Source organism: Sinohyriopsis cumingii, chromosome 14, assembly GCF_028554795.1.
Source record: "Sinohyriopsis cumingii isolate HCF-2022 chromosome 14, ASM2855479v2, whole genome shotgun sequence".
Taxonomy (NCBI): domain Eukaryota; kingdom Metazoa; phylum Mollusca; class Bivalvia; order Unionida; family Unionidae; genus Sinohyriopsis; species Sinohyriopsis cumingii.
This window is the reverse complement of record NC_142974.1, coordinates 112,154,791-112,226,879: the sequence shown is the minus strand read 5'-3', so window position 1 is coordinate 112,226,879 and position 72,089 is coordinate 112,154,791. Positions and strand designations below refer to the sequence as shown.

The following is a 72,089-nucleotide window of genomic DNA, read 5'->3' as shown; positions in this document are numbered from 1 at the left end:
GTACCAAGGGATTTCTTTAACCTGACAAATGTTTTATTACCTATAAAACAAACGTGTGACCGTAAGGTAATGAAAGAAAAGAAAATCGTTAAAAATTAAAATTTCATGTGTACTATCCTTAGTAATTTTTAGAACTTATACTTATCTAGTAAGAAAAGAATTACACACATTATCGTAACATATCTATAAAGAGCTTTCCCCAGCCGTGAACATTCCATTTTTGAAATATTAAATTTACGTAAACTCCGATCGCTAAATGCTAAAGAATATAATATTTTCCTTAGTTGCATTTAAGGAAATAATTATTAATTGCTTGGATAGAACATTGGATAAAAGTCCAATTTTAAATTTTAACACAACCAGTCCAATTTTAAATTTTAACAGAAGCATTCCAAGTTCACATTTTAACACAACCAGTCCAATTTTTATATTTAACACAACCAGTCCAATTTTAAATTTTAACACAACCATTCCAAATTTACATTTTAACACAACTAGTTCACTTTTGAATTTTAATACAACCAGTCCACTTTTGAATTTTAATACAACCAGTCCAATTTTAAATTTTAAGACAAATATAACTTAAATGATAATCATAGAACTTTATTAAGATAGGAAACTGCATACACAATCAACGAGGTTCTCTGATTAACGGGGATGTCCTGAGAATTGTTTGATTTGTTTAAGAATAAAATATTTTCTATCACTTCTAATCAAGTCAATCATTACCACAATATTTTCCTATATCATCGCTTTAAATTGAACATTGATTAGTGAGATACAGTCTGTGTTTATTTAAGGACTAAACTAAACTAAAAGACTAAACTACGAGACGTATAAGAATGGAACAAACATGAATTTCCTGTATCTATCACAGCCGGGTTAAGAATAGAAGAACAACAATACTCTTAGTGTTAGCCTACCCGTACTGCCCGATATGTTGTTGGCTTCATCGTACACATTAAGTATTTGGACGAACTCTTAGTTTGTCCTGAGCAGAAATTCCTGTCCAGTGAGGTTGATGAAGTTTTTTCCGCGATTTGTGCTTCTGTAGCAAATCCCCCATACAGGATAATTCCGCGTCATAAACTGAAATTGTACTCCATCATATATAATGTAATTCTGAAGCCATGAATATAATTTTATTAAACAAGATGCACTGCATTTAATTGCCACAGTCACGTCGCGTGCAGCAGTGTCTGCAATATATATTCTGAGGTCAGTGTATTGCTCGAAGGAGTCTCTGCTTGGTAAACATCCTTATAAATGAATATGCTGAAGGTCAGCGGGAACAATTCTTCAACAGAATTTAGTGGACTCCTGATGTATCCCCTTATATTTCTAAAAGAGCTGCAGTTGTTGGTCATATTGATAAACCCCTTGTATCTATAGCTTTATAATTGACGTTTTACAAACGTTTATATGTCTTGCTCATCTCGAGCGGATCTCCAACGAATAATTTTCTACAGTTGATGAGACTCATGGCGTTATCGTTTCTAGTAAAACTTCGGCATTTGTGTAAAGGTGAAAATCGGACAAATTGAAACTTTTCTCGAAGTTGATTTCTTGCTACCAACTTCGTGATATCAAAGTTGAGAGAACCTGCTGAGAATAAGCACACGTATAAACCACCGTACACAAGGAAAGAGGAAAAAACAAAATCTGTTAGAATTCATCTTTAATTAACACGCTCTCTGTCCTTAGGATCAGGGCATCCTGAAAAGAAACCAAAGAAATGATAATTAGAAATGAATTAAAATGGTCACGTTTAAAACCAGCAAAGTGCTATGTTTTGATTTATAGTGCCTGTATGTATTTTGGTATTACAGTTAAAATGAAAATGAATCAGTGTACAGTGCTCACAGACTGATGCATTTGATATTGGCAATGCCCAATGTTTAACCATTTTCCTTCTTGATTTTCTTGACTATTTCACAAGTGCATTTACCTTCACTTCCTTTTCAATAGACATCAAATGCATCGATATGCTATTTATAAACATCACAGTTCCATAAGCAAAGGAATAAGATCATATCTAAAGGATTTTTACGACACCTTTAATTCACAATAATAATAATAATAATAATAATAATAATAATAATAATTACAAACAATAAATAAATAATATTAAAAAATGTATAGGTCAAATGCCACGCCAGGAAAGTATACTGTGTAAAACATTTGAGTTTCGTATATCATGAGACAACACCTATGTCATAGACATGAAGAACTATATTACAATACATTTTTCTAATAGCTGGGGACTAATACAAATTATAATCTCTAGACTGTAGTTTAATTGTAAAATTTTGATAACATATCCCATCATTTACAATTAAATAGAACCAAAATTATTATATAGTTTCCATGAAATATTTACCGACTTCCTCATTCTTTGCATGTGGAATTGTTACCTGTTGCTAAATGCAGATATTACAAACTGACATCTGTATCGAATATGACCCTTAAACATTTATTTTCTTAACAAAATGAATATTATAGATCTTTGACATGGGAAAGCAGTCCTGTGTAGCAATTTCCTCTCTATGGGCCAATAATCACGTCATAAAGATTAGTATACGATAGAACAAGAGAAGATTAGGCGATTATATATATATATATATATATATATATATATATATATATATATATATATAGGGCCGGCGCCAGACTATCTGGCGCCCTAGGCAAGGTTAGATTCTGGCGCCCCCCCCCCCCGAAAATATCAATTTCAAAATTTATAAACAATAAATTTAAAAAAAAATTCTTCAACATTTGAAATTTTCGTATACACGCGATTTTCACTCACTCATTTTGCTTGTTCCGGTCAGCCTGGTGTTTCGGTCAGGCTGAATCTACCCGATTATTTGTCCCTGTATAAAATAAACCAGGATAAAAAAACGACCCTCAATAAAACTGAAATTTATTTATTTATATTTCAAAACTGTTGTTGCTTTGGAGAAATGCGCCTCCTGAAATCAGCGCCCTAGGCCGCTGCCTAGTTTGCCTATATGGTAGCGCCGGCCCTGTGTGTGTATATATATATATATATATATATATATATATATATATATATATATAGTAATACTCTCCGATGAACCTCATTAAATGCCTGTCATATAACTATTGGCCGAAATAATGAAGTGTGAACTGCCTTGTTAATACACAGACGCAACCCTATTAATGCAGACTATACTACAAACAGGTTCCCCCAGCTCGACACCTGACGTAGAATGTACATGACAATTCCAGTTACTACCCGATGCAATGTACATAACAATTCCAGTTATTATCTACAGGTTTCCCCAGCCCGACATCTGACGTAGAATGTACATGACAATTCCAGTTACTACCAAGGGGTTGCTACAGCAAGGACTCCGACTTATAAGATTAAATCCATACCGAATGAAAGCTTACACTAGATATATTTAGACGTGACCTTTAGGAGAAGGTGGCAAAACTATCTTCTGTGTAAAACTTTCTCAAGTTTATATCTTCTGTAAAGACAAATAACTCTAACGCAAAATATTATAACTGATAGTCTGTTTAAATCTTTAGACAGCCAAACATGTGAAATGACCAACATAGGGCATGTCGTGGAGCTTGACGAATTGAAATTTATTTTCATGCATGTATGTATGTACATTTGTGCGTATAAATCTATATATGTGTAATTGAAAGTTCCTTATTGTCACCGGGTTATTTAGCGTTTGTACAACGGCCAAATATGCTTGCTTCAGCTGGGTGGTTTATACTGCTTGACTCGAACAATTCCACCACACTGCACCATACATCACCATTGCATCCTCCGTTAGCTCATATATAAAATTTTCCTCTCCTTGGTCCACTAATCGAGTTATATGTACAAGTACATGATTCCGATTTATCAACAGTTGATTTGCAATTGGATTTGGAATCCTCGGTTCGGAATCCGTCGCATTCGGATTACTTGGATCGCAATTCTTCGCATTCGGAATCATTGCCGGATTGTTTGCTTTGAAACGCTTTGCATTCCACAATACATTTCCTCAGATGCCTCGCACGTACACCTACACCCTATCTAGTTTCATATTTGGCCATTAAACCGGCTAGGGACATTTCCATTGAAAGTTGGAGTAATTTGATAAATCTATATTCTGCTGATAGGGCATATCTATCCCGTTCTCGTCGCTGCTGTATCAATTCATGATCGTCGTTTTATCACCATCATGTTGAACCTCGAAACAATTATGTTACAATTTCTCATTTGCAGAGCTAATCGCGTTGATATTTTATTTCATTATCCAGTAAATATATTTCTTTAATAAAAGGAGACACCACACACACACACACACACACGTCGATAATGTCATCACTTCATGTCACTGCGTTTTAACTTTGTATATGCTGATAATCCAAACACCAATGCGATATTGTGTTGATGGATCGTGTAAATTGATTGTATTAAATCCATGTGGAGTTCTCTGAGCATGTGCAAAGAAATTTATAATTTAATTATGTCCATGTCTCCGGGACACCATGTCATGAATATCTCGCAGTCAATCTTTATCAACGCCTTTATTGATATCCCCCAAAATTACAGTAATCGTTGATCGTTGTCTAACATAAATGCTGTCTGTGTTTTTATGTCTGCCTCGTAAAAATAGTCTGGCTGGATTTGTTAGTTTGTATAGATTATCAATACTACCATCAAGATCGTCGACCGACGGTGTATCATTTATGTCAGCGTAACAACACCTGTATCGCGCGACATGAAATCATTTGCAGCTTCATGGAATTCCTTAATGACATCATAACATAGTTGGTCGTCTACGCATGGCGCTACTAAATGATGTTTGTCCTATTTGAGCCATCTCATTATCAGGTTGAGCACTATCTTAGTTTTCTCAGACCAAGAGAGACCGATGCTAATCGCTCGAATACAATTTGGTAACGCTGGATGATATTTGACGGGTGCTTGCTCTTGTGTCGCTGAAAAGTAAATCACGTCCATATTGTAAGAATATGTATTATTTATAATAATGAGTATATAATGTTCGATGAAAGTTTGTCACGGATATTACTGATCTAAGATCAACAACGGCAAACAAAAACAGACTGACGCTATATTATAAACACGTGTTTCAGACACGAGTCTTATTGATTTGGCAATATAATGTATAAACATGAGTATAGTTACGCAGAAACGTGTTATCGATCGACATGGAGTGGCTGAAGTTAGTAAATCCAGGAGAGTCTGTGTCAGCGCGAGAACAACAAAGGAAAGACAAAAGTACAGAACTAAATTGAAAAGTATGAGTGCCAGTAGTTTTTCATTTAGCTGTATCGTGATATGTAAAATTGATCTGTCAAGAGTAACCAGTGCCATTATGTTTCCATTGAGCTGTATCGTGATATGTAAAATTGGTCTGTCAAGAGTAACCAGTGCCATTATGTTTCCATTGAGCTGTATCGTGATATGTAAAATTGGTCTGTCAAGAGTAACCAGTGCCAGTATTCTTCCATTTAGCTGTATCGTGATATGTAAACTTGGTCTGTCAAGACTAATCAGTGCCAGTATTCTTCCATTTAGCTGTATCGTGATATGTAAACTTGGTCTGTCAAGACTAATCAGTGCCATTATGTTTCCATTGAGCTGTATATGTAAAATTGGTCTGTCAAAACTAATCAGTGCCATTATGTTTCCATTGAGCTGTATATGTAAAATTGGTCTGTCAAAACTAATCAGTGCCATTATGTTTCCATTGAGCTGTATCGTGATATGTAAACTTGGTCTGGCAAGAGTAATCAGTGCCATTATGTTTCCATTGAGCTGTATCGTGATATGTAAAATTGGTCTGTCAAGAGTAATCAGTGCCAGTATTCTTCCATTTAGCTGTATCGTGATATGTAAAATTGGTCTGTCAAGACTAATCAGTGCCATTATGTTTCCATTGAGCTTCAAATGGCGAATACTCAGTGTTAGTATTTTACCATTGAGCTTAGATTGGTGTATTTAAAATTGGTCTGCCAAAGTCAACAATGCCAATATTTTTTCCATTGAGTTGAAAACGGTGTCCATGTACAAATTAACATTGATAGGAACAGCCTGTTTTTGTCGCTGGTCATGTTGGCACTTCGGGTTTAGAAAATGGTTGGTCAAATGGATTTCAAAACACCACCAAGATCTTACTAACCAGGCTTACATGCAAAGCTCTGATCAGCTTTTGTCAATAAAGATCTTAGCACTTTTTGAAATCCCGGATTGTGTATTGGAGGACATAGGGCAGTGTTTGGTTCACTCCCCCCGAGGTCCGGTGTCCCGTGACCTCACCCACCTACCCCTGCCACTATTGTGATGAAGAACGTACCATTCCCTATTTACGTGGCAGATATTGCTCTTAGATCTTAGACACAGACACTGTGATATCACCCAAAAGTGCTTTTAAAACTTACCCGTTTATACAACAAAGATAAGACATAAAGACGTAATAATGTTTATTTCCTTAGTTTTTGTCAGCATGATTTTATATTGTAATTTCATGGTATTTATGTTTCTGAAATCGTATCATTATAAACATTTTAATGTATTACTTACTTCTGTATGGAGCTTAGAGCTTCTAATGATTAGGTGCTGTGCCAAGTCCATATTGCTAAAGTTTATTATGCATGTATGATATGATACATAGAAACCTTTTCCTCAAATACCCATTTTCTATTAATTAGTCTGTCAAATCAAATCGAAAGAATTGGAAAAATGAATGAGAGCCTATGCAAACTTTATTGTGCTTCCATTGATTTTTCCATACCATTTGATATGTACATAGGTGTGATTACTTATGTGTGTACCGAAAGTGATGAATAAACACGTTATCTACTGGACAATGCTCATTTTAGAAGACCGAGTGAGCTTTGTCGATTATTTCCCTTACAGTTTGACCATCGTCAATATGTTTTTACAAAAGCTCTTATAAGTAAGCAAATGGCTAAGTGAAGTCATTTCAGAACCTTAAACGATCGGTATTTAACATGAATAACATGATCTTCTTAAATTGGGAACAAAACCATGGTACTTATGGATCATTTACAGGGTAGGTGTAAGGGTATTTAGTGAACCTTCCACCTTGTAGCTGTCTCCCGTCTAGCATCTCGTGTTATAAATCGTTCTTTAGTATCAATACATGTGAGGTTTTTGATAATGTATTAATGCCATTATTTAGTCTACATATATAATGATAATAAATGAATAACCTGACAGTGTACTTCGTCTTGGCTTCGCCCAAATCTTGGCGCCCTAAGTGGCCGCCTAATTCGCTTATTGTGTTTGAACCGGCTGATAATTTGATACCAGAGGACAGTCCTCATCTGGGATTCCGCTGGATCATAATGATGACGAATGCACAATTTCAGCCAGTGGCAATAATTCTTATAAATAGGTCACACGCCCAAACCTTCACGTAAACGAAATGAACTTCATTCAACTCTCAGCAATTAAAGTGGCATCCCTGTCGTTTTGGAATATTTAGATATTTATGAAATGCAATTATTGCATTAAAATACAGAATTCTATACGTGTTATTTTTATAGCGATTTTTATAAAACAAACTAAATGAAAAGTGAGTGCAGAATTCAGATATGTTGACAGAGTTTTCACATACGAAGAATGAACACTTTTAGAACTCAGTTGGGTAAAGACTATATTCAGTAAATAAATGAAAACTGTTGCTTAAAATAATTAGTAGGGCTTGAATTAGGTAATTAAAAATAACAAATATATATTATTATGATTCGGCAGTGATGTTGATTAAAAGATTGGAGAGATTGAGGTTGGGCTTATTTCACAAGAAAAATCAAGCTGACTTAAGTCTAATGGATTATGTTTTGCCTGTGGAATAAGCTATCATTGATGAGGAGTTGATTGTGGAATAAACTTACCATTGATCAGGAGTTGATTGTGGAATAAGCTTATCATTGATGAGGAGTTGATTGTGGAATAAGCTTATCATTGATGAGGAGTTGATTGTGGAATAACCGAATCATTGACCAGGAGTTGATTGTGGAATAAGCTTATCATTGATGAGGAGTTGATTGTGGAATAACCGTATCATTGATCAGGAGTTGATTGTGGAATAACCGTATCATTGATGAGGAGTTGATTGTGGAATAAGCTTATCATTGATCAGGAGTTGATTGCGAAATAACCGTATCATTAATGAGGAGTTGATTGTGGAATAAGCTTATCACTGATGAGGAGTAGATTGTGGAATAAACTTAACATTGATCAGGAGTTGATTGTGGAATAAGCTTATCAATGATGAGGAGTTGACTGTGGAATAACCGTATCATTGATCAGGAGTTAATTGTGGAATAACCGTATCATTAATGAAGAGTTGATTGTGGAATAAGCTTATCATTGACCAGGAGCTGATTGTGGAATAAAATTACCATTGATCAAGAGTTGATTGTGGAATACGCTTATCATTGATTAGGAGTTGATTGTGGAATAACCGTATCATTAATGAGGAGTTGATTGAGGAATAAGCTTATCATTGATGAGGAGTAGATTGTTGAATAAACTTACCATTGATCAGGAGTTGATTGTGGAATAAGCTTATCATTGACGAGGAGTTGATTGTGGAATAACCGTATCTTTGATCAGGAGTTGATTGTGGAATAAGCTTATCATTGATCAGGAGTTGATTGCGGAATAAGCTTATCATTGATGAGGAGTTGATTGTGGAATGACCGTATCATTGATCAGGAGTTGATTGTGGAATAAGCTTATCATTGATCAGGAGTTGATTGTGGAATAAGCTTATCATTGATCAGGAGTTGATTGTGGAATAAGCTTATCATTGATGAGGAGTTGATTGTGGAATAAGCTTATCATTGATGAGGAGTTGATTGTGGAATAACCGTATCATTGTTCAGGAGTTGATTGTGGAAAAAGCTTTTCATTGCTCAGGAGTTGATTGTGGAATAACCGTATCAATAATGAAGAGTTGATTGTGGAATAAGCTTATCATTGATCAGGAGTTGATTGTGGAATAAGCTTATTATTGATGAGGAGTTGATTGTGGAATAAGCTTATCATTGATCAGGAGTTGATTGTGGAATAAACTTATCATTGATCAGGAGTTGATTGTGGAATAACCGTATCATTAATGAAGAGTTGATTGTGGAATAAGCTTATCATTGATCAGTAGCTGATTGTGGAATAAAATTACCATTGATCAGAAGTGGATTGTGAAATAAGCTTGTCATTGGTTAGGAGTTGATTGTGGAACAATCGTATCATTGATCAGGAGTTGATTTTTGGAATAACCTTATCATTGACCAGGACTTGATGGTTGGAATAACCTTATCATTGATGAGGAGTTGATGGTTGGAATAACCTTATTACTTGTAAGGAGTTGATTGTGGAATAACCTTTTCATTGATCAGGAGTTGATGATTGGAATAACCTTATCATTGACCAGGAGTTGATGGTTGGAATAACCTTATCATTGATCAGGAGTTGATTGTGGAATAGGCTTATCATTGATCAGGAGTTGATTGTGTAATAACCGTATCAATGATGAGTAGTTGATTGTGGAATAACCGTATCATTGATGAGGAGTTGATTGTGGAATAAGCTTATCATTGATCAGGAGTTGATTGTGGAATAACCGTATCATTGATCAGGAGTTGATTATGGAATAAGCTTATCATTGATCAGGAGTTGATTGTGGAATAACCGTATCATTAATGAGGAGTTGATTGTGGAATAAGCTTATCATTGATCAGGAGTTGATTGTGAAATAAGCTTATTATTGATGAGGAGTTGATTGTGGAATAGCCGTATTATTGATGAGGAGTTGATTGTGGAATAAGCTTATCATTGATCAGGAGTTGATTGTGGAATAAGCTTATCATCGATCAGGAGTTGATTGTGGAATAACCGTATCATTAATGAAGAGCTGATTGTGGAATAAGCTTATGATTGATCAGGAGCTGATTGTGGAATAAACTTACCATTGATCAGGAGTTGATTGTGGAATAAGCTTATCATTGATGAGGAGTTGATTGTGGATTAATCGTATCATTGATGAGGAGTTGATGGTTGGAATAACCGTATCATTGATGAGGAGTTGATGGTTGGAATAACCTTATCATTGATGAGGAGTTGATGGTTGGAAGAACCTTGTCATTTATCAGTAGTTGATTGCGGAATGAGCTTATCATTGATCAGGAGTTGATTGTGGAATGACCGTATTATTAATGAAGAGTTGATTTTGGAATAAGCTTATCATTGATCAGGAGCTGATTGTGGAATAAAATTACCATTGATCAGGAGTTGATTGTGGAATAAGATTATCATTGATTAAGAATTGATTGTGGAATAACCGTATCATTGATGAGGAGTTGATGGTTGGAATAACCTTATCATTGATCAGGAGTTGATTGTTGGAAGAAACTTATCATTGATGAGGAGTTGATGGTAGGAATAACCTTATCATTTTTCAGGAGTTGATTGTGGAAAAACCTTATCATTTATCAGGAGTTGATTGTTGGAATAACCTTATCATTGATCAGGAGTTGATGGTTGGAATAACCTTATCATTGATCAGGAGTTAATTGTGGAATAAACTTATCATTGATCAGAAGTTGATTGTGGAATAACCGTATCATTAGTGAAGAGTTTATTGTGGAATAAGCTTATCATTAATCAGTAGCTGATTGTGGAATAAAATTGCCACTGATCAGGAGTGGATTGTGGAATAAGCTTATCATTGGTTAGGAGTTGATTGTGGAATAACCGTATCATTGATCAGGAGTTGATTTTTGGAATAACCTTATCATTGATCAGGACTTGATGGTTGGAATAACCTTATCATTGATGAGGAGTTGATGGTTGGAATAGCCTTTTACTTGTAAGGAGTTGATTGTGGAATAACCTTTTCATTGATCAGGAGTTGATGATTGGAATAACCTTATCATTGATCAGGAGTAGATTGTGGAATAAACTTACCATTGATCAGGTGTTGATTGTGGAATACACTTATCATTGATGAGGAGTTGATTGTGGAATAACCTTATCATTGATGAGGAGTTGATTGTGGAATAACCGTATCTTTGATCAGAAGTTGATTGTGGAATAAGCTTATCATTGATCAGGAGTTGATTTTGGAATAGGCTTATCATTGATGAGGAGTTGATTGTGGAATAACCGTATCATTGATGAGGAGTTGATTGTGGAATAATCTTATCATTGATCAGGAGTTGATTGTGGAATAACCGTATCATTGATCAGGAGTTGATTGTGGAATAAGCTTATCATTGATCAGGAGTTGATTGTGGAATAACCGTATCATTAATGAAGAGTTGATTAGGGAATAAGCTTATGATTGATCAGGAGCTGATTGTGGAATAAACTTACCATTGATCAGGAGTTGATTGTGGAATAAGCTTATCATTGATTAGGAGTTGATTGTGGAATAACCGTATCATTGATGAGGAGTTGATGGTTGGAAGAACCTTATCATTGATCAGGAGTTGATGGGTGGAATAACCCTATCATTGATCAGGAGTTGATTGTGGAAAAACCTTATCATTGATCAGGAGTTGAATGTTGGAATAACCTTATCATTTATCAGGAGTTGATTGTGGAATAATCTTATCATTGATGAGGAGTTGATTGTGGAATAACGTTATCATTTATCAGTAGTTGATTGTGACATATTTTTGTGTATACAAAACACTATGTTTCCTGAAAGGTTAACATTTGAAAACTTGCTCTTGTTGACAGTAATTTGCGCACTTTGGCAACGGCAGTGGGAGAGGCTAATGTCACTGGGTGAGGCTAATGCCATTGGGTGAGGCTAATGCTACACCTATGGTAAAAGCAAAAGCAAAATGACGTGAAGAATGTTATTTTCGTTTCACTTCTAGTTTAAATCGCCTTGAATCTTATTTTTAATATATTTGAATATACCTTTTCACACAATATTTAAAGGAAACCACCCTTCAATTGTTGTATCTTTAGAAAATGTGTAACCATAAAAAATATTCTCGTATCATTATAACATGTGTAACCATGGGATACATTATCGTAACATAAAATCTGTGACCATGGGATATAATATTAAGTATTTTCATTCATGACCTCAGATATGATATGTTATTTTGCGTTAGCTGGCAAACAAAGTGTAACCGTCGTAACGTAACACCAGTAGTCTATTATCACAATGTAGTGATATATGTAGTATTACATTTATTTCATTATAATGTAATAACAAAAATTGTAATAGTATCACATTGTGAATTGTGATTAGCTAAAACAGCCGTTTTAAAAACTGTGACAGGATGATTGAAAACTATAATTACACTTGATTTAAATTAAATTTTACTGGATTTTTCCTTTCAACCTATTATATTCTAATTGAGTTTCTATATGCAGCCACATATTCATATTTTTTTAAGTAACAGTTGCATAAATTTAATTATCAATTCACAGTACCTTCAATCGCCCTTTCTTTTTAGCTATATAACCATACATCTCCATAGGTGTGGATGAAACGTGATATACTTGCATATTATCATTAGAACGTGCTTAGTCTAAGGGTAATATCTACCTTATTATGGTGATTAGTTAATATTTTAAGTTTAACATAACACTTTCCTTATCATTGCTATTGAAGAGCCATTTGAGATTAAGGGATAAGCTTGAAATACTTGTCATGTACACACTTTAGGTCCATTGTTCAAGTACAAGGTCAAGGTCGTTATTGTATGCTTCAGTAGTATTTTCCCTTCCAAGATATGGGCTGTTACAGATAATGAATGAAATTAGTACATTTGTCTCCAGAATATGTATTGCTATTGTAGGGTTTAACACCATTTTTCAGCACACAATAGGCTATACATTGCGGTCAGTATTAATGGTGGATGAAGAACCCGGGAAAACCCAGGAAATAACCACCGACACACGAGAAGCTACTTTCAAGCTTTCTCTCATACCCACGTTGGCTGAATTCGATACTCGAACCTACGCAGACAGAGATGAGATGGTAGTGATCCGTAACGGACAGCGCTTTGGACCACTCGGCCACTCGGGGCCCCAGGTCTATCTGTAATATGTGGACAAAGAACTCAGATCTGTTAGGTTTATTTGTAATATGAGGACAAAGAACTCAGATCTGTTAGGTCTATTTGTAACATGTGGTCAAAGAACTCAGATCTGTTAGGTCTATTTGTAATATGTGGAAAAAGAACTGAGATCTGTTAGGTCTATTTGTAATATGTGGTCAAAGAACTCAGATCTGTTAGGTCTATTTGTAACATGTGGTCAAAGAACTGAGATCTGTTAGGTCTATTTGTAATATGTGGAAAAAGAACTGAGATCTGTTAGGTCTATTTGTAATATGAGGACAAAGAACTCAGATCTGTTAGGTCTATTTGTAACATGTGGTCAAAGAACTCAGATCTGTTAGGTCTATTTGTAATATGAGGACAAAGAACTCAAATCTGTTAGGTCTATTTGTAACATGTGGTCAAAGAACTCAGATCTGTTAGGTCTATTTGTAATATGTGGAAAAAGAACTGAGATCTGTTAGGTCTATTTGTAACATGTGGTCAAAGAACTCAGATCTGTTAGGTCTATCTGTAATATGTGGACAAAGACGTGAGATCTGTTAGGTCTATCTGTAATATGTAGACAAAGAACTGAGATCTGGTAGGTCTATTTGTAATATGTGGTCAAAGAACTCTGATCTGTTAGGTCTATCTGTAATATGTGGTCAAAGAACTCAGATCTGTTAGGTCTATCTGTAATATGCGGACAAAGAACTCAGATCTGTTAGGTCTATTTGTAACATGTGGTCAAAGAACTGAGATCTGTTAGGTCTATTTGTAACATGTGGTCAAAGAACTCAGATCTGTTAGGTCTATCTGTACTATGTGGACAAAGACGTGAGATCTGTTAGGCCTATATGTAATATGTGGACAAAGACGTGAGATCTGTTAGGTCTATATGTAATATGTAGACAAAGAACTGAGATCTGTTAGGTCTATCTGTAATATGTGGACAAAGAACTTAGATCTGTTAGGTCTATCTGTAAAATGTGGGCAAAGAACTTAGATCTGTTAGGTCTAATTGTAATATGTGGACAAAGAACTGAGATCTGTTAGGTCTATTTGTAACATGTAGATAACGAACTGAGATATGTTAGGGCTATTTGTAATATGTGGAAAACGAACTGAGATGTGTTAGGTCTATTTGTAATATATGGATATCATCTTACTAGTGTTTCGTTCCATGTAAGTCATATTAAATTTATAATAAAGCTTTATCAGGTTCATAATCATCGAGACCTTGTCTATGCTCAACGGGTGCACACGTGTTCCATACAGTCAGAGAGAGAGAGAGAGAGAGAGAGAGAGAAATTCGTGTACATTTATTAAAGAAAATGCAATACCTAAAATGTTATTTGCTGAAACGATTTATATACACAACTACATATATATGTTTTATTCAAAGTGGGACAAAAGAACGAGTTTGATATTGCGCGGGAATATGGCAAGGCTGTATCAAATGAGTTCTTTCCCGCGACTCGGAACAAACACATGTGTTTTTTATTGATTAAATATTCCCTTTTATTCACGCCTTCCTTTCAATTTGTTAAGGTTTGTAATGAATGCATCTGGCATTTTTCTTAAAGACATTGTGCAACTCATGTAAAATTCCCATTTACCTAACAGGGGCTTGGCCTAGATATATACTGTGCAGATGCATCGTGGGTCTGTCTGTATTGCAGATATGGATTTACTCTTTAGCTTGACAAGATAAAGTGCCTGCTCTCTCTCTCTCTCTCTCTCGTTTGATGCCACTTTGTACAACAGTTCATCTGAGAACTTGTTATCGAATGTTCTGCCCAAACTGTTATTGATCACCTCATATAACTATAATTTCTCGGGAGTAGATACAGGGATATGCCCACAAACAGCTCGTCGATGACGCTACTTACAATATTCTCCTATTATTCTCATTTTCACAAAATGTGATTGGCATTCATTTCTTAAAAATTACAAATGAAAATAACTGGAAAAATTAAAAAAAGAATAGCAATAAATTGTTCCCCATATTTTATAGGTGGACTCTTATTGAATAGTTGAAGTTGTAAAAGCAATTCGAAGTTGGGTTTGCGATAGGGAACCTTTAGGTGTGCGTTACGGAATCAGAGACCAAATACCTATATCGAACGCCAGATAAATCATATATGATTAAATGGGTAAATAATTGAATATAGTTTCCAGCATGAGTTTTTCACAAACACGAACCCACATTATTATTTACAGCAATAATCTTGGTTTGTGTCTTTTTACTTTTGTAGACCCATGCCTTTCTGGATAAGAATCTATTTTTCATTTCTTTTTTTATGGTGTGGAGTTGGTGAAAATGCTATACATTTTAAATTTAACTAATTGTGTATATATAGCTTTATACCATGAACAGTTAATTCTACGTTTCCATTTAAAAGACAAGAACGACAATTCAAAGAAAATCATTTTTGGTTTTTCTACGATTCAGAACTGTCCAAAACGTATTGAAAACTAAACCTTATTCTTGTGGTTTCTCTTGTTACTTTCTCAAAGAGACTGCCAAGAAGCATTGAGAGTTTAAATGCAAGAAAGCAGTGAAAACTGGAATGAGTTCGTATGAGTTCTGGGGCTTCTGTTTTATGAAAACCTGGCAGAAATGATTGGATTTGGAATGGATTATTGTGCATTCTAGTGTTTTCATCTTACATTTGGAGATGGAGCAGAGTCTTGTGGTTTCTGGTGTGATCGTCACAAGATCACGGCGAAGAAGCATTATGAACTGGAATGAACTCGAAGTCTTCTTGTTTCGGTATTTTCGTGATAAACTGATATCATTTACTGGCGCGTAAACTGATCAGAGGCTATGGAAATTGAACCTGCATCTTGTGGTTTCAAACAGTTTCTATATTACAGTGACAGCCTTAAAAGCAATGACAACTAGACCAAGTGTCTTAAACTTCAGATAGATTCCGACTAAAAACGAGACGAAATATTTTTTTTTCCACAATAAAAAACACAAGAGTTCACAAATGAACTGAACAGAATCTAACCGAAAACGACAAGAATCTATTTTAAATCTACCTAATTCTAGCAGAAAAGCAACAGATTCCATACGGCTTATGGTCAATATCAGGTGAATATTCTGTTCTGATAATGTACTCGAAACTATGAACGCTTTGTTGCTTTTATGAAGGGGTTGTACACGCATTTCAACATTTCTTTGGACTTGCATGTCAGCACTTATATCTTATATTTAAACAACAATCAGAGAATTAAACACATAAACAATTTTTTCTTCTTTCTTAATATTGATGATTGGCGACTTTCTATTGTACCATGCTATTCCAAAGAAGAAAGGTGTCCAGAGGAAAACAAAATTAGAGTAACAGTTTAGGATTTTAAGCACACACTTCAAATACCTAAATGAATTGTTCGTAATAATTTGCAAAAAGAAGACAATCTCTAAATTATTTATACATAAAGTAAAACATTCAACCATTTACAATACAAAATATAATTTTAATATTTGATGTGATGAAATATATGGAAAGTCAGAAACCTCACACGCTTGTGTTAAAGACTGGAAGAGAAGAAACAAATGTGCAACACTCAGAATTACCTTTCAATCACAAGCATATAAAACTAAAATAATCTGAAAGAACACACTGGGAAAGGAAAATTGATTATAAGTTGAAGTACATTTCTGCAGAAAAATAAATAAATAAATATAGATTACAGTGTTTTAATCAATGAATTTAAAACTCCTTGATGCATGATGTTAAAATATCATTTACATGTTACCGATTGACCGAATATTTCTTGCTCACAATTTTGAACATGCGCCTAAGAATTCTACAGACTGAAAAAATATTCAAGCTAAAGAAATATTATTACTTCTTACTACACTTTTCATTTATTTGTATCTGTTTATTATTTTGTTAATTTTCATTTATAATAATAATAATAATAATAATAATAATAATAATAATAATAAAATAAATAAATAAAAATACTAATATCAGATTTGTATATAGATGAAGTAGATAAGATGGATCTTATATTGTCAAACTGGGAACTAGAAGGAACAACAATTTTTAAGATGGGCACGACGTACTAGCCAAAATCAGGAACGATGATTATTTACAACAATTATCTCCCATTTGCGTTCAGTAAGAAGGTCTCTTTGGATCAGAAATGTTTTCATTCACAAAATCGTAGCTACCGCGATAAACTGTACTGCTTTTCTCGCCATCCAAATATAGGGGACGCCATAGCATGCCGGCCGAATCTTTGTTCCAGATGTATCCATTGTATTCATTTGTCTAAGACGACGTGATAGTGTTCAAAGATTGGAATGACCTTAGCTGCGGACTCCTTTTATGTGTCTTTCATGAGATCATCCTTTACAAAAGAACACAGAATTATATTATATTATATTATATTATATTATATTATATTATATTATATTGTATTATATTATATTATATTTAATTATATTATATTATATTATTATATGTTGATTCATGACCGTAAACTATACTTTGTAATTAAATCGTCAGATCAATCTTCGAATGTATTCAGCGCATTTCATATATCTACTATTAAATACATATTATACACAAATGAACTTTTCACTTTTTTGCAAGAAATATTGAATAAATTGTAAACATATACCAAATGTTGCACATATTAGATAGAAAGCAAAACATTAAAATATTTTACACGAGAATGTTTTTCAGCCATTCAATTGTATCTTTCTTTAATGTCGCGTTTCTATATGATCTTTCAACATAATATATTTGTCAACGAATATGGATGTTTATAAAATTATATTTGAGGGAGACGTGCAACTTAAGAAGACCACTTTCCACTCGACCATTGTCATCTTTCAGAATTGTATAGCTAATTGTGGATGGTTTTAAGAAGGAATAGTTTATCAAATATTCAGGTAAATGTCTACCATCTTTAAGTAAATGTCTACCGTCTTCAGATAAATGTCTACCATCTTCTGGTAAATGTCTACCATCTTCAGGTAAATGTCTACCATCTTCTGGTAAATGTCTACCAACGACTTCAACTCGATTGGATTACCTCCATGTTCACCACAGAAACGACATCGAAACCTCCTCTTAAATAGACGTTTTGTCATTACATTTATATCTCCTTTCCAAACATAAAGCCTTGCAAAATAATTAAATCACAAATGATTGAAAGCATGATCTTCTGCAGGCTACCTAGTCACACATGAAAAACGCGTGAAAGGGAATGTAAACCAGTCACAGATGCCTCGCATTCACAAATTTAAGACCTAAGGACTCCATATTGTGTCGTGAGATATTTTTTTCTTAAATCGGAACATTCTATGAATTCTTGTCAAATTATGCGGAATGAGCATACCTCATATAGAACAAAATCGCAGAAATGAGCTCACATTGTACCAGTTGCTTATATAACACACATATATAAACTATAGATATCTTCCGAATGATGGGCATCAAATAAAGTGCATATAATGTCAGTGTCCACTGGCTGTAGAGCACATTCCTGTCGAGTGCGTAGCGTAAATTGTCTTACCATTTGGTTTCATGAAAGAAAATCTGCCCAAGCCAGGCCCGTACATTATTACTGATTGTGACTATACTATATTCTTTTCCGTACAACGGTTCTTTAGATATTTTAACTTTTTATATCAGAGGCTTTTAATAAACATCGTAAAGCCGCGCGCAATAAACTAGAACTTCTTTGCGAGTACAAAGCTTTGTTACAGTATACATATTTAAACAACAAGCATGGAACCAGTTCTTTAAAAATTATATTTGGTTCGCCGTTCAAATAACTAAGGTCCAAGTAATTCAAAGACCATTTGTTTGAGCAGAAACCGGTCTACATCAAAGTTAGATACTTTTCTGAAAGTGTGCACAGCAGTTTTAAACCAAAGTTATGAGCAGGAGCTTGCCAGGAAGGAATTGTTTATAAATGAAGATCAATACTTCTTCCTATCGGGTGAGGAAATATTTCAACTTGGAAGACATATTTATGGTTGTACACGCAAACGTGGGACAGTCAAAGTTTCCATGACAACCAAAGGGTTCAACACGAAGGGTTGGAAACACTCGGTTAGTCAGTTTGCCTGGGCAACAACGCTTCAGAATTTGTGAATGAAGCTGCATCAATTTGTCAGCATCTGCTTACCAACGACCTTATGGTCCCGGGGTCGTTTTGCACACTGATGCACAAATTTACGTAAGGAATTTTTGATGATGCTATCAATTGTGGATTAGGAGTAATGGTGAGTCCCCGAAAACGTATCAGACGAGACAATAAACAAAGGCGACTTGTGAATAAGCATCAGATCCCGCATTGAACATGGATGCATTATAAAATAGATCGAAACACAAACAAGTTTCTATTTTTCGTACATGGATAATGTTCTTATTCAAAAGGATTGAATAGAATTAACGCATGATACATTTCAGTATTTTCTTCCGTGGATGGCCTTCTTAGAAATTGATGAAACATTTGTACAAACCGACAATGCTGACAAAATTGACTAATGTTGGACTTGTCTACAAGGTCATTATGAAGTGGTTCAGCAGCTAGCTCACGATATTTTATCGCTGTAAAAGAACCTGAGGCATATTTTAGCAACGTTGATAGTGCCACCATTCTCGGATTCGCCAGATACACTGACAAGTATGCACCATCCGCTGGCCCGTGTTTGATATTATAACAAGGATAAATTCGTGCATGCAGATCGATTCTAATAAACCATTAGAAGATAACGACAGTAGAAGGACATGCTGGAACGCCGCTATAATTGCGTTACTAACAATTACAATACTGAACTCGCCCAGCCTTCAGTAAAACTTAGTGGCACGTCATTACCGTTTTCGCGTGCGATTATTCTCAGTCACATATGTGGATTTTGCAAAAATGCACTGAAAGATATATTTGGTGCCAAACGCACGGTTGCATTATACCAAAAGGATGACAGCAATAATAAAACTGGCATGACGGCGTCCTTCATTATGGTAAGTTGACTTGTCGAAAATAAAATAGTGGATGACTATGGTAATTCCTTCAATGGCTGCAGAAACACGTGTGTTGTCGTTATGAGTTCTGGAGGCATATCACCGCCATAATTTCACACACGTACCACAGGCTCAACAGAAAACGAGGGTCAGCAATTTTCATGGCCAATGACGACCTTACATGGATAGCTCAGGCATGTGGCTTTCTAATAAAAAACAGTTTACTGGTTAATAGTGTCTGAAGCTTTGGTGTGGTCAACTGATCATCAGGAGCCCTCCGAAGAAATTAAGCCTGACATTGGGCCGGGATCAAACTGTTGACACATGTCTGCAGATTTTCCTGAAAGACATCACTACATTGTACCAAACGTACTACTTTTTGATGGGCCACCGGGACCTCTAATATGTATGGTTGACATACACTTTTATTCGCATGTAACAATCTTGCAATAGTACGAGACGGTCCCAGTACGATTACCAAGCTACTCAGTAGCTATCGATGATACAATAATTAGCATAGCTGAGTTAGAGACCGTCATGGATGAAACAGAAAACCACCGATGATTTCATGCACAGATACACAAATGAAGCGTTAGCGGCCCAAAGCAAATATCTCATTCGCAGGAAAATTGAAGCAAATAATGGTCAGTAGATTTGGCTTCGAAAATCGTTTACTCGACTAAAGCGTTTACGTTAGCAGATTCATGCTGCGCAAAAATCATTGAAGATAGTCAATAGTATCCTGTGTGTTTGTATAGGTTTTGCATAATGTGCAAATACGGACTTGTATGCACCAGCTATAGCAGCGTTTTGGCGGTTTTATTGTTTTCATAGTTTATGCAACTAAAGTTTCAAGTTATTGTATTTGTAAAAGCTCAATAATTGAATGTCCCAACAATGTGTAATTTAATTAGAAATATTATTAAGAGCTATATCATTTCACGCCAAATGATTGCGCTACACAAAATCATTCACACTTGCGTTAGCATAACATTTTTGATGCCCTATCCTGCATTCACTTCCATTCAACTATCGGGTTAAAAGTAATAAAGTCATGTGGCATAGAAGCGTGTTAACCTATTTAAGATTCCAAAATCCGAAGCGCCCATTTTGTGGTACTACTTGTGTGCAAAAGAACATGTTCAACTTGTATCATACCTGTATGATACATCTGTTACGATGAGTCAATTTCTGTTTCAACTTAAAATTTGAATTGTGAAAATCGCAAATAAGAAACAATGAATAACGATTGGACATATGAGCGATTAAAAAATTTGGAGTCACCTATAGTGATCAAGGCCTCTTAAACTGGTTCAAATAAGGTAATGCTTGCTCATACTTTTTTGTGGCGTTTCTTCTTATATTTTTTAAAGTTACTTTCAATTACAAATCTATTATCGCTACATGTCCACTGTTAATAGAAATGTTTAGAGCTTTTGCAAAATATATACAGATGTCCAGTTAAAATATGGCTAATATATGTTTTGATAGATAACACAATCCCTCTACTCACCGTATGCATACTAATGTAAACACAACAACTCCAAGAAGAAGCAAATCTCCTCCAGCCAATCCTCCCACCAGGGTACCTGCAAATGAAAAATTACATATTCTTAAGTATAAATAAATGCATGCTGCATATTAACGCGACAAATCATTACTATGAATGGTAGGTCTTCATTTACAGAAAAACTGAGAATTTCTTGCTTGCTAAATTATTACGAATTTACTATTTTTGAACAGTCTAGTCTGTCGATTCAGTTCTTACGAACTTAGCAGATTGAGTCACATCTTTACTTCCTTAATTTCCATGAGTGTTTCCTTAACATTTGCTAATTTTTACTAAACTACAAAGATTGCAGGTCACGGCTCCGATGGCCTAGTGGTTGGAGCGTACACCTTGGATGTGGGAGGTTGCGGGTTCGAACCCCGACTGAGTGATACCAAAGACTTAAAACAAATGTTTCTAACAACTGCCTCGCTTGGCGCTCAGCATTAAGAGGTTACTGTTAGGACTGGTCGACCTGGTGTCAGAATAATGTGACTGGGTGGGACACATCACTAAAAACTATCACACTACAAACATCGTAGTGATATGACAAAAGTTGTTAAAGCTACTTCAAAAATTCAAACACACACACACACACATACACACACACAAACTTGCGCGTAAAACAGGCATACATTAAGTAGTTTCATCATACCTACTACACAGTTGTCATTTAGGACATCAATTGAGTATTTTGAGTATTCAGAAACGTCAGTTGCTATATTTCATGTAAACTTATCTTTATACTGTCTAGAAAAAAGTCCCCATTTCCGGTTATCTTTCCAAAACTTTCGGAGCAGATATGTCAATATACTTTTTCATTTTTGGGATACAATCTTTGTTGGGGATTCCAACTCCAGGTGTTATACAAAATGGGAACCAACTAATTTAAACAAACAGAAGTTTGAGGAAGATAAAACACTGTTTGGCACAGTTAGATCTATTTGCACTGAGAAGTATTCGGAAAATACCTTATTTGCGATTTTTAAGCAGCTATGGTTCAGAAATACCTCACATAAACACAATAGACAGTAAGAAAGTCGACGCTACTTGTACACATGGATCGGACAGTGCTTTTAACATTCAACTCATCTGATCCAGATGTCGTCCAGGATCCATTTGTAATTTTCTCATTGCTGTTTCGTTGTCCTTAGTGTTACTTTGGCGCAAGAGCTATTAAGAAACTTTGCAACTATTCTAATATAAATGGTAGGTGTGACATTTAATGGGGAGACAAGATTTTATGTGGCATGTTTCAATAGATCTAAAACAAATGATCATATTCGTTCCATCTGATACGCAGATTTAACTTTGGAATGAAGCTTTGTGTTGAAATAAAGTAAATTCAAATTGAGCCAGAAATTTTACATACTTCTCACGGCATTATCGTCTCCCTGAAATTCGTTCTGCACTGTGGTGGTCAAGGTTGGTATTTTCTCTGTGTGAGCTGATGCATTAATTGCCTCTTTTGATGTATATGTTGATTTCATTGCTGAAATTGTTGTCCTTGTTGTTACTGTTGTTGATGAATCAATACTGCTAACATCTATAAGGAATATATATTTATTATTGCGTTTACTGCATAAATAATTATCCGAATAACGGAACGGAGTATATTAAAACAAAGATTAGACAAAGATTAGACAAAGATTAGTGTCTTGTGTTTGGTTATGATATATAACTAGCATTTTACCGGTGAAAACACATTTATTCGTAATTAGATTTAGAAACTTGTGCGATTGCGATTGCGTTTGCACTTATGGAAGGAACTATTGATATTAGTTGCAATTTCACTAATGAAGACTATAAACTATAAATGAATTATAATTTTAATTTTATTTTTAAAATAAAACACCGATGACATTGATTAAATCGTTTCTGTAGTTGTTGATATGAAAGAGGTTGGTAGCTGTGTCGGGAACTTTGTGCTTGTGTTAATTCTAGTAAAAAACGGAGAACGCTAAAGAAGTATCAGATTCGGTGAGCTGTTTACTTGACGCTGACGATCTTTGCAATATGTCAGTGACTGCTGTTATATCCGGGTCCTTAGAATGTTCCGAAACTCTCAAAGGCATACTTGAAGCTGTACTTGGTGTTGAATATGTGATTGCGTTTGCACTGGAAAACATTGCAGAAATTGTGGCTGTTTCATTTGTCATTGTAGAAGAATTACTTTTGTGTTCTGATGTAATGTTTATACGTATTGTTGTTGATGTTAGCTTAGCTACGGCCACAGTGGATTTAGAAATTACCGATGACTGCAATATTGTAGTAAAGGTTGATGTATAAACATTCGGCAATGTTGTGGCAACGGTTGTCATACTTATTGTGCTTGGTGTAGTTGATCCATCTGCTGAAACGGTTTCTGTTTTCAGCGTGGAGACACTTGACATATTCCACAGCATTGATGATCGAACTGTTGATACTGAAGTAACGGGTGGATACGTTGGGAATTGTTTACTTGTTATAACACTCAAAAATGTCGACGTTCCTCTAGAAGTACTGTGATCGGGAGAATTTGTACTTGTTGCTGTTGCTAGAGTGTGCATTTCGTTATTGACTGGTGTGCTCCCTAGAACTGTAGAATATTTGTCAAGAGTAGTAGACTTGCTAGCTGTCGAACTTGGCGGTGACTGTTTAATTCTGGTTGTACTTGTTGGGATTGTTGAAACTGTTGATAGTTTGTCTGTAATTGTAGAGGAACTGGTGGAATACCTGCTGTTTAATTCTGGTGAATTTTGTGTACTTGTGGTTGTTGTTGGATTAGTTGAATGATTAATAAAGTCGGGTACTTCACTCGATGTCTTTATGGGCATCAATGATAGCGATGTTGAAGGAGTTGAAATCGGAGTTGATATATAAACTGTTGACGATTCTTCTGTTACGGTCGATACATTCGGTGTGCTTGATGTGTATGATTCTTGTACCGATTTATCTTTGGTAGTTAATGTGAAAGCGGTTAACATATATGACTCACTTGTTACTCTAGATGACATTGATGGTTGTGTGGATGCCTTTGTACTCTCCGAGATTGAGGAAATAGTAGAAGACTCCGAAGGGTTGGTTGTTCTGTGTCCTGTAGCAGTGGATGGTTCAGAAATTGTTACAGGCACACTCGTATACAAATGTGAAGCAGAAGATATAAGAATGGGAGAAGTTCTCTCGGCAGTTGTAGAATCTGCATATGCTGTACTTGATGTTGTCGTAACTGCCGTTGTGACACTATATAAGGTAGTATATGCCGTTTGAACACTGGGAGTCTCGGGAACATTCGTTGATGAACTGAGTGTTGAAACTGAAATAGGATAGGATTTATTCTAATCAAGAAACGGACAAAACATAAGCAAAAGGTTATATAGGATCATCATAGTCATCGAATGTAGTGAAAGTGGATTTCCACAGCGTATTTACGCTCTCATTGCTTCTTCTGTTAAATTTAAGCCCCACAATAATAGTGAAGTGGGACACCCTAAGGACAATGGGACTTTAGTGTTAGAAAAGGGTATATCCACTCTGGGAACAATGGCAATTTGATATGGAAAATTTATCATGGAGTGAACGAGGAATTCAACACAGGATGGGTTCGTATAGGGACAATAAGAATGGAACAGGAGGGGTGACGTCACTGTACTGGACATTGGAAACAATGTTGCAAGTGGCTGACCTCAGTCGGGCGAAACGGGGATAGCGGGGGAAGAAAGAAAAAACCTATAATGCTTGGCAGGGCTTGACGTATAACTTTATATAATGCCTTGCAGTGCAGGACATATAATTTCTTTATAGACATTGACAAAGAAACAAATAAACAAACAAACAAACAGATACATCAATATGGCAAGAGAGTAAATCTTTTCGAGGCAATGGAGTGACCCTGAAAAGAGCTTTTATGTTTCTTCTTCTTTGTCTAATTTCTTCTTTTTCTCCACAACTTCCTATTTTCTCTCCTACAATTTTCGCTTTCTTCTTCCTTTCATTCTCTTTCTCCTCCTTCTTTATCTTCTTGTTTTTCTCCTATTTTTCTATTTTTCATGCCATCTTTTCATATGTTCTTTATCTTCTTCGTCCTCCTTCTCCTCCTTTTCGTTTTTAGGTAGTTCCTTTAATATTTCCATTCCTTTCTTCAAATTCTTGATCTCCATGCCTAGTCTGTACCGGCTTTAAGCTATATACTGCATCATAACCAACGTTCCTCCACCATTCCTATGCTATCCACCACTTCTTGCAATTTAAGCATCATGTTGACGTGATTGCTTGACATGGCTGATTATTCAATGTTGAATGGCGCGAATGACAATTAACTGCAATTCAGATCGTTGTTGATGCTATTAAGGGATTGGGTGGATTCAGTTATATGCCATTGATGGGTGCTTTGGTAACTAATGGGGCTACCACTACCGATGACTTTAGCCATTACAGACCTATGCCTATCTACATCAAAGGGTATTCCTACGTTGGAAAAGATGGGCCCATTGATATTACAGTCCAGTTTGAGGTTCAGTATCATTACAAGGTAGACTTTAAAACACGCTGTGTGGGTACCTATCAGTTCAACAAGTTGGAGAAGCCGCCAGAAGAATGGGCTACTCAAATGTACTTGGATCGTATTCCATTCTTAGGACACTCCTTTACTACGCCCCACATGATTAATCTTGGACAAAATATGTATGAATTTGCTTTGAAAGGAGCTCTTCATCCAGGGCCCAACCCACCGCCTGTTCAAGGGGATCGACAATCTTACCAGGATTATTTCATATTTCAAGCCCTGTCCCACCATAGAGATTCAGCATATACTGGGGATGATTATATGGTAGTGAGTGATCATGATCGAACTATACGTAAACGACCCATTTAAGATCCGAAAGTCAACAGTACAACATCTCCACCTAAACGTCGTCAACTATGACCATTTTAACCAACTCCATGCCTATGGGAGAATTCTTAACCCGGAAAATACAGACTGGTTAGAGACAGTCCCGCAACGTGGGTATATTCGAGTCTTTCGTAATGCTCAAGGACAATTGGATTGTAAAAATGTTTTAATTGTTGTTAATAGGAGCTGGGCTCATGAAGTTCACTATGTGTCCCGTTTACAAATGCCATTTATTAGCAGGATTTATGACAGAAATGGTCAACTAGCACCGCCTACCATCCCGTGCGGATTAAGAAAGGAAGCTCGTCTCATAAACGAGTATCAAGACCAGTACCGCCAAAGTATGCAGTTATACCCACTCGCTGCCCCCTCTCCATACCATCTGTCAATTGTTTTAAATATAGGAACTCTATGCGGTTGCTAGGTATTAGAGTGCTGGACCTCGTACCGGAGGTATGTACTGAGCATGCAGAAGGCGGGAAATCTCATTTCCTGGCGTGAAAATACATAAGCAGAAATTACGCAGCGACGCTGACAGAAATCATTTCACTGCTAGAATTCAATGAGAATGGACGGAATCCAGTGGAGGAATTTCTACGAGACAGTTATTTATCCCAAGTGATGTAAGAAAACGGCACAGGAGTCGCAGAGGTGGAATCACGCAGAAACCACGGGAGAAAATTATACAAACCTAGTTAACTCGCAGTCCCACTACAACCGAAAGAGAAGACAAACACCAACAGCTGATTGAGCCAACAATAACAACTCCAGGGGCCCTGTCTAATGTTTTGACTGCCCGGGCTAGACCAGATCACGTTCTGGTATACAAACAACAACAACAACAACAACACCAAAAGTATTGTTGCATAAACTCCTAAAAGCAGGATTCCACCAGAAATTATCACATCTACTCCTACACTAATGCAGCACGATTACCCCAAGGCACTCAAAGATGTACAGTTGCAACTAAGTGCCATAAAGGTACCTAGTACTACCGTCATAGAAGAAACAATTTAGGAATCTGATGACGAGCAGGAAGAGGGACAGGAAAGGAACAAGAACAAGTAGAGGGAGAGGAGGAAAGCGATCCAGATATCACGAGGCTTTATAACTTGCAATGAACGAGACAGTTGTTGACCTCAAAAAAAGCAGGAAATTTAATTAATGCAGTCTCTTATTTGGTGTGGAAGTCTCTCAAGACTATGAAACCCTGGCCTTAACAATTGCATTTTGGTAGACGCATCATCTGCACCTTCTACAATAAAGCTTTCGAGCAACACCCGATGTTGACCCTGATTGAAGCTGCGCTGTTAAAAAAAAATTACATGTGTTCGAGGCATTCCCTACTCAGCGGTACAAACAAACTCAGACAGCTGCAGATATATGTAAAGAAGAAACCAGTTGGAATACCTTCTAACCAGCTGCCTTTAACAGCCCTTTTTAGGGTTACCAATCAAATTACATCCTACTAAGGGATTCCATATTGGCTTGGAATCCGAATTTGATCAAACCACTTCGCTGATTAGATCCTTTATTCGTCATTTAAAATTTAAAATCTTATACCTAATATTGACAAAACATTTCATGTCGCTTAGACAATACTTAGAATAGAGCATTACAGTTTTAAATTATGTACACTAAGTACTCATACTATTTAGTTAGAAAATAAGAAAATTATTTATACTATATTTCGTGACTCTAATCACAATTGTGGCTAGCACAATTGGTTATAGGGAATCCCAATAATTATATAACTGGGAAAATTTGAATTATGCTAGGATTTGACGTTTCAGGCACGTTCCGGCTGGTGTATCCCTTCCTTTCATTTCGGACATTACAAAAGATGAGTATGTGGGCCGCTTCCCACTCGGCATGACGTCATCAATATCATGACCAATCACAATGGACGTCTCAAACTCCAGTGATAGACTACTGGAATACAAACATGTGTGTGTGTGGTGGGTCAATTCCCACTCATAATGGCCTTCAATAAAGGTTGAACATGACTTAATTTTCCCTCGATCTGTCTGCTAAATTAAACATCACTCCTTGAGTGAATAATTGCATTGGGATATGGCTCTCACTCCTTCCCCCACAAATAATTAAACTTCCTGCTATGCAGCCATTAAACAGTTGCACATGCCCTTGCGGGTGAACTCGACTCGAGATAGATAGATAGATAGATAGATAGATAGATAGATGGATGGATAGATAGATATATAGATAGACAGACAGATAGATAGATAGATAGATAGATAGATAGATTAGCGCCATTCAGATAGATGGATAGATTAGCGCCATTCAACATTGAATAATCAGCCATGGAAAGCAATCACGTTAACAAACTGCCTAAGTTACAAGAAATCGTGGATAGCATATGAATGGTGGAGGAAATGTTGGTTTGGATGCAGTATGGAGCTTATAGCCGACACAGACTAAGCATGGAGATCAATAATTTGAAAAAAGGGAAATGAATATTACAGAAACTAACTAAGAGGAGGATAAAGAACAAATTCAAAGATGGCATGAAAAAATATACAAAGAAGAGTAAAATGAGAAAATGAAGAAGGATGAGAAAGAGAATGAGGAAAATGAAAGGAAATTAAAGAAAAAGAAGAAGAATGTAGGAGAATAAATAAGAAGTTGGCGGAGGAAAAGAAGAAATTAGATAAAGAAGAAGAAACCCAAAGGCCCTTTTCAGGGCCACTCCCATATTGATGTATTTGTTTGTTTGTCTGTTTATTTCTTTCTTTGTCTATGTCTATAAAGAAGTTATAACTTCCGCACCGACAGGCGTTATATAAAGTTATATGTCCCGCCCCGCCAAGGGTTATAGCTTTTTTTCTGCTGTCCCTGTTTCGCCCGATTGAGGTCAGCCACTTGCCACATTATTGCCAATGTCCAGTACCATGACGTCACCCCACCTGTTCCATTCTTATTGTCTCTATATAAACCCAACCTATGTTAAATTCCCCATTCACTCCACGTTAAATTTCCCATGTTAAATTCCCATTGTCCCCAGAGTAGATATACCCTTTTTAACAATAAAGTCCCATTGTCACAAGGGTGTCCCATTTCGTTACCCAGAATTGCTAAAAAATGGTTTCTTCTGTTTAATAATCGTATGATAAATGACCACGTTTGTTTCTATGTGATATAATAGCATTAATACATTACCCGAAGTCCCATAACTTATGTCTTAGCATATACAAATATTGTGTCATCAACGATGCACGTTACCTCAAAGTGGTGCGTGTATATAAAGTATAAACTAATTATAATGAAAGGCCCCTAGTGGTCTAAAGCGCTCACCGTTAGGGATCACTGCCATCTCACCTCTGTCTGTGTGGGTTCAAGTCTCGGGTTCGGCCTATATGGGTATGTAAGAAAGCTTGCCAGTAGCTTCTCTTGAGTCGGTGGTTGTTTCCGGGGCTTTCCCGGGTTCTTCCTCCGCCATTAATACTGGCCGCCATGTATAACCTATATTGTGCTGAAAAATGGCGTTAAACCCCACAACAACAACAACAGCAACAACAACAACAATTATAATGACAGGTAACCGGCACTTTGGTAAGGAATCAAAACGCAAATTACAGAAGAGCCCGTGTTGCAAGTTCTTATTCTCGGCAGTAAAGTTTAATATTGACATGGATAAGTGTTTGATTTAATAAATACTAAATGCTGACAATTGCAAGGCACACTGTCAACCTTACAAAACCAAGTTCTGTGTATATATTTTGAGCTGGTGCTGCTATGGTCTGTATCTTAAACAGGATACGTTACGTTTCATGAAGATGTATGTTCTCTTTAGCCTTGTGAACTATATATCACACTTTGATTTTGATACTTTACAACATTAAATCTCACCAGTGCAATTAATCGATCCTGTGCTAAGAGTCATTGTACCCTCGGGACATTTGATACAGCTTTCCATGCCTTCATCAATTTGAAAAAACCCAGCTGGACACGGGTAACACAATCCACTTTGACCATAATGTCCAGCTGAACAAGGAACTGTAGTATAAAATGTGGAAATAAAATGAAAACCGTCAAAAAATGTTATATAGTACACTTAGAATGTGGAACAAATGAAGTAAATCATATAAATAGAAACAACTGAAACCCATAAAACAATGTTACACTTAAGCATATCACTGTTATTACGTTAATTATTGTGACTCAACTTAAGCATATCACTGTTATTACGTTAATTATTGTGACTCAACTTAAGCATATCACTGTTATTACGTTAATTATTGTGACTCAACTTAAGCAAAGCACTGCCAGTAAGTTAACTATTGTGATTGAACGTAAGCATACCCCTGTCAGTGAGTTAACTCTTTTCATTGAACTTAAGCATACCTCTGTCAGTGAGTTAACAATTTAACTATTATGATCGAACTTTGGCATACCACTGTCATTAAGTGAATTATTGTCATGAACTTAGGCATACCATTGTCAGCGAGTTACATATTGTTATTGTACTTCAGCATACCTCTGACAGTGAGCTAACTATTTTGATTGTACTTAGACATCCCACTGTCAGTGAGTTAACTATTGGGATTGAACTCAGGCATACAACTGTCAGTATGTTAACTATTGAGATTGAACTCAGGCATAGCGTGTGTGTGTGTGTGTGTGTGTGTGTGATTTGGATTTTTAACGTAGCTTTAACAATTTTTCAGTCATATCGCTACGATGTCTGCAGTGTGGCAGTTTTAGTGATGTGTAGCACTAGGGCACCATGCCGCAGACATGTGGCATGATGTCCCACCCAGTCACATTATCCTGACACCGGGCCGACCAGTCCATACACTAACCTCTTAATGCTGAGCGCCAAGCGAGGCAGCTGTTAGTACCATTTTTGTAAGTCTTTGGTATGACTCGGCCGGGCATCGAACCCACGACCTCCCGCATCCGAGGCGGACACTCTAACCACTGGGCCACCGGAGCGGTCTCTCAGGCATAATACTGTCAGTAACTTAACTATTGTGATTAATAGTATGAACATCATCTGTCTTCTTCATTAACTAGATGGATTGGTCTAAAGCAGCGTTATCAACTGTATAATCGTGTTTCAGCACAGCGTAATTAACTACTTTGACTCAAGTAGGGCAGTGTGATTAATTAGGTGGATTCGTCTGAGGGCAAATTATTACCTTAAAGAAAAGAAAGAATGGCCGTTGTATGAGGAATAAATAATGTGATTGAAAGCAAGAATGCCTATGTAGACGTGATTAATTATTGCGATAAAATGCAAGAATATATTCTGCCTGCATGATTAATAACTGCGATTCAGCTCACAAATATCTATGTTAACGTGTTTAAACTACTGTGCTTTAGCTCACGAATATCTACGGTTAGAGTCAAAACATCCCCATTAAAGAACATAAGAGTCAAAACATCCCCGTTAAAGAACATGAGAGTCAAAACATCCCAATTAAAGAACATGTTTTAAAAATAAGATTCTCAATAGTGCCAAATATAGGATGCGGTTCTTTGAACTCTTTAATGACAGTGAATAATGATTTAACTTCGTGAGCAATAAGGTATTTTTGCATACATGATAAAATTATATGGGTGCAAATTTATTTACGATAGTTTCTCTTATTGTTGAAACATTAGTATTGTTGTGTAAGTTGGTTCCAAGCTGAAACGAAATGACAACACTGTTGTTTATATTTATTTATGCAGTACATTTTGATTCACTTTCTAACCGCGGTTTTAATCTGAGATTACTGGATGGCTAAAATGTATCCACAGCTACAACCACTCAACATACATACATAAAACGCATGTCATAATATTACAACAGTTATTAGGTAATTAAGGCAGTCTACGCCGAGTGGCTAATTAGATAAACAGGTCTGACTACGCTAATTGAGTGACTCAGTGACTAATTGGGTAATCAGGTCCGACTACGCTAATTGAGTGACTGAGTGACTAATTGGGTAATCAGGTCCGACTACGTTAATTGAATGACTGAGTGGCTAATTGGGTAATCAGGTCCGACTACGCTAATTGAGTGACCGAGTGGCTAATTGGGTAATCAGGTCCGACTACGCTAATTGAGTGACTGAGTGGCTAATTGGGTAATCAGGTTCGGCAGATTTGAGTGACTAATTAGGTAAGTGTCTGTTAACGTTAACTGAGTGACTAATTGAGTAATCAGGTCTGTCAACGCTAACTGAGTGACTAATTGGTCAGTCAACTCTACATGAAAGAGTAATACGTAAAAGCGAATATAAGGGAATCTACAAACCACAGTCAGTTGCATTAGTTGATCCTTTTCCAACTGTAGTCAAGCCCGAAGCACATACTGTACAATTAAGTTTAGCAGGTAGGTCCTGAAAACTTCCCTTTTCACAAGGAATACATTTGGAGTTGTTGGAATATCTCGTTCCCATTGGACAGGAAACTATATTAATAAATAATTGCAATTTATTATATAAATAAAGTTCAAATAACAAAGGTTTCCCTCTCATCAGTAAATATCAGTATTTTCATCTATCGATCGTCCATCAGTCTATATATATATATCTTGTTTTGAAGGATTGCTTTAAATATATATATATATATATATATATATATATATATATATATATATATATATATATATATATATATATATATATATATATATGTATGTTTGTGTGTGTATGAGAGTTTGTGTGTGTGTGTGCGTGCTTGAGTGTGGATACCTTAATATGTATTGAATCAGCACACAAGCATTCCTACATAAAAGAGAAAGCTATAAATCAAAGAAATATCCAAATTTTGAAATAATTGTCCATTTATACTAACAACTACTTTAGTTATATATTTATTAATACTTTAACACCAATTCTACGTTCTTATGTTTGCAAGTTAGTTTTGTATATGTTTTAAAACCGTACTCATTCAACATGTCTTTAATTCCTGAGATTAATTATACTCTCATGTCAAAATTGAAACTTAATAATGAATAATAATAATTAAGATCAATGACTTAAGAATTGGCATTATGTACAAAAGTCTTACCACAGATTCCATTATCTGATACGTATCCTTCAGTACACTCCAGACTTCCAATAGTTTGAGAGGAATTTGAGTCAATAGAATAGGACACACCATCTACAACCATTGTCATTAATGTATCGGTGTTGTTCGCAAGTATTTGTGCAGTAGTTTCCATCTCCGTAAATGCTATGATGTATTCTGCTAGTCCCTTGCTCACTTTGATTTGAAGAAGAGAATATATATATATATATATATATATATATATATATATATATATATATATATATATATATATATATGTATATGTATATAGTTTTTTCTCTCAAGAAGTTACTTAAAGCTAATATTCTATACATTGCAACAAAACTTCATCATCAGAATATAAGAACTATAGAATGAAGTTGAATGAACGCATTTGTCATTTGGAACCTAAACTATCTTATAAAAGCACGAGAATATGTAATTATGAATACCGCTGTCATTCTCTAGGAATCGGCAGTTCTTCTCTGTCATACTCTCATTCAATAGATAGATAGATATGTAGATAGACAGACGTATAGACATATATATATATATATATATATATATATATATATATATAGAGAGAGAGAGAGAGAGAGAGAGAGAGAGAGAGAGAGACAGACAGACAGACAGACAGATAGAGACATGGAGGGATGGGTCGGTGGATAGATGGGCGGACAGACAGACAGAATGATAGACAGATAGATATAATTTACAACTGGTTGATTTAATTGTCCTGCTTATTAGGTTAGTGCTGAAAACGATACATTTAGAAATATATGTCACTGACTCACCTATTCTAGAACTATAAAATTGCTCCAACTCTAAGTCATTCTGTGATAGAGCTGTTGAGAGTTTAATGTCAACTGTCACTGGTTGAGTTGAATCAATGACATGTAAGTCACATCCGGAGACTTTTATGTTGACTTCACATGTTCCATTTTTTACACACTGCAAGGTGTCCATGTTTTCCATGACAGCTGCTTTTCCCCTCTCTGGATCATCACAAGGGAATTTTGGGTACTTCACGGATGTAATGGATTCTATTTTTGAAGGCTTCTCTACTTCTGTAATATAATGCGACACAATATTGCTGTAGGCTTTGTTGGATGCATATTTCATTAATTTGTCAATTGTCTTTAAGTATTTAATTAACGTATACTTTTGACCAAGTATTTGTCTCAGTCTTGCTACTTAATTTGCCAGAATTTAAGAGGTCAGGAAAGTACTAAATTTATTTAATAAGAACAGAAGAATGCAAATTATTCAATACAGTTTCATACTTACTAGCTGGAGACATTAATACTTTTCGAGATTTTTTTAAAAATTGTAATTCTACCAATCAAGAGGTGTAGGTATCTTATCGAGCAATAATATCCATATTATCCCTATCCAATAATATCCATAATAACCCTATTCAATAATATCCATAATAACCCTATTCAATAATATCCATAATAACCCTATTCAATAATATCTGCAATATCCCTATCGAATAATAGCCTTAATATCCCTATCCAATAATATCCATATTATCCCAATCCAATAATATTCATAATAACCCTATTCAATAATATCCCAAATATCCATATCCAATAATATATGCAATATCCCTATCCAGTAATAGCCTTAATATCCCTATCCAATAATATCCATAATAACCCAATCCAATAATATTCATAATAACCCTATTCAATATTATCCCTAATATCCATATCCAATAATATCTGCAATATCCCTATCCAATAATAGCCTTAATATCCCTATCCAATAATATCCATAATAACCCAATCCAATAATATTCATAATAACCCTATTCAATAATATCCCTAATATCCATATCTTATAATATCTGCAATATCCCTATCCAATAATAGCCATAATATCCCAATCCAATAATATCCATAATATCCCTATTCAATAATATCCATAATATCCTTATCCAATGATATACCTATTATCCATATCCAATAATATCTGCAATATCCCTATCCAATAATGGTCTTAATATCCCTATGCAATTAATATCCATAATATCCCATTTCAATAATATCCATAATATCCTTATCCGATAATATCCATAATATCCCTATCCAATTAATATCCATAATATCCCATTTCAATAATATCTATAATAACCATATCCAATAATATCCATAATATCCATATCCAATAATATCTGCAATATCCCTATCCAATAATAGCCTTTGGATATTATCTCTTTCTGCATGGGTTCAAGTTTCGGGTTCGGCCTGTGTGGGTATGTGAGAAAGCTTGCCAGTAGCTTCTCCTGAGTCGGTGGTTGTTTCCGGGGTTTTCCCGGTTCTTCCTCCACCATTAATACTGGCCGCCGTGTATAGCCTATCGTGTGCTGAAAAATGGCGTTAAACCATACAACAACAACAACAACAACAACACTGTATAGCAATTAGGCTATACTCAATACATCTTTCAAAGACAGTCTTCTGTTCTTGGAATGTTTAAAATATTATATATATATATATATATATATATATATATATATATATATATATATATATATATATATATATATATATATATATATAGGCAGTTTGGATTGGAAATTGAACAGGTAGAAAATGGAAATATTGTGCTACATGTAATCGTTACTGGTGTTTTACCGCGTTTGCTGTCTAAGGTGTAAAATCTCAACACACTTAGAACATAGTACAACCCTTAAATATCCATTAAACTTGGGGAAATAATTAACTTGCTAATCCAGAGTTTTTCGTGGTATAAACGTTAAGTTGCCGAATCGCATAGGAAATAACGCCTGAAAGGCGTTATGTAAGCTATACGAGTCGGCAGCTGAAGTTTATACCACTATAAACTCAATTAAATCAACATTAAACTTCTAATTGCAATTCTGTATAATTGCATTAATTCTTTTTAAAAAATATTTTTATGTTTTCATTTTTTGTTGCTTTCTTAAAGGTATTTTGTAGCAGTTTTAGAACTCTGTTTAAGCTTGTGAATTCTTGTTTAGACCTTCTGCTATATAGCTATTCATGGCAAAGAAGATTCGCTATCATTAGCGTCATAGCTGTGTCAACATCAAACAAGTGATTCTACCAATGGCAGCTGATATAAGGTTTTGAACATTCCACATCATGGTTGTATTTTATCTAAGTTGGCACATATGTTCTGAGTAGAAGTTCAATATTCCTAGCAAAAGGATGTATTATTTTGTTGGACATGCAAATGACTCTTGGATTCGATACTATTATGGTCGAGTTCAGTGTGACTTCGCCTATTCATCATTGGTCAGACTCGTGAGTAACTAACTTTTATGTCAATAAATCTATTTACAAATGAAATTAAGACTATCAGTAATTGGTTTTAGTAATGGGCATCACGAGGAAAATGAAGTAAGACATCAGCATTGACAGTTACGATAGGAGAATGGTGAGATATATATCCGACCGCCCCACCCCCCACCCCAAAAAAAAAAGAAATTGTAACCATCACGGTTGGCGTCTTAAATTGTCTGCCTATGGGTCCAGTTGTTATAATGTTATTCTTTGAATCATTTCATTTGTAACCAGCCTCAGTGAATTAAAAATATCTAGCGTATATGCAATCGGTTTTCTCCATTTCTATATAAAATCTAGTCAAAGAAATAATAATATATTTTCAGAAATATGCATGTTATTTGTTTTTGTTTTTTCAAAATCAATTCATTAAATTTTTCAGGATATGATATAAACCGACCAACATTTATTTATATTTCATTTTAATGGCATGCAGTGCGCATGCCTTCCTTTTGAGTATTTACATTGGTTAATTTGCACGTGATTCTGTTTATAGAGGTTGGTATAAAGTAGTTCCCCAAGCAGTTTATATAGAAATAAATGCAGATCATCCTGATCACATGGTTTCATGCTGACCACTGGAATTCTTCGTAACATTTACTACTGCAGTTGCAATTATGAGGTTTACGAGGTCTTTAACTCCATTTAGAAAGATAATGGTCATTAAAAGAATTGTTGTCTCTAAATTCATCATCATCATTACCTTCTCATCTAAATTCACCTTTGTCATTACCTTCTCATCTAAAATCATCATCGTCATTACCTTCTCATCTAAAATCATCATCGTCATTACCTTCTAATCTAAATTCATCATCGTCATTACCTTCTCATCTAAATTCATCATCGTCATTACCTTCTCATCTAAATTCATCATCGTCATTACCTTCTAATCTAAATTCATCATTGTCATTATCGTCTCATCTAAATTCATCATCGCCATTACCTTCTCATCTAAATTCATCATCATCATTACCTTCTCATCTAAATTCATCATCGTCATTACCTTCTCATCTAAATTCATCTTCGTCATTACCTTCTCATATAAGCAGGTTCTGAGCGGTCTAATAAAACTCATTCACAAGTTTGTTTTGCAAGATTCGAAGTACAAAATCAAAAGAAATAGTACTGCGAAGGATTATCTCGAGTTTTAGATTAAATATAATAATGTATTTAATTTTTATATGGTTTGAAACTTGCATGGATCAGGAAAATCGCGTCTGATGATTCAAAATAGAAAAGCTTGTTTCAATATTCAGTGTCAAATATGAACTGTCTTTCATTTTGAACATATTTTCTTAACTCAGCAAAACGGGATCTCGGTCCCTTGGGAAATAAATATTAGAAGCATTTATTGAAGTAACCAGATCATGAAAATGGTCATTGCTAAATGCTTTATAAAAACACATGGTTTAATCCTTGCATTACAATAACGGAAATCCAATTATAGCTCTAATGCAAAGCATACATTCCTAAATATCGTTGTATATAGCATTGTAAGAAATGAACAAGTATGTAGAGTTAAAAATAACACATTGAATGGAAACAATGAACTACTAACTTTAGATGGAAATTAAATTTTTAGCTGTCAATGTAGAACATAACGATTGGCATCAATTATTATTGGAAACATATAAAACAGCAAGTTTTGCAGATCTTAGATGGTTTCAGCTTACAATATTACAATATTATACAGAATATTGACTACAGTCATATTTCTCAACAGACTTATAATCATTTGAAATAAACTCTGTTCCTTTTGTTCGTTATTTGTAGAGACAATATCTCATTTCTCGGGACGTTGACTGTCACATAAATAATATATTTTACAAGGGTAAAATATAAGTGATAGTTTTTAATTCATAAAAATAAAAATGATCTTTGGAAGAAAAGACAAAACTCATAATTGCAAAACAGTAAATTTATCAGTGTAGATTTATAAGAGACAGGCCAAATTTGTGTTAGTTTTATAAGACTGTTGCTTTTAATGTTGACATTTACTAACATCTAACTTTTCAATCCTCCCAAATGAAACAATTGTTTTAAGTCTCTCTACTGCTCCCTCGTGTTGTGCATTCCGTGCAGTTTCTCCATCACTGATTTTGGATCGTTCACTGCAAACGATTCAGTCTTATTAACTTTCTCTGGCATCTTTTTGTCTCTAATTAGCCATCGTCTATATTTTAATCAAATAGATCGAGCACCCTAAACGTTCTCTAAAATGTAGGCAGTAACAACAACATAAATTCAAACAAAGGTGTGAGCATTGTATTGTACGTAACAGTTTACTGTTAAAACTACTATGCTGACAAGTTCCTTTGACAGATGTTTCTTAACTTCGTTGCCAATAATATGTCACCCCTCTTTAGGGACAATTATCTCTTCCTTGTTTCTCTCGGGTTAAGCAGAAATTGAGCCAAACACTTGCTGTGTGAAATGGCACACGGTGACGGATTAAGTAATAGTGAAAGCTACAGTGAACTGTAATTTTCTTGAAAACCTTAACTTCCAAAATTTCGTTTCAAATCATTTCACTTAAAGCTTACATTCATCCTTTAATGTGCATTGTATTGGGGGAGGGGGGCATATGTAAATGAAAGCAAGAGTTTGTGATAACATTATCAAAATAAATCAGCGAACCATAGTTCATCTGATTAAGGGCACAAGATTCGCAAACCATACATTGTCTTCCGTTATATTTAGATGCAGGAATGCAAACAAATTATAAATATATAAATAAAACAACATAAAGAAGACATAATTACCTGAACAGGATGGTAATGTATCTATTCCACCAGTACTGTTGCTGGTCCAGACGTAATGGGTACTCCATCCACACAAGTATTCGAGCTGATTAACGCCCAGCCCCAAAAACACTAATCCTGGACGACATGACAGAGTACAAGTGATTTCGCCGTCTATACCTTTCTGTATGCACGTCCGATTTGCGTTATTAGGTTCTTTAAGTTCAGGACAAGCTGAAATTCATCATCAAGGTCATCGTTCATTATTATTATTATTATTATTATTTATAATCAATGACAAGTGTTCTGAATATGCCATTCATAATGAAATGGTTTGGTTGCTTGTGATCACTGGCAATACAGACTGACAGTAAAATCTATCAACAATTGAAAAGGTATACGATTTAAACTGACGTCTAAAGAAGCTGATAATACGGTGACTTTCACAGGAAACATTAGACATGTGGCGTGTGTGATGAACAACTTACTTGGGCACGGGCTGTCATTGCAAGCGATTGTTTCGTTGCCATTTCCTTTACAGTCCCTGCCAAACTCTCCAGGGAAAGGATTATCACATCTGCGTATTCGTGACCTAGATCCGACACCACAAGATGTTGTACATGCCGACCAATCCTCCCAAGTACCCCAATTTCCATCAACTGAAAATGTACGGAAAATGTATTCACTATGTATGTATGTATGTATGCATGTATACATGTATGTATGTATGTAAAAAAAATATTATTTTTATTTTTATTATTGAAAGCAAAGTTGCGCTTATTTAATGCACTTTCCATATGTACATTTATATATATATATATATATATATATATATATATATATATATATATATATCCCTCTCTTCTCTCTCTCTCTCTCTGTTTCTCTGTGCATATATATATATATATATATATATATATATATATATATATATATATATATATATATATATATATATATACATTTAAAAGAATTATGTTCAGAAATTATTACTGGGTGGTATGTCACATAGTGACCCTTTGTAGCCAGGTAAACATTGACATGTGTACGTGTTTTCCCCATTCTTGCATGAAGACCCTTCGCTACAACTGTGGTTACGACAGTAGTCTGGAGCCACCTCGCATCTTATCCCAGAGTAACCATTGGTGCATGTGCACTCAAAGCCGTTTGTTGTGCTGGTACATGTATGATTTCCGCAAGGGTTGTCGATGCAATGATCCAAAGCTGAAATGAAGTATTTTGATATATTGGGCAGGTTCGTAACCCAAATGCAGCAAGGTGTCTACAAACCGAGCAAAGACCTTCTGGCAACTATGAAGAACTAACTATGCTGTCGTTTCAATCGTGACATCATTGTGCTGCATCACAACACATATTTACTATAGCATTTAAGGTTGCGCTTTTACAAATGGATTCTGGTTTGTATCATCAGATAATGGTAAAGATTAAATATTGTTCTCCAAAAAAATAAATAACGATATTAATCTTAGACGTTTAATGTGTTGCCCGCCTTTACCTTTGTTCTTATGAATTTCCTCTCCGAACATATTTTTTCTTTCCCATCATTAAGTGTTTTTCTAATGCAAAGTAGCTATCACTAACGGAATGATAGTGTTAATTAAATGTTAATTAAATGTTAATTAAATAATTGTAGTGGTATATTGTGTAGCAGTGAATAAGTACATCTGAGGAAAAATCAAACATACCTCTCAGAGGTATAATAGTTTTTTCTTTGAAAAGTAACATCTAATCAACTCTCCGATTAAACAAAGCAAAATATTTTTCCCCGCTGAGTAAACGTTTGACGTGTACCCAAAATATGAAGTAGTTCCAGTTATGCCTAATAATTTGCTTGCACACTCACTTTATTTAATACGGTCATTTATATAGAAATGGAAAAATAGTCAAAGGACAGGTTACCTGTACATGAGCCAGGAATGTTTACAGATAGTTTAGCAGCAAGGCCAATAAATATGGACATGTCTATAAAAGCCCTATCAAATGTCTCCAGGCAACTGGACATTGGCCACGACCTAGGCGAACCTCTAAATGGCGAAAAGATCAAACCAGACAGTTGTACGCCTGAAAAAGAAGTCACAAGAAATTTTAACTGAAGTCCTACTTTTTGTTTGCTTTAGTTGCTAGAATGGGTTGGTCACTAATAATATATTTGCCAACAATTTACATAACTACATACTTACAAAAGATACATACATACATACATACATACATACATACATACATCCAGCCATACATGCATACATACATACATACATACATACATACATACATACATGCATACATACATACATACATACATACATACATACAACCATCCATCCATCCATCCATCCAGCCATACATACATACATACATACAATGTGGGTGTGTAAGAAAGCTTGCCGGTAGCTTCTCGTGGGTCGGTGGTTCTTTCTGGGGTTTTTCCGGATTCTTCCTCCACCATTAATACTGGCCGCCATGTATAGCCTATCTTGTGCTGAAAAATGGCGTTAAAAGCTACAACAACAACAACATACATACATACATACATACATACATACATACATGCATATGTGTAACATTGAATAAGTTAAATAATAATTAATTTTAATATACCTTCATCACTTTCTAAGAATACTTTAGTCCTTTCTTCAACAACACTTTTGTTCGACAACGATGGTACTTTTATCTGTACAACACTTTTGTTTCCAATACCAAAGGTGGCCACGCCGTAAGCTGTTTCCAAATGAACATGAATGTAGTTCCACGCGTTGTATGACAGCTGTGTGTCGGTAATAACAGTCTTACTGTAAAAGACATGCAACAAGAGATTTTAGTTCTCTCCACAAGTATCATCTTTCAGTCATCTAATACGTAGCGTTCTAATAGGGTCTGGGTGAGCCATAGGTCTTGAGACGCCAAAACAACTGATAAAAAGTAATCGAAGAAAATCATTTACGAGGTCATCATTAACGCCCCGAGCTCCATTTACTCTTAGTACGCCATGGATTTCATGTTACATTTATAAAAAAATTCAGTTTTGTGATGATGATGCTCTGTAAAACTAAAACGTTTTAGGGTTGTATAGTACTTGCAGTGGGACCACTAAGGTGGCCTCAGTGGATAAAGTGTCCGCGTCGGATGCAGGAGGTCACAGTTTCGAACCCCGGTCTAGTCATACTAAAGATTTATAAAAATAGTGCTTAAAGTTAAGAGGTTAGTGTTCGGACTGTTCGGCATGGTGTCAGGATATTGTGTGTTACCGTATGTGTTCCTACTCGTCAGAAAGGATGGTGAGATAAATATTGACCAGTGGACTGTCGGAATTGTTAAAACAATGAGAGCAATGAGTCGTGTGTGTGTGTGTGTGTGTGTGTGTGTGTGTTTGTGTGTGTGTGTGTGTGTGTGTGTGACTTGGATTTTTAACGTAACTTTAAAAAACAATTTCATTCATATCGCTACGATGTCTGCAGTGTAGCAGTTTATATTGATGTCTACCACTACGCCATCATGCCGCAGACATATAGTATTACGTCCCACCCAGTTACATTATCCTGATACCAGACCGACCAGCCTCAACACTAACCTCTTAATGCTGAGCGCCAAGCGAGGCAGCTGCTTATACTCATTTTTATAAGTGTTTAGTATGTCTCGGCCGGGGTTCGAGCCCCGACCTTTCTCATCTGAAACGGACGTTCTAACCAGTCAAGCCACTGGGGTGGTGATATATAGGAGAGGAAGGACATCGGCAACATTGCATTTAATGATCCATCCATCCAATATGGTGCACGGTAAAATGAAAAACGAATTAATCTCAGTTCTGCTACTAAAGAAATAGATCAAATATTAATTATTAACTTTTCAGACGCTATCAGAAATGAAGTATTAAGTAATCAGACACTATCAGAAATGAAGTATTAAGTAATCAGACGCTATCAGAAATGAAGTATTAAGTAATCAGACGCTATCAGAAATGAGTAAATTGCTAAACTAAAATTAGATAAGCGACGGTGGCTGACACTGAAAAGGCAGTGGAACATATTTTGTTACGGTGAATCCATGTATTGTCCTGAATATTTTTTCCTTCTGATTTCCAAAAACAATTGCATTCAGTTTTATATATAGCTTTGATAAACCGCTGTGTTTTTATGTTGTTGGTTTTTGAAAACTAGATAATCTTTCTATATTTGTGCCACACAAAATTAAGTGAATTTCGAGTATGGCCGAATTATCATGCCTTAGAGTATATGAACCGACAAACGCTATGCTTCGTCAACATTTCTTCCATAAATGCTCTTACTTTGCGATTTCCACTGTGACATCTTCGTGTATCCTCAGTGATACCGAGGGATTCCGAGTTTGGTTGATTCTGATAGAAAACGTTTGATTATTATCCATTTTGAGCCAAAATGAGAGTGTATAGTTTTCTGGTTCTTTCGTCATTTCAGCAAGTACCAGTGGTTCCATATTCCACCCGAAATGCACATCAAACTCTGAAAACAATTGTGTTGACACTTTTTAGAACACAATACCGCACTTCGATCTTGGACTTTATTCCCCTGAGAGATTTAAATTAGGTCTTCAGTTGGGTTGAACTTGAATCTATTGTACGTCATTCTTATTATTAAAGCACAACGCATAAGTTAAACATGATATCGATTATCATAATACGATAAGCTTAGGTTGAACGTGATATCGATTATCATAATAAGAACAAATATCCAGCGATCTGATACATAAATACATACATACATACATACATACATACATACTAATTGATTACTTATAAGTAGTTACTTGTCAAAGTTGTGGAGAACCTTTACGCGCAAATCTCGGTACAGAATTTTCACAGAATTGTCTGTGTTTGTATGTCAAATATGAATCAATGAAATGCACATCAAACTCTGAAAACAACTGTGTTGACACTTTTTAGAACACAATACCGTACTTCGAACTTGGATTTTATTCCCCTGATAGATTTAAATTAGGTCTTCACTTGGTTTGAACTTGAATCTATTGTACGTCATTCTTATTATTAAAGCACAACGCTTAGATTAAACGTGATATCGATTATCATAATACGATAAGCTTAGCTTAAACGTGATATCGATAATCATAATACAATAAGCTTAGGTTAAACGTGATATCAATTATCGTAATACGATAAGCTTAGCTTAAACGTGATATCGATAATCATACTACGATAAGCTTAGGTTAAACGTGATATCGATTATCATAATACGATAAGCTTAGGTTAAACGTGATATCGATTATCATAATACGATAAGCATAGGTTAAACGTGATATCGTGACAATACGTCCAAGTTTTAGAGTATTAAATCTAAACCTCAAGTGATTTAATTAAAAACCCATACAAACAATCTGCAGAGATTTTTCTTTTAGTCAGGAGAATGATACGTTTGTTTGATTGGTTTCAAAGCTCTTACGTAGGCCTCAATGCAATTTTGTATTGGATCATCTTTGTCCAACACATTCATCCCATTAATCCTAGTCACACTAATTTTAATTATTTACATATGAATTATAGTAATTGTCATTATTCAAGCATGGACAATATATCATAGGTCACAGTATTTAAAAATTTTCAACATGCAGAGTAACAAATGTATGTATCATCTAAAACATCGAGAAGACTTCGATAAATAGCAACAGTGTATTTAAAAAAAATGTCATTTGTGTTCCCCTTATCCATTAATCATTTTTATTAAGAACAAATTTCCAGCGATCTGATACATACATACATACATACATACATACTAATTGATTACTTATAAGTAGTTACTTGTCAAAGATGTGGAGAACTTTTACGCGCAAATCTCGGTACAGAATTTTCACAGAATTGTCTGTGTGTTTGTATGTCAAATATGAATCAATGATATCACTGTCTTAAAATGAATGTAGATTGCTCCTTCAGATTTAAAAATTAATGAGAGATACAATCGAAGAAAACTGTTAAGACATGTAAGTCAGGAATTGTTGTATACCTACCCTGACAATCTATTTCGAAACGACTGCCAGAGAAGAGAGTTGTCGTTCCTGAGGGGCAAGCCAGACAACTGCGTGAACCATTCTCCGGTTGATAAAATCCACGTAGACATTGGGCACAAGGGGAAATTCCAGAGAATGAATAGCTGCCGGCGGTGCATATGTCTGTAAATAAGTAAAGAATTTAAACAATGTTATTGTCATTGAGAGAATTATACAGTGATTTATTTTTTATTAGGCAATACCAACTTTAGATACAACATTCCATATAAATCTACTTAATCAGAGGGCAAGAAATATAAGCATTATCATTATTAGTCCAAAAGAATAAGGTTGCGAGGCAAGTTCTATATATCAGGTGGAGTATACTGCACAAAAGGAACAGAAAGTCCTATCATAGGGTTTTACTGGAGAATGATAATAAGTAACATAATTGTTATCAATAACAATAAAAAGCATCAGCATAAAAGATTGAAAATATGAGTTCGTACTCTACGAGATTCGGAAAATGACACCCATCTCCTTGCCAGTAAGAACCGATCTCTATACCATCACGACTGTGCACACATCACCAAAAGATGATGGTACGTAGTCGGCGGTATAGGAATCTGTGCGTAGCAAACACACACACACACACACACACACACACACACACACGCGCGCGCGCGAAATTAATTCTCTAAGTAGTTTTGGTACCTGGAACTATCCAAGGTTTTAAAATTCAGATCATAACAGTGTACTGTTTTATGGCATCGATGTTTGAAGCACTAAATGTGCGAGCATATCCCCCTGGTAATTTATTCTTGTAAAAGAATGTAAGCACTTTGAAAATTTGAAAATATGGGGTTCTACGTTTTAGAAGGCTATATCACTCTGAGGCAAGCAGAGTGAAGTATGTTGTCCCCTTACACGCCACGGTAATTGTACTGTTGGTAGGAACCAAACATGCATCATTCTGGGCACGACTCCAACTCTTCAGCTGTTGATCTATCGCGTCTATTCAATCAACATTCAATGTACGAAATACAATGATGATAACTTTCTTTCTGATGCTTGTGGACTTATTGTCAATTTAAAATTTAGACTGCATATGAATTTTGTTCTAATTCTTACAAACTGTTTCATTGTGTAAACTTCTGGTAATCTCTTAAAGATCGTTTTAAACAAACGCAAATTATTTCTCTCTCTCTCTCTCTCTCTCTCTCTCTCTCTCTCAGACAGACATTATATCCTCCACAAATGTATTCCTCTTTTATCAAATAATGTGAAAATCCCATCTACCACGTATGATTTTTTTGTTTACATCAGTTTTGGAAATCAAACTTGGAAAGTCAAAACAATAAAACATGTAGCTAATATCTCTATCACACTGTGCAAAATTAAATGTCATGTTAATTAGTTACCATTAAGTTTCTGACTGCAGTTAAATAAACATAGGTTAAAACCCTAGCATAGCACTTAGAGTCAGAATCAAGTTTAGAATGTTAACAATGAAAACAAAGACCGATGTACATGTTTATAGGATTAAATGATCATGTGTGGGTATTTATCGGTGTGTAAATTTTACCTAATCACTACAAAGTAAATAAAGTCAGAAGGACTTTATGTTAACTTTGTGAGTGATTAGGTAAAAATTTACACATCGATAAATACCCAACTATGGGAAGTTACATTGTTGTAACTTATAATGGACGAATTCATTATGGGGTTCTTAAATTTTGATTGGAAATCACAGGGTGGGTCGTTTTTGGCTTCTTGTTATTATTATTGGGGTCTAATGCGTTGATATTGATACAACTTCACATAAAATAACCCGGAAACAGGAAACCAAAGGAAGTCCGCAGAATTTATTGATGTGTAAAAATTCCAGACCTGTATCACAGGACAGTTGACATTCAATCAAATTGTAGAAAACGCGGTTAATTCATGCAAATTGAAATTATTATCACATAAATTCAAGAATAGTGAACTAAGTGTATGGCCAATATCAGCATCCTCACCTTTACAATCTGCAGCTATTTTAGCCCCAGTTATAATCGTACTCGTACCGGCTGGGCAAGGAGTGCAGTCCCCTACTGTTTCATTTTCCTGATAAAACCCTATTGGGCATGGTTCGCAGCTTACCGTATTGATATTGTAGTACTTCCCTGAGGAACACACCTCTGAAATAGTAAATTCATGCAGAAAGTTACATTAGAAAATCTCAAACGCCAGCCACCTTCTCTATCGGGTATGCTTTGTGTTTCAACAAGATGGTAATATATTAGTTACCTCAATAGTATTAACTACCCATTCTCAATAGTTTTAGTTTCTGAGTTGATATGTGTTGATATACAAATTCCTAAAATACGCTGCAATGCAGTTTGGACATTATATGAAACAAAAATGCACTCTTCACCTAGTTCTTCAGGAAATAATTTTTTTCCGCTCAATGGATAATACTGTTCGAATAGCTATGCTTTCATTTACGTTCCACTTAATAGGTTCTACGATTTGAATAACGATACTTTTCGGTGCGTTCTTTAATGAATCTGCAAGCGGCAAAAGTTGAATTCTGGAATGATTTTAATTGATTTCGACTGATAACTCTGACTTCGTTTATCAAAGTGATCGATAGTGTCATTAAATAAAGTTAATTGTTTGTAATTATTTCCTATGCTAGAATAACGGGTCCATTTTTTTATGCAGTGTTCCAAAGCCTCTGTGTTGTAAAGTACTACTTGACATGCGAGAATGAACACTTTTCTATGGCTTAAAGAGGAAGTAAAAGGTTTATACACAAGTTCTGGTCTAAGGGTGTACATTATCTGTAATCACATCATCTGAGAAGTTATCTTGTCTGTCAAGTCCTGTGATTTCTATATATAAAGAACTTTGAGTAATTGGGCGGATCGCCCAATTACTTGAAATATTCATCAGCTAGGGCCTTTGTATGATTTATAAACGTAGGAATGTAAGGGCAAATTTCTTCAGTAAAATCAGTGTTATGAAACGACAGTATCATGCAAATGGAAGTACTTGCTAGGTACGATTCCATTTAGGATTTCAAATGAAGCCAACATGCTTCTACGCAAACAAACCTACAACAGCCACAAATGTATGACCAATCCATGCGATTGAAACGCCATTTGCTACTTTTTATTCTTCATACGTACCGCATTTTCCAGTCATCTGGTTTAGGATTCCATCTTCACAACCCGCAAGTTCGCCGAATTCGCTATATTGCAGAGAGCCTTCTCGAAGCTCCAATCCAGGTAAATTGTAATTTCCAGCTAAGATCGCTGTATTAATTCTACTTGCAACGGATTTGGCGATGTTATCATGCTGGTCTAATGCGTCAAGATAAGACATGTTTCCACGATTCCACGGAACTACAATTGAAAAAGCCACCGTCACGGCATTTTCAATCGCCCTGCGTTCTCTCAAAGTGTCATATTCGACGTCACCCTCCTCAATATGATCCCAGTCTGATCCCATATTTATTCTAGCGGATACACGCTTTGAGTGTCTGAAACTGGGTATCGCGAAGCGTCGTCTTCGTCGAGCGACCTGCCCGCACGTAACAGTCACATCATCCGCTTTGCATCCAGTATGTGGATTACATATTGTTATGTTGTAAGCCTGTTCAGTCTGGCGGGTGGCGTTTAAGAAATTCGCTTTTATTTCGTCCAAGGATATGTTGCACGTGTTTGTGAAGTAGAAGAGTTTACTGGGTAGTTGCATGAACTGTGGATAGCGGGTACCTTAAAAATAATCATTGTTATCATCATTATTGATCATGATAATGAAAGGACAACTTTGTTTCTTACACGATGTATCGCCATTAATGTCTGTGTATTTGAACGCAAATTCTTTATGAGAATCCACGCTTCTTTACTTGACTGAAAATGGCTTTTGACTATAAAGTTACATTATTTTCTTTTCAGTAGATTTCCATGTTGGTTTTGATTTGGGCTTTTGGTTATTTAAAAATTAATTTAAAGGTACAGGAAAACTGTGATACATTATTCGCCTCTGTCACACATATACGATTTAAACAAGGAAAATCCATCGGACCTTTCTACATGTTTATGTCATATGTAAAACATGAATGAAACATTTTCACTTTACATACATAAACACATGTAATTTCTATGCACGAGCTATCTATTGAGTAAATTTGCAGTGTACATTTTCCAGTGTCATATAGTATAAACGTTTATGTGCAATATTCATGACATAATCTACAACTCAGAATATGTGTTATATATAGCATATGTATCAGGCTGAACCCATGTGCTTGCATGTGTGGTTCACATATGGTTTATATGTAATCCAGTCATGCTTTAAATGTGTGGCAACTGTGACATTACATACGCATACTGTCACCCTTTTATTCCAATTTTTGTAGAGCCGCATCGGCCTCGAAGGTCCGTCTGTTCTTATGTCGGTCCATATGCTAGGTTAACTTTAACGTTTAAGTTTATAATCACGTATTATTTAAAAACCATTTTATCCTGCCTTTTTGCATTTCGAAATACAACTCACTATATGCCTTTCTTAATCTAGATACATGAATACCCCCCCCCAAAAAAAAATCAATGCTAGGGGAGACAACTACAGGCAGACCACGATTAGTCTCGATCCCTGCTTAGTATGCTCCCTGCATACTGTCACCCTTTTATTCCAATTTTTGTAGAGCCCGCATCGGCCTAAGCAGGAAACTAGACTAGACCACGATCAGCTTGTTTTCATGGCCTGATAACCAGCCCTTATTATACTTCTTTCTAGATTTACAACAAAGATGTGTTGTTTCTTTTTAAAGCAAATGTAATAGCATTTACGTATGCAGTCAGGCACTGTGGCTGTCGGAATCCAGGTTCCACTGTCAGAGCATATGAATATTCCTGAGAATTTGGTCTCAACATCGTAGCCTTTCATGCAGGACATCTGGCAGAACGGCCTGTTGTTTATCGTATCATGACACGCTATGGCTCCGTTTTTGGGAGGAAGCAGTTCAGGACACGTGATCACTTTTATGAAAAATAAAATCTTGTTATATCCTTATGAAAAAAACGTAGCAAAAAACTAATGTTAAAGGATAACTTATAAAACTTTTTTCGGTCAATACTTGCATTTGTGTTATAAAGGATACAGTTTATCAATGCACTGTTTGTTTCAACAACAACAACAACAACAACGATAATAATAATTATAATGATAGCAATGTTATTCAATCACAAGCTGAGAAATATTTAATCTTTATCATTGCAAACGCTGACACGTATATTCTTTACTAAGTGTTATAATTAACGAGTCTTTCTTTATGATAATAACCTCATTAAAAATCTAGGACACAATACAATGACCAGGTTGTGTGTCAAAAAAGTCGAAAACAACATAGACCTTGAACTCAAGCATCTGTACACAACCTATTTATAACTTATAAACAAGACCAACTGAATTTATGCCTTCTAGAAGCTTCTAAGGTCAAAGGGTCATGCCAAATATTTACGTTATCTTAAAGAACACTTTACAATTATGGACAAAAGTTATATATATGCACTTACCCTACTTTGCTAACTGCTTATATTGTGTACTTTTGACTGATTAATGTTCATTTCTCGAGTACACGAGAGCGGTCATTTAAAACAGCTTTCTGGCTTAGGCTTGATATATTTATCGTATAGCGAGTGAATGACGTTCATGGGTCCTGGGCAAGATCTGAGTCAAGGTAAAGGACTTAAAGCAACCGCATATGGACAATATAAACGTGTCGTTGAGAGATAACATCAGAAATCGAAGGAACTGTCTTACCAACGCATTGAGGATCCGTGCCATTTAACGATTCCCACTTGCCGATACCGTGATCTGTTGAATTAGGTGTGGTTTCGCATGCAATGACTCTGGATCCATTTAATGGATAATTAAACTGGCACCTGATTTCGCATACTCCACCCCAGCTATAACCGAAAGGACAGGAAAAAATAATGTACTTGTCTTGGAACTGACTTTCGGGTGTACCACACTGAATCTCTGCAATAAAGACGGCATAAGTAGTCACTCACCTCTGTCAGTCTGTCTGTTTGTCTCTCTCTCTCTCTCTCTCTCTCTATATATATATATATATGTATATATATATGCATGTAGGTGTGTGTGTGCGCGTGTGTTTGTGTGTGTGTGTTTGTGTGTGTGTGCCACGCACGCTGGTTTCAACTAATTTGCTATGATGATAAAGCTAGCGTAAAAAAGTACGCTACTTTCAAGTTTATGTTATATTGTTATCTTGTTATATTTGTAAAAATGTACAGCCCAATAATATTACAAATCCAACGAAGCAAAACTGCACATATTCTTCATTTGGTCATTGGGCTTTTTCATAGAAATTGATTACATTGATATTATAACATCTTATACAAACATGACAAGAACAGACAAGTCAAATGCAAGGTGTTGACATAAGACAGAGAATAATTGCTATTAGGTGGCGCTTTTATTCACGTATTTATTGATGTCCTTACAGTGATTAACCATATATATATATATATATATATATATATATATATATATATATATATATATATATATATATATCTTGTTGGGGGTGGCGAGGGGTATGAATGTCGTTGAGCATCAAACCTTTCTTCGGTACTACGTCGCGGATGTGATGGTGCGAATAGGGACTAGTTTTAATCCTTATAAACCCTAAACTTTTTTGTAATACCTTTCACCTCGATATTGACCGAACACAAGGGAGAGACGTTTCCACTCGGGTCTGTAGCATAGTAACGGGAAGAATAAATCCCAATAGAAATGGTGGTGTTTACAAGTGGACCATCCTCCTGTGTGATTGTTACAGTCTCGTTAGAGGAATCAGTGGCTGTAGGTAACGGCCATGTAACGAACGTTGATTGCCGACCCTTGTCAGCATAGTATGTTTGCATTCCTGGGCACGTGATCATTGGTGGCTCTTTGTCTGCAAAAGCAAAAGGAGCATAAAACACATTTCTTTACATAAAGCCATCCTTTATATATTTAAAGTAAAAATAGATTGAGATAATTCGAATACAGCTTTTATTTCATCCAAGGCCAAATTAAGATTAATACCAGTAACTGTGTTTGAATTACATTCATCAAACAATTGTTTTTGTAAGGCATATTTCCAACGATAAGACACGGTGCAAGGATGAACTTCAACTAGGACCTTAAATAAATAATGTTACTGGCACAAAAGTACTATTTGAAAAATGCCAAAGTAGTATACTTTTTGTCAGCGAAAGTATGATTAACTAGTGTTCGTTTTGTAGATAACACCAATATGAAGTAAAGGTAACTTTTACAGAGCTTAGCTTATCAAATAAGCCAGCTAAAAATTTAATTTACTATCGTGAAACCTATGCATGACCTTTTCCAGAAGAAACTAGGCGCTACAATGGTCGATTTGAATCGACTTGCACCGTACCAACTGTAAACACCATAAGGATGATTTTAATGAAAAATGATTAAATTTTTGAAGAAAGATATGTGCAACAAGTATTAGAAATTTATGTTCTCTTCAAATTACGTTACGTTCGGTTAAGTGAAGGCATGCCTTCATAAAATGTATTAAATTCACCTGATGTTTGAAAATTAATATATTCATTTATTTGCCCGTCAATGAGAAGGCAGTCAGAAAATTTATATTATTTATCTTTTCTGGTTACAGCTACGTTTTTGAAAAGTATGTACGTATGTATGTATGTATGTATGTATATATGCATGTATGTATGTATGTATGTATGTATGTATGTATGTGTGTGTGTGTGTGTGTGTACTTGAGCGAATTACATATGTATGTAAGAATATACGTACATGGTTGAATTTGTGCCAACATTATAGCAGTGAATGCAACGTCGGTTGACATGTATTTATCACGCTATTATTGTAGAGATGAAGGCTTCCTTTGAGTGCCACTGGACTTCGTTGTTGCAAAAAATGATTAGAATGCGAGGAATGGCAAATATACTAGTGTCGAAGCACCACGATTGCCTCTTATTTACTCATCCTCTTTTCTATGTACTATACCTCTCTATAATGTTCTCCTCTTCAAACGAGAAATTTCAGAGCCAATAACTTCTTTAAGTTCAGAACGAAACAAAAGAACGGACAGTTCACCAGTTTGTATGATGGAGCGGTAGATACCAAAAACCAATATTCTCTTGACCAAGCTGAAGCATTAATGCAGTTCTCTCAAAATCAAATCTGTATAGTCATTTTTATTTATAGATAATCCCAATTTGTTAATATGAAAATGGTTTAGAAAATCGAATGCATTCTTTCAAGGGAGATCCTAATGTATAAATTAGCCAAGCAAGACTTTTAAATCTATTTCATTATTTCTTTCTATGTTAATATTTATTTTACGAAATGAGAACATTGAATTGGCCCCTGTTATTCATTAAAGAAGCAGATTGATTGCATCATAGCATTGAATGATATATCACATCAACCTTGAGTTTATCTCTTTCTGTCCCGCTGTCTCCTATTTTTGTCCTCTACACTTTAATTTCAACATAAAGACATGCTTTAGATATTAACGTTAGTATTGCATTATTTAGAATTTGTGTTGCATACAGCTTTGTATCAAGTATACTTAAGTAAGACAGGGGACACTGGATTATGCTGAGATCATTTATGGGCCGATCCCAGTGCCAGTGTAATCAAGAAGCATTACAACGTTGAATCTGACAATCTCCTATTATTTACAAGATAAAACTGAATTGATGTGGATTTGTCCATTTACGTGTTTATTGGTTTATTCGTTGGATGCAAACCAGATTAATAGTGTCCTTCGAAATACAGTACTGTCACTGTTTATTGTACCATTCAAACTACAGCGCAGTACAGACTTTAATAAAACACGGATTGCTATAAACTTATGCTAAGCCCGCAGTCTGTAGCTTGTAAATTGTAGTTCAAGATAATAATCATTTGTAAACAACACGTTCACTTAAGTTTGAGCTCACGGCCTAACCTTCTTTAAGGATTTTGAATGTCCTGGAAGTGAACTTGTTTATAATTTGGTCCAACATTCCACTGGAGAAAAAAAATGCGTTTTCCAGAAATTACATTGTGGGTAAGGTCAAGTGAAATTAGTATATATATGACTTATTAAACATTTATTCCTTCCTGTTTAATATCAACCTTTGTGAATCTGTGATCAGAGAGTTCACATATATATCTTTAAGAATTATTTATACAAATTATTCATTGCAATTACAAAGTGCTCCTAGGTGGGACTAAATCATTACTTTGGGATGATTGAAAACTCTTTACAAGACGTTCTCGATTATATCATTGTGACAAATCAGGACAATCAAGTATATTGGAATTCATTCGAAAGATTCTGTACTTTTGGAATTAATCTCGGACATTTAGGATTATTTGCAATTTAATTCACAATAATGTAACTGTCGTTTAAATTTTCACTTCTTGTTCTAGCGAACTAAATTGTTTTATTTTGTGTTATTTTGATTTTAAATTTTATTTGACTGTTGGTTTCACTTTCTTTCTGTTACACAGTTTAAGACCACCTAGTCGTAACATATTTAACATATCATAGTTGCTATATGTGTTTATCTTTCATAGGTTTTGTAAACTTCTATATTAATCTTGCAGTTTTAGTGTTTTTGTCTTACTGTGTCTATTGCAGGTGCACCATACAGGTTGAGCATATTTTCAACCGTAAAAACGGCTTAACCGCAAGTAGTATTAACAACGACTCAACCTTTCGGAGACATTGGGACATACGTCTTATGAATGGGTTTGCGGTTCATTCAGGTGTATCAGCTACAAAATTTGGTGAAAGTACGTACATATTTATTCGAACAAATTATGGCTATGCAAAAACCCCTACTATCCCTAAACGAGTTCTAGTGCAAATATGTATAATTATGTGTTACATACGAATGCTTCTGTTATCGTAGTATCTGATAACCACACTTGTTCCTCTGAGCCACAACTCTACGATTCATATTTCCTACCAATCTTACCTTTGCAGACTGCCTTCTTGCTAACCGTCCATTGTGCAGCGGTATTACACTGGATGACAAAGCCTTCCACCAGTGTGTACCCCTGGTTGCACTTGGGATAGCACGCCGTCGGATAGGAATACGACGATTGCTCCGTACATTCATATGCCCCGCTAGCTATGGGTGGAGGAGGCTGGCACCGTACAGCTGTAACAAATTAAAATCATAAGAAACCATTACATCCTATCTAACCTAGCTAAGGTATGAAGCGGTATGTAAATCATCGTTCATATCATGTGTGGTAACTAAATGGGAGCGGGTAAGTAAAAGAAAACAAGTTCTATCGATATTGACAGTTCTACGGTTTTCCAATCTGATTGTAAAACATTTCATACTGATATTACAGTTGTGTTTTCTTTTCCTTCATCAAAGATCTTAACTTAAATTGTTATATATCTAACCGCACCGGCAACGATGATTCTACGCACCGGCAACGATGATTCTACACACTGGCAACGAAGATTCTACGCACCGGCAACGATGATTCTACGCACCGACAACGAAGATTCTATGCACTGGCAACGATAATGATATACAGTAGCAACGACAGCTCTACATTCCGTCGATATTAATTCTACGCAAAGGCAAATAATAATTCTACGCACTGCCAACAATAATTATACTCAACCGCAACGATAATTCTGCGCAATGGCATCGAAACACTTGGCTGAACTCTCTGCTTCTCTCTTATAAAGCATTGATAGTTCTGCTGGTGGTAATAGCTAATCGGAATGTTTAAAAGATTCTTAGTGTGAGCACTGAATAATAATAATAATAATAATAATAATAATAATATTATTATTATTATTATTATTATTATTATTATAAAGTCCTGTTGTTAAAAGGTAGACCGAGTTATTACAAAAATAAATATCCCTTGTGATATTTATTTACATATGTAGAAACACATCTATCAAATGCTGATGGAAAACAAGTATCAAACACAATAAGTATTAAGCATTAGTGTACAGAGAGTATCGTGCACACAAATGTAAAAGACTGTGGCTTTTTTCTTTCACACACACAGGTAAATATCATGAGAAGCGTTAATATAATGTATGCATATACTTATATACAATCAATTTTGCCTTAATTTGTCATACAGTTCATGTTTGTGATAAGAAATAATAAAGTTATTGGATGATACTGAGCGTGGTATTGCTATACCACTATCTATGTTAGTATTATTCGTCCATTTACAAAACACATCATTTGTTGAGCATATAAACATTAAACACCCTTGAACATAAATGTAGCCTTTCTTTAACGCATTCATTCATAAATGGCATGCCATTCCAATTTTTTATATATTGTCGGTTGTTATCAGCGTAATAGTAAGTGCCCCTAGCATAGATCCTTGACGTTTTCCACAAGGTACACCTTTTCCTTCAGGTGTGTCAGGTTCATGGTAACATCTGGTGTATTTCCTTTTAAAAAGTACTTGAGAAAATTTAAAGAGCTATTACTGAGATTGTTTACTGGAATCATGATGAAAAAAGTCTATATCTTTCCCAGATTCACCAAATAAAAGTCTTATTGGGTGTACATTACCTAAGGCCTCGTCCAATTTTTTAGTTATTCTAGCAAGAGATGAAGGCATGAACTCTACGTCAAGAAAGCACTTCGAGAATCGCAAAAAGGTATCTGCAGAACTCTTCATAAGACACAAAGGAATGAAATAGGTCTAACAAATTGCATCTCTCAAGAGGGTCAGATTTATGCAAATTTTCTATTTGGATAGACATTGATTAGACTTAATACACTACGAATACATATATAAACTACGCTTTTTGAACTGAAAGAAACTGCTATCCGCAACAGTCATGAAGTAAGCACATACGAATTGTGTTACTTATAACTTTCGTAGATACCTTAGTATGTTACCGTCAGTTACGAAAGACATTTATTAAACAGTATCATCGGGTATTTGTTCCTTCGCAAAGGAATTGAATCAGTATAATTATAATTGGTTATTTATTTTCAGCAATACCAGTAGGAACGTTATGGAACGCCCTACTGATATCTTCATTTTTATGAATACAAGCACTACCTTTCTTGGGGCGCCGAGAGGCCGAGTGGTCAAAAGCGCTCTCTGTTACGGATCTATGCCATCTCACCTCTGTCTGCGTGGGTTCGAGTCTAGGATTCTGCTTGTGTGGGTATGTGAGAAAAAGTTTGCCAGTAGCTACTCGTGGGTCGTTGGTTCTTTCCGGGGTTTTCCCGGGTTCTTCCTCCACCATTAATACTGGCCGCCATGTAAAGCTTGCCAGTAGCTACTCGTGGGTCGTCGGTTCTTTCCGGAGTATTCCCGGAATCTTCCTCGACCATTAGTACTGGCTGCCATGTATCGTGTGCTGAAAAATGGCGTTAAACCCTAGAACAACAACAACATTTCTTAAGATTCTATAGCTTTTAGATGTGAATTTTAGAAACAACCTTTCCCAGTTTCTAGTTCCTTTGAAAGTTCAAAATGTGTCCTGGTTGCTGTTAATATTCGTGAACCAGTTGTTGCTAATGCGATTTGTTTGTTCAGATTAATGCCTCGTACAATATCATTCTTCTTTTGGTTTTCTTGGTTAATACGCACAAGGACGTGACGTTTAGCACGTGGTTTGATGGATTCTAATGATCTGAGTGTAAGCTGTTTTTGCTGATTATATATTCAGCTAGGTGATCTTTTCAAAGGAATACTCCCATCATTTACATCTAAAGTGACTAAGTTGAAGTAATCTAATTAACATCATCAAATATTCATTTAATATCCATGGACTACTTTGAACTGTTTTTTAATTGAAAACATGTCTAAAGCTATAGCATGCTGAAATGATTGGAGTGTGAAACCATTTATCACGCATATTTTAAATGTAGGACAATGGTCACTCATGCCGATGGAAGTGTACACCAATAAAAGTTACATAACTCGAAGACTTCAAATAAATATGGTCATATATAATTTAGCGTTTTACCGAGACATCTCTGTTTCACTTGCATAGCAAATCATTCGCAATGAAGCAACATAATAATTGTTACTTTTACTCTAGTTAATGCTGCTAAATAGAGAACAAAATACATTTTGTTCATTGTACTTATACAATAGCAACATTTCAACACAGTGGGTTCTGCGTTGACTGAGAATTAGGTGCAAAACAACGTTTTTCTTTAATGCATAGTTTTCGTGTTATAAACTAAAATTAGTCGCTTTACTAGGCGGATGACGCGTAATTGGTGACAGTGAACTTAATTGTCACAAAGATGATGATTACTTTGAATCAAACTGGAAGGATATCACCTTTTCAAAATTGGTCCAAGACTGAAACCTTGACATTGTTTTCATAAACTAGTGACCTCATTCCAACTTAACTATAAATAGTATTACTTGTTTAGGTTCTAATCAACAGTAACACAGAAAGAGTTAAAAACGACAAGCTTTGTAAAATTTAGCAAATTAATTATTTCCCTGGAAAAAACACCATAGAAACGAAAAATAGTAACTTACAATTTTAAGAATCAAATCCAAAAATAATCTAGGAATAATCCAAAATTAAATTTTAGATGTCCTAGTAATGAAATGTTCTAATGAATTCAAGTTCGAGTCCCGACGAAAAATCCAAAAATGGAAGGCGATGACGTATGCTGTAACCTGTATAGCACTGAAGTGTCAAACAGTTCTTTGTTGGACCACAACAAATAATATTTCGGTGTTTGAATTTCCGAATAAAATTGGAAGAAATGTCTTTGTCCATGAATTCTTTATGAACACTCAAATATTTTCAGAGAAACAAATTACTTTTTGAGAATCCAAATAATCTGAAGAAAATTTAAAATAAAGCTCGAAACTCAAATCTGGTCACCACAGTAGAAAACAACTTGACATCAAGTGTTTAAAAGCCGAAACTGTAAAATCTTTCTCTAAACAGCTCTATTAAATCACACTTCTGTGCGATTACGGAAAAACCTAGATTTTGAAATAGAGGATCAGGTGATCATGTTTGCATCTTAAAGTCACGTACTTCCATATGACCCTGAAACAACCAATCATTTTGCTCTAAGAATAAAATAAAAAAAGAAAGTTGTTTACTCCACTGAGTGACTTCTGATCCTAGGTCGGAAACTAAGACAAAAATAAAAACAGTGTTTCTATTATTAGGTGTTTATGAAAAGATTCAGGTTAAACTGATTTTTCTATTTAAAAAAATGCCAAATCAAGTAAATAAGATCACATTACAATAGCATGTAATAGAATAAAGTTTTTTTAAGCTAACCAACAACCAATTAAATTAAATCAAATATAAATTTAATCAGATATTCGTATCAATAGAAAGAAATTAATGTTTTAATTTCTAAGTTAGTCATATTCCGCTCTGTAATGATTCGTATATACCTTAAAATCATCGCGTTCCACCTGATTCGTAGAAATATAATGTTGATAATGCAGCTGGTCCAAATAACTCACATCCATCTATACATTAGAGTTGAGTTAGTGAACTGTACATGAGACGTCTTTCTATATTAATGTACTAGCATCTGCTTACTTTCCGTATTCTATCATTACCATCTGCTTTACCTAGTATTCGACTCTAAATATACACACTGCACCTACTGCTCAGATAAAAAAAATTAAGAAAATGATTTTAAAGAAACGAACAGCAGGATAGTAATGTTCATTTAAGCAATGATACTTATAAATTACAAATACAGGATAAATTAGAGAGTTATATCTACAGGGTGTGCCCACGGTTTGATCTTAGGAATTCAACAAGATATAAAGTCTGCCTCTACAAACTGAAAATATTGTTTTGATTTCTCCGCTCTCTCATTGTGAGCATATAAATTGTTCAAAGGTCTTGAAATAATAAAGAAGAAGAAATCGTGTTTGTAAAAACTGTCTATTACATAGCGTTGTTAAACGTAATACGTTTTATAGACATATTTGCAGGTATTCATTGTGAAAGAAAGTAAGAATTAAACAATCAGTCTATATAACACTCAGTGAAGTTATTATCATTATCAATTAATCTTGTCATTTACATTGACAAAATATAGAAGTCGATTATATACCCTTCACGTGGTTTCTGCCACCACAATTTTCTTGTTAGCCAGTTATAAATACCGTTGTTTTCTATTCGATATCTTTGTCGGCACGTTATCTTTAACACATTTGATTAGTATAATCCCTCCATATTATATTTTATTTCGCGTAATACGTTAAATACTGAGAAATAATGATGTGACTTTTTTAAAAAAAATCAATAGACATTTATATTGAAGACAATTAAGTAAAATGGTCAAAGAAGATAAAGATTCAGGAAAACTGATACCAAAAGAAATTTCATTTGTCAACTTCTTTTACGTAATAATGACAGTATATTTAAATTTGTATAAGTGTTGTATCTCTCTCCCTGAGATGTCACTAAATAGATGTGTCTACATCCTTTCTCAACGAACCCTTAACCCGAAACCCTATACTTTTTTCCCATCTATGCAATATCAACATTACGTTCGCAGACTGGTTGCACTCCATCGGTCCTCCATGTTTTTGACGTATCACACATTGTAGTTTGGGAACCAATCAAATTGTATCCGGGACGGCAACTGTAACGACAGCTCGCACCATATATATAGCCGATTGCATCACATTCAATGTATCCATTCGTTAGCGGTATTGGTGGTGATTGGCAACTTATAACTACAACAGACATAACATTATTTCGATGATGTTAAAGTTTTAAACAACTAGAGAGACAAAGAACACTGGAAAATTCATACAAATTGCTTAAAGCAAGATTTCTCAAAAACGAGAACACAGATATAAATATATTTAACTATGAAACAGTCATCTTTTTCAGAAATTTCAGCACAAATAAAATATTTATTCCAGAATTCAAAAAAAGCAAATCAACAATATATTAAGAAAACAAAATAATAAATATAATGTTAAAGGCAAACAAAAATAGAATCCATATCTCTATTCGGTCAAAAACGCTGTTTTAATACATTTTGCTCCCCCATACAGATAGTGTTTGGTCATGTGTCTGAGATTTTTATATTCATGTGCAATTACTAAACAATCTAATCTACCATGGGATTATCATGATGTTCTTGATATTCAACGATTTCCTATACCCCCAACCTTCTGTGAAACACGTTTGACTGGTCAATGAATCCAGTCCACACTCACATACTCGAGAACTAACAAATATCACCAAGTGTAGACACTATATGCTTTACCATAACCAATTCAAGTATCACCAAGTGTAGACACTATATGCCTTACCATACTCAATTCAAATGAAAAAGAGGCAACATTTTTCCTTGAAAATCCTGTTACGTTACTGAAATGGTACTGACTGAAATCGGGTCATGTTTAATGCGATGTACCGTGACTCGAGGTTATCATCGAGAGAACTTGTTCATCGGGAGACTGCACTAGTGCATGCTAGGACAATAGATCTTCGAGCTTGGAAAGAATTTCATTAGCATTATACTGTCAGGAAACTAGAAGTTCTTTCTTTACATTATATAGTACCAATTCATTTTACATTGTACGCAATGGGCGAAACTTGTTCGTCGTCATCACTATTTGATTTCAAATATTAAATGATTCAAACATCCGTGTTATTTAGCGAAAGTGTTAATCTTTAATATAATGATAGTTAAATCTATGAGAGAATAGTGGGATGAATTACCTTTTATCTCGAAGTTGAATACACACACCGAATATCTACCGCCTTTATCGGTTACGTTGAAGACGACATAGTTGTCACCTTCCTGATATTTGTCTTTCTTTCCAAAATAATTCCATTTGGCCCTTCGAGAAATAAAGTACAAAAAAGCATAAATACATATCCCGACTGTTAAAGAACAAAAACACCATTAATGTAACAATAAACACAGTATCATCTAGACAGAATAATAGTAAATGTCGTATATTTGGCTGTTATGTGCAATTTATAAAACAGCAGAAACAGAATCCTATTCTCATTGCAACAGTATACTGCAAACAAAGATTACACGTCTCTATTTCCGAAGAAATTACCTTCCTAATAAACTCATTATTGGGTCGTATTAGTTTTAAAAGTACGTCAGTTTGACTCGACGGAAGAGTTTTGTTAAACCATTTAACATTTAATATGTAACCATTTAATCACTGATTAAGGATAGGGATTTATAAATTCGGTCGTGACTTCCGCGGATAAAAAAAACGATTTTCCCAATCGATTATTTTTTTTTATGTTTGCAAATATCTACTGACCGTATGATATATATGATATATTGTTGTCAATTACTATGGCAAAATATATGTTACTGTAGAAAATGCTATGTACAAAATGCATCAGTGATTGGAATTCTAAAACGCTCATATCCACTGCCAATGGAGACGAGCATCTCTACTTTTGTGATGAACATGGTTAGTTCATATCGGAATTAAAACATGTAGTTGACCAATCAACAAAGTTAACTTTTCTCAGTGACTTAGACAATTCTCCTTCGTGCTAGAATCATTGCGTCTCTATATGATAGATTTATTCCGCTATAAGTAATAGGAGAAGAATTCATATCCTAGTAGTGGTCGACAATAGTCATACTTTATTGACTGTCTATACTGAACTACTTATTGGTCGTAATTCATGGCCCGTGAACTCTTAAATTGTGATACACAGCATCATTTTGTCAGACTGAACAATTATCATCAAATGTCTGCATTGTTTTTAAACAAGATAGGGAACCTTTATTGTGCAGCGGTCTATAATGATCACGGTTGTAGTAATCACGTCTATAGCAATCACGTCTATAGTGATCACAACTGTAGTAATCTTGTGGAATTGAAACAGAATAATGGTTGTTATTTTTGTTGTTGCAGTAGGGTTTAACGCCATTTTTCAGCACACGATAGGCTATACATGGCGGCCAGTATTAATGGTGGAGGAAGAACCCGGGAAAACCCCGGAAAGATGCACCGATCCACGCGAAGCTACTGTCAAGATTTCTCACATATCCACATTGACTGAATCCGAGACTCGAACCCACGCAGACAGAGGTGAGATGGCAGTGATCCGTAACGGAGAGCGCGTTAGACCACTCAGCCACTCAGGGCCCCAAACAGAATAATGGTGTTTCGCACATATATATTTACAATGTTAACTAACTTTAGTTAATACTTAGTGAGAAAATCTAAAGCTAGTCATCGTGTCAAAATATACAATCTGCACTGACCATGCACCCATTGCCACGCTTGCCTTATTTTTCATGATAATGAAAAACCTCAGCATTTGCTTATCATTACGCCCAGCTAGAGCTGAATTAATGTATACTACCATCAGACCTAAAAGGGACAATTAAAACACAGCTCTTCCAAGCTAAATTTGAACATTTATACCAGCGTAAATTCTGGAAGCAAATTAAAGAAACTGCTTCTGCAACTTCAAATAAGCCACCAATTTGTATTGATGGCAATCATAGTCCAAATATCATACGAAGCATATCAAATGCATTTTGAATGCTTCCGCAATACAAGTGGTGTTAGTAACAATTCCAATAAGGGTCATGTTCCTTCAGCAGGCAAGGCCTCTTCTAGGCACTGATTTCATTGTCTCAGATCAAACATATACTACTTGTGCAATATTATGTTAAATGTGCAGGCTGACATGTTATATGTAGAACATGTTTGTTCATGACTTTCTTCAAGCTAATCTCACAACCACTACAACCGGTAGTACAAAACCTCATTATAAACCCATCGCCTCTGCGACAATTTTTTGAGAATATTTGAACGTATTGTACACCAACGACGTGAAATCACAATTTCTGATAATGAATTTCCGCTTAACAAACAAATTCAATCGAAGTATGCCTCTATGCATTTGAAGAAACTGTCAAATATATTTAGAACATGATAGCCCTGTGACGGTACCTATTATTAGACGCTAGTAAGGCATTTGATAGGGTCAATCATTAGAAACTGTTTAAAATGTTGTTCGTCAGTCAGCTACACGTAAACATGGTTCACGTCCTATGTGAGTGGTGTGGCAAACAGTTGTTGTATGGGGTAGGGAAAGTGAGGTATCCAATTTCTTCCTTGAAGTGAGGCAAGGAGGTGTTCTTTCGCCTTTGATGATTAATTTATATATAGATGATTCAAATCGAAAGTTGAGTTATCGTTACGCGGGGCTACATTTTACACCAAATGCTGTATTTCTTACCATTTTAGCTTTGTTGATGGTGTGTCATGTATTAGTCCTTCATTAATGTTTGAAATAGAATTATAGTTTAATTCAGGACAGTCCAGTCAGAAATAAAGAACACTTATTTTATCTTGACGGAAAAGTTGCGGGAGGAGAAGTGTATCTTCTGACTTTAATTAGATTCAGGAACCCATTCATTCTTGTAACCGAATACGAGTGACACCGGATTAGATATGTTGACATATGTTTGAAAAGATATATTTATTATTGCGCTTTGAACCTTGACCGGCAGTACACTTTATTTTGCTTAAAGTTTTAGTTCTCAAACCATTGTGATTCCTGTCAAATTTTATGCTTTTGTCTACAAATAAAAACTGGAAACGTTCCATAAATTTAAGATTTTATATACCTTTTGATTCTATAGATCAAAAGTTTACAAAAACGTACCTAGCAGGAATTATTATACTTGGGTGATATACCTGCCCAAAATAATTATTATTAATATTATTGGTATATATATATATATATATATATATATATATATATATATATATATATATATATATATATGTGTGTGTGTGTGTGTGTGTGTGTATCTGTGTGTGTGTGTGTGTGTGTAATCATGTTGTGTGCGATTGGAAACTAGCCAGACTGATTTGTAAACATATAAAGGAAAACGTTGTAAATATAAAATAGCAAGGGGCGGATTTTGCAGAACTATGCATGCAGAGTAGAATATCATTTTCTGTTAGTAGGTAGGTTTTTTGGTATATGCGTAAGTAGGTAGGAAGGTATAAAAACATAAAATAGGCTGATTGACTTTCCCTAGTCAAAATTTTGGAAGTCATTCAGTCACCTGTGATTTGATTCATTGCAGACTGATAAGTAGATCGCTGTAAATTTTGTGTAACAAACTAAAACCGGAGATTATTCACCAGTTGTTGTTAATAAACGCCTTGCATACATACTGTTCTTTTGATCCGTCAAATACTTCAAAGTCTGGATCAGTCCAGGTGGCAGTTCCTGTTCGAGTGGCTTTTGTTGCTTCATAAGAACTAAATAGACCATCAGGAGGGCATGTCTTGATCTTCGGTGCTGGTTTCTCTGCAATTATGCATAAAACAAAATCAGCCACCATCTACCAATAATTTCGGTTTACGTAGGTTTGATACTGTCAATGAGGTCAGAAAATGCATTCTCATATTCCTTATCATTATTGATTATTAACTAGATGGGGCGTATACTGTGTGGATGGCAATTTCCAACGTTTTTTAACTCATTTCATTTTCTTTCTCAAACAAGAATAAAAATAGAACGTAATTATAAGCTGGAACATTCCCTTTCACTCCGCTATAGGAGCATGCAATGATCCATGCCTAGGTTTAAACAATACATACCTTACAACAGAAGATTGGCAAAGAATATATTAGTCAAGGACAATTAACAATCACGTGATATTTAAATTCATAACCTGTAAACTGTGCAATCTCGACAATGGTTTGTTTTTTGTTTTTAATTAAAGAAACGATTACTTTAAAGCTGGTCAAATGAATATCACAATTTTGGGACGTTAGGTTTTGTTTCAGGCTTAGGACATCAAATGTATGATAAATGGAAACAAAAATTGTACGCGATGAAGTGTTTACAATACAAGAAGTGAGCTATTCTCCGCACTGATGATCCTTTCCTAACATAATACCAAAGACCTGGGAATGACATGATGCAATACATATATATGTATGCTCCATTACACAGCCAATCTATTTTATCCAATGATACTTCGCTTAAATTAATACTGACGGAGAGCAATACATATGTGAACAGATGCTAACAGTTGTTACTGGGTGTTCTTTACATATAAAGGTTGTTTCTCATTGTACGTGTACATTCAAAGCACATAAGTACAATCAGGTGCTGAAGTCTTATGGGATAAACACTACTACTGGATCCCCATGACCCAATATTTTCGTCCAATGAAATATATTATTGCTCGTCATTTCCGAGTTGTTACAAGTGTAAGCGTTCAAACATGACACAACATCCCGATTCAGCAGTTAGATAAGACATGAATGCTAGTGTATGTGTATTTACAAAGCTGAATGCGATCCAACCAAGAAGTTGTTTTCGGCTCTTCGTAAACTATTTTCTGGTGCAGTGAAAATGAAATGTTCGGAATGACGCTTACGCATACTTACAAAATGGACAATGCCCCTAAGAGGACAGTTAATTTAGTTTTAATATGTATCCAAATAAATAAATCGTCGATGAAAAACGTATCTTTAACGCTTTCCCTTATCCTTAAAACCTCACATAACTCACAGAATACACCGCAAACCCTTTTAAGTATGCATATATGGCTGCGTATTTTTTTCTTTATTTCTGTACATTTTATTTTATTTGTTGTGACCAAATCCACTAGTTGTTTCTAATCATCATCATCAGCATTATCATCATCATTATCATCTAATGATGACGTGATCATCATCGTAAACTACGAATGGTACACACGCATCGAAAGAAATGTCTCCACTGATGAAGACTAATGATGGTATAAGCCTAAGAAGGAAGTAGTATATTAGATAGTTAAACATATTTGCAATTTATCATCGATAACTTTGCATACGTCTTTTCAAAAATGAACACTGTCATTGAATTAGTACTGTTTTCATATCAAACATGAAATTTTCATTCTTGTCTAACGCTACCTCCCGCTTTCATTCAATTCACTTTCTCAAACTAGTAGGATTAGTTTTCCTGCAGGATATCTTAATAATGAAACTAATTCGCTAACAAAAATTCCAAATCGCATTTGGTCAAATCTAAATGCTATATGTGGTGTGATTACAGGAATCATTATCATGACCATCATAATTACCATCGTTAACATCATTATCAAATTACAAAACTATATCAGTAATTACGGGCAATATCATGAAGTAATGGGATATTCAAGACGTACAAAGTTGGACACTTAATATAACTTTGTTTTCTTCCGTGTGTTCAGGTTTAATGGTGAATAATGGTTTCAGTACAAGTATAACGCGCAAGATCGTCTAGAAAATAGGCCACTGTGACACTAGACGACAACGATTGTACAAGTGCCATAAACGAACTGAGTGACCATAACGTTAGCAAAATTGCACGAATATCTCGTTGGTAGAATCGAAGGATCGTGATTGTATTGGAAACCGAAATCCTCTCAGTTGCTGACAAAGTAATTACATATATATATATATATATATATATATATATATATATATATATATATATATATATATATATATATATGCTGGATTAGAACAGTAGCTGCCTGGACATGCTAAAACGTAGGCAATATTTTGTTTCCTAAATTGATGTTAGTCACGCTGAAAATTTTTGTACATTGACACAACTTCTATGCATCAGTATTTGTATTTCCAATGGAAGGTAATAGCCATATATTCTAAACCCATTTCGAAGACAAAGGGAAACTCAATCTATATTACTAGTAATGTAGTGGAAATGACCACCCCACCCATCTCTCTCTCTCTTTCTCTCGTCAAACCGGTACGGCGTAAGAATTTACATACTTTAATGATATATCTCCCAAAGAAAGCAGGTTGTGAAATTTTATTACAATTATAATTATGTCTGACGTAACTGTGTTTGCCATACTTTCGGTATATGCATTTCAGAAAATCAGCATGCCAATTCATAAGAACCGAACTGGATTATTATTGGTGGCGGTGCATATTTTTTCTTTGTTGTCATATATGCACATCTTATTTCCACACGACCACTGTTTGTTGATGCTTACCTTTGTTACATAATATAGCACAAGTGATTAGTCCAGCCGTCACTCCTAGTAATACTATTCCTATTACTATCCATTCAATGAATCGCTTATGTATCGCATGCCCTAAAAATAAAATTAAAAAAAAGATTTGAAAGTGAGTTTAGTGACTGTTGAAATATAGACGGTAAAGAATTTCATTAGTCGAGAGTTGCTTTCAGACATGCATATAATTTTGATCCTAAACTCTGAAAATTGATTCATGTTTTTAAATAAACGATATCAATTTAAGATAGTTAAAATTCAATCATTCTGCCAAAATAATTTGCAGAAATAAATGGATGCTCTTTTGACTAGCGACCAAAAGCCATTTCTGTATATGTATTGTCGGGCGCAGTGATGTCTGTCTTGGGGACTTTCTTTAGCTCAATTACCTGAACATGATATAGTTTGTGATATGTTAACTAAGCTTTAAATGTAGACTACTCAATTAACCAATTCTCTCTTTGACTAAAGAGATATGAAATAAATCATCACTGAATTGCTTAGTAATACTTTATATAAACATGTCATGTCTTTCTTGAAGTAACTGTGCGTGCTATATAGCTTTATAAATATTATCCATTCATTCTCGGCTTCGAATACGTTCAGTATTTGTAGAGCTCTTCTTAACAGTGGACTTTTATCTTTACAGCTGCAATATGACATGGTTCATATTGATACGTACAAATAATGTTAATCATTAATTAACAAACAAACAAATGTTGTCGCTAGTTATTTAATATCCACAGAAAATTTGTATTATCTCAGGTTTGTTTTCCTTTAAAAATATTAACTTGGGTCACTTAGCGCGACTTTTAGTATTCTGAAGTGAAACAAATAATAAGAACTATGATAATCGTTGACACGTTAACAGCAAACAATGATAAACAATAATTGTTTCTAAATGGCATCATATATTTTCGTACCTACGTCAGTTCCAGAATGTGTTTTATAGAATAAACCATTTAAACATATCAGCTCGGTCGTTCTTCCATCTGTGTCTTCTTTTAAAAGGCATCGACTGCTCTCATTAACACTTGCATGTTCGGTCGTTGCATTGGTGTCACATGATTCTATCAAATGATGAATTCTTTCCAATGAACACGTTTCTTCCCTGGACGCCTGAAGTATGTTCTGAAGCTAAAATAAGACAATTGTGAGAATAATTGGCATAGTTTAAACCATGTCTAATATTTCGTATCAAAGAGATTTTGCAAAATCTGACCAATGGCTGATAGAACCAAAAATCACCCTACGGTAGTTTTAGTAATGTATGCGCTTTTGGAGTTTACGAAATATAATTGTGTTTACCTCTGCTTACCGTGAATTAAATCTTTTACATAATTCGATGTTTATATGCATGGGCAGAAACTGTCGCTAACAATATCCAGTTTCTTTCTAAAAGCCACCGTTTCCTCCAAAACGTATCGGACAAAATACCATGTGTGTGAAGCACTTTTCTATTTGACTAGACAACTGTACCCTTTACACCTTTGAGCTTAAAATATAAAGGCACGCATCTCACTGGCTTCTTGTATAGACACGTCTTACCAAACAAAGATGTACTTGAACAAACGATATAAACAAAATCTATCTTTGCAGTAATTGTTATCTTTTACTCTAATGAACCTTATTGTTATTATATGAAAACCATTTCTTCAGAAAGATTCGAAGAAAAGGAAAGGAAGCAGGGATATTCATTCCTGTTTCAAACAATCTCACAGTTCTGAGAAGCACTGATTTCAAAATATCTAAAAGAGAATCAAGATTGATCAGATTAAGTTTCCGGAAGAGAAACACTATCAATATATGCCGTGCGTATCGATCTTCGAACTCTGTTTTGCCATGAACTAATTTTGGTATTTAACAATGCCTTAGACGTAAATATTGAATTGAGTTCCGTTATGAGTGCCAAAGGGATTCACATTATGCACCTTACGCGATTTTGCAAGGGTAATGAACCTACCAGTGTTTCCCTATACACGTAGGGCCAGTCTGTCCAAGAAGACATTGCTTCTAACTACAATATAACAGATCCATCCAAAATCACTAAAAAGATACTAACATCTACATAATGAAAGCAAAGTCCATGTGAAGGTTATTGGTACTAGTGACATGAACGAACATGAAATTGCATATCAAATGAATCTCCTTTTTCCAAACTTGCTCAGTCTGATTTTACACACCTGAACATATAACAACATACTGCCTTATTCACCATAACATTAGCTGATACTGTTGATATTATTCCTAAAATATACACTAACAAAATCGGCGGGTCCGTGTTGAATTCACCCCAAAGTTATCAATACGTCGGAGTTATCAATGTTTGGTTTGTAAAAAAGACGAAATAAACGTTAGTATCACATCCAAATAACTTTTAAAGTCAATCAAATCCGAATAATTGCAATTCATAAAAGAAATGAAAAGAATGAATTATAGAAAACATATCTGGTCCATATTTACTTGATAAAGGTTATTGGAAAACATGCCAGCCATAATTTTTATCGATATTTAGTATGAATTCTTCAATAACCCTCAGAGGTTTTGTAGACCTTAATTTGTATTTATAGTATGATCCCTCTGAAATCCGTTGCACATGCGCATGTAGTCTGCCAACGGCCATACCTGCATTAGCAATTTTTTCGCTGCCTTCATCCTGAATGTGGACTGCACCTGATAGTGTCCTGCCGAGATAGGTTAACTTGTCCACAACCACGATTGTTTGGTTATTTACAGTGAGGGTAGGCTTTGCGTATGGCTTCCCTATTGTAGGTTGGTGCTTTCTTACTATTGATTGTAAAACCGAAAGATGAACAGAAATGTTGCAAGACAAACGCATAGGGAAGAGACGTCAGCAAATCGGAGATTTTAATGGACACTTCCTGTAACTTTGTGTTCGAAGGAAGACTCTTCAGACTGAAGAGCCTGCCATTAGTCCGGTATCTAAATTAATCTCTTTGTCATGGTCAAGAAAGGCTCCAGGCAGAGAACATGATACTAAAGAGGACCTGGGACCAACGCGCAGCCATGCTGGACTTCATCGGCGCCTGGGAGTCGTTCAGATGACTGTTCGTCGAACACGACACAGATGAGCTTGGCACCATGTAACGGACGCATCACCATGATGAATTTATATGGACAGCAAAGCTTTCCATCACTTTGTCAAAGGCATATGTCAGGTCAGTTAATGTCGTGTACTAGCTGGAGTACTATTCCTGACATTTTGTCAGGTTCCTGATGAACATAGTATTCAAAGTATCATAGAAGTTCATCATGTCATTCGTGTCTGTGCAGAACTGAATCTCATTTGCTGCATTGCTGTGTCATGCATCTAGCAATTCGCTGCATTGCGTTAGAGAGTCCTCTTAATGTTATTGAGGACTGCCTTTTTAGATGATGGAGTGTTTTGTTCTAAACAGGCCTACTGTGTTGA

General features: G+C 35.2%; 1 protein-coding gene across 1 annotated transcript; it reads right to left on the bottom strand.

The window, feature by feature from the left end:
- Positions 1–16,787: 16,787 nt before the first annotated feature.
- Positions 16,788–69,787, bottom strand: LOC149784610 (uncharacterized). The gene is made up of 26 exons (XM_089932667.1): positions 69,580–69,787; positions 68,636–68,737; positions 65,808–65,943; positions 62,344–62,465; positions 61,155–61,343; positions 55,619–55,804; positions 52,312–52,563; positions 51,405–51,623; positions 50,432–50,620; positions 48,764–49,351; positions 47,609–47,770; positions 45,612–45,773; positions 43,903–44,095; positions 42,219–42,409; positions 41,523–41,684; positions 40,596–40,826; positions 40,091–40,261; positions 39,624–39,836; positions 34,324–34,596; positions 33,530–33,724; positions 32,772–32,927; positions 30,377–30,523; positions 24,617–24,934; positions 23,012–23,185; positions 21,604–21,679; positions 16,788–17,460 (listed from the first exon to the last, which is right to left on the bottom strand). Exons 5-26 carry the CDS (start codon positions 61,207–61,209, stop codon positions 17,448–17,450), a joined length of 4,326 nt encoding a protein of 1,441 aa, XP_089788793.1. The 5' UTR covers positions 61,210–61,343; positions 62,344–62,465; positions 65,808–65,943; positions 68,636–68,737; positions 69,580–69,787; the 3' UTR covers positions 16,788–17,447.
- Positions 69,788–72,089: the final 2,302 nt, after the last annotated feature.

Coding starts and splice junctions, on each gene's coding strand:
- LOC149784610 (XM_089932667.1), bottom strand. CDS start 61,209: ATGTGTGATACGTCAAAAACATGGAGGACCGATGGAGTGCAACCAGTC. Junction 47,771..48,763: donor CCAGATGACTGGAAAATGCG/GTACGTATGAAG, acceptor TTACTATTTCAG/AGGTGTGTTCCTCAGGGAAG. Junction 40,827..41,522: donor CATTCCTGGCTCATGTACAG/GTAACCTGTCCT, acceptor ACTTCATTTCAG/CTTTGGATCATTGCATCGAC.